Source organism: Triticum dicoccoides, chromosome 5B, assembly GCF_002162155.2.
Source record: "Triticum dicoccoides isolate Atlit2015 ecotype Zavitan chromosome 5B, WEW_v2.0, whole genome shotgun sequence".
Classification (NCBI taxonomy): domain Eukaryota; kingdom Viridiplantae; phylum Streptophyta; class Magnoliopsida; order Poales; family Poaceae; genus Triticum; species Triticum dicoccoides.
This window is the reverse complement of record NC_041389.1, coordinates 93137596-93209684: the sequence shown is the minus strand read 5'-3', so window position 1 is coordinate 93209684 and position 72089 is coordinate 93137596. Positions and strand designations below refer to the sequence as shown.

At 42.9% G+C, this 72089-nt stretch overlaps 3 protein-coding genes and 1 pseudogene across 3 annotated transcripts; 1 reads left to right on the top strand and 3 right to left on the bottom strand.

The window, feature by feature from the left end:
* Positions 1-36131: 36131 nt before the first annotated feature.
* LOC119309157 lies at positions 36132-38661 on the bottom strand (annotated as a pseudogene).
* A 138-nt stretch (positions 38662-38799) lies between these two features.
* LOC119309156 (myosin-2-like) lies at positions 38800-41880 on the bottom strand. The gene is made up of 4 exons (XM_037585209.1): positions 41220-41880; positions 40673-41110; positions 40173-40513; positions 38800-38809 (listed from the first exon to the last, which is right to left on the bottom strand). The coding sequence occupies exons 1-4, from the start codon at positions 41451-41453 to the stop codon at positions 38800-38802; spliced, it is 1023 nt and encodes a 340-aa protein (XP_037441106.1). The 5' UTR covers positions 41454-41880.
* A 114-nt stretch (positions 41881-41994) lies between these two features.
* LOC119307558 (protein PEP-RELATED DEVELOPMENT ARRESTED 1 homolog, chloroplastic-like) lies at positions 41995-47346 on the bottom strand. Its single transcript, XM_037583631.1, has 9 exons — positions 47028-47346; positions 46034-46189; positions 45373-45441; positions 45095-45265; positions 43360-43503; positions 43044-43205; positions 42873-42938; positions 42698-42757; positions 41995-42602 (listed from the first exon to the last, which is right to left on the bottom strand). Exons 1-9 carry the CDS (start codon positions 47292-47294, stop codon positions 42558-42560), a joined length of 1140 nt encoding a protein of 379 aa, XP_037439528.1. The 5' UTR covers positions 47295-47346; the 3' UTR covers positions 41995-42557.
* A 5063-nt stretch (positions 47347-52409) lies between these two features.
* LOC119307556 lies at positions 52410-70662 on the top strand. The gene is made up of 36 exons (XM_037583630.1): positions 52410-52799; positions 52960-53047; positions 53634-55855; positions 56193-56307; positions 56610-57380; positions 57476-57776; positions 57874-58349; positions 58938-59064; positions 59144-59268; positions 59381-60051; positions 60169-60286; positions 60373-60489; positions 60687-60781; positions 61218-61369; positions 61912-61967; positions 62057-62270; positions 62785-63201; positions 63293-63570; positions 63686-63771; positions 63853-63939; positions 64910-65171; positions 65259-65681; positions 65783-65879; positions 66792-67102; positions 67209-67319; positions 67434-67601; positions 67748-67876; positions 67977-68066; positions 68162-68268; positions 68390-68538; positions 69005-69078; positions 69149-69244; positions 69375-69497; positions 69599-69682; positions 69761-69901; positions 70017-70662. Exons 1-36 carry the CDS (start codon positions 52522-52524, stop codon positions 70350-70352), a joined length of 9495 nt encoding a protein of 3164 aa, XP_037439527.1. The 5' UTR covers positions 52410-52521; the 3' UTR covers positions 70353-70662.
* Positions 70663-72089: the final 1427 nt, after the last annotated feature.

The following is a 72089-nucleotide window of genomic DNA, read 5'->3' as shown; positions in this document are numbered from 1 at the left end:
GCCAGACGTTCTTAACATCATCAGCAGCATCTGCAGTAGGCTTGGCACCCAGCGGTGCTTCCAGGACGTAATTCTTCTGTGCAGCAATGAGGATAATCCTGAAGTTACGGACCCAGTCTGTGTAATTGCTACCATCATCTTTCAACTTAGCTTTCTCAAGGAACGCATTAAAATTCAACGGAACAACAGTACGGGCCATCTATCTACAACAACATAGACAAGCAAAATACTATCAGGTACTAAGTTCATGATAAATTAAAGTTCAATTAATCATATTACTTAAGAACTCCCACTTAGATAGACATCCCTCTAATCATCTAAGTGATCACGTGATCCAAATCAACTAAACCATGTCCAATCATCACGTGAAATGGAGTAGCTTTCAATGGTGAACATCACTATGTTGATCATATCTACTATATGATTCACGCTCGACCTTTTGGTCTCAGTGTTTCGAGGCCATATCTACATATGCTAGGCTCGTCAAGTTTAACCCAAGTATTTCTGCGTGTCCAAAACTGGCTAGCACCCGTTGTATGTGAACGTCGATCTTATCACACCCGATCATCACGTGGTGTCTCGGCACGACGAACTTTGGCAATGGTGCATACTCAGGGTGAACACTTGTACCTTGAAATTTAGTGAGAGATCATCTTATAATGCTACCGTCAATCAAAGCAGAATAAGATGCATAAAGGATAAACATCACATGCAATCAATATAAGTGATATGATATGGCCATCATCAACTTGTGCCTTTGATCTCCATCTCCAAAGCACTGTCATGATCACCATCGTCACCGGCTTGACACCTTGATCTCCATCGAAGCATCTTTGTCGTCTCGCCAACTATTGCAACTACGACTATCACTACCGCTTACTACTAAAGTGAAGCAATTACAAGGCGATTGCATTGCATACAATAAAGCGACAACCATATGGCTCTTGCCAGTTGCCGATAACTTCATTACAAAACATGATCATCTCATACAATAAAATATAGCATCATGTCTTGACCATATCACATCACAACATGCCCTGCAAAAACTGTTGGAAATATGCTCTAGAGGCAATAATAAATTAGTTATTATTATTATATTTCCTTGTTCATGATAATCGTTTATTATCCATGCTATAATTGTATTGATAGGAAACTCAGATACATGTGTGGGTACATAGACAACACCATGTCCCTAGTAAGCCTCTAGTAGACTAGCTCGTTGATCAATAGATGGTTACGGTTTCCTGACCATGGACATTGGATGTCGTTGATAACGGGATTACATCATTAGGAGAATGATGTGATGGACAAGACCCAATCCTAAGCCTAGCACAAAGATCGTGTAGTTCGTATGCTAAAGCTTTTCTAATGTCAAGTATCATTTTCTTAGACCATGAGATTGTGCAACTCCTGGATACCATAGGAATGCTTTGGGTGTACCAAATGTCACAACATAACTGGGTGGCTATAAAGGTGCACTACGGGTATCTCCAAAAGTGTCTGTTGGGTTGGCACGAATCGAGACTGGGATTTGTCACTCCGTGTGACGGAGAGGTATCTATGGGCCCACTCGGTAGGACATCATCATAATGTGCACAATGTGACCAAGGGGTTGATCACGGGATGATGTGTTACGGAACGAGTAAAGAGACTTGCCGGTAACGAGATTGAACAAGGTATCGGGATACCGACGATCGAATCTCGGGCAAGTACCATACCGGTAGACAAAGGGAATTGAATACGGGATTGATTGAATCCTCGACATCGTGGTTCATCCAATGAGACCATCGTGGAACATGTGGGAGCCAACATGGGTATCCAGATCCTGCTGTTGGTTATTGGCCGGAGAGTTGTCTCGGTCATGTCTGCATGGTTCCCGAACCCGTAGGGTCTACACACTTAAGGTTCAGTGACGCTAGAGTTGTTATGGGAATCAGTGTGCAGTTAACGAATGTTGTTCGGAGTCCCGGATGAGATCCCGGACGTCACGAGGAGTTCCGGAGGTAAAGATTTATATATGGGAAGTCCTATTTGGCCACCAGAAAATGTTCGGGATTTTTTGGTATTGTACCGGGAAGGTTCTAGAAGGTTCCGGAGTGGGGCCCACCTACATGGGGGGACCCACATGAACGTGGGTAGTGGGGCCAAGGCCCCACACCCCTAGTCAAGGCACACCAAGATCCCCCCTTAGAAGGAATAAGATCATATCCCGAAGGGATAAGATCAAGATCCCTAAAAAGGGGGGATAACAATGGGGGGGAAGGAAATGATGTGTTTCTTTCCTCCCACCTTTGCCAACGCCCCAATGGACTTGGAGGGCAAGAAACCAGCCCCCTCCACCCCTATATATAGTGGGGAGGCGCATGGGAGCTTCACCCTTGCCCCTGGCACAGCCCTCCCCCTCTCCAACTCCACCTCCTCCTCAGTAGTGCTTGGCGAAGCCCTGCCGGAGAACTGCAAGCTCCACCACCACGCCGTCGTGCTGCCGGAGCTCTCCCTCAACTTCTCCTCTCCCCTTGCTGGATCAAGAAGGAGGAGACATCCCGGGGATGTACGTGTGTTGAACACGGAGGCGCCGTCTGTTTGGCGTTAGATCGGATCTTCCGCGATTTGAATCACCGCGAGTACGACTCCCTCATCCGTGTTCTTGTAACGCTTCCGCATCACGATCTTCAAGGGTATGAAGATGCACTCCCCTTCCCTCGCTTCTAGGTTACTCCATAGATTGATCTTGGTGTTGCGTAGAAAATTTTGAATTTCTGCTACGTTCCCCAACAGTGCATCATGAGCTAGGTCTATTGCGTAGATTCTATGCACGAGTAGAACACAAGTAGTTGTGGGCGTTGGTTTGTTCAATTTGCTTACCGTTACTAGTCCTATCTTGATTCGGCGGCATCGTGGGATGAAGTGGCCCGGACCGACCTTACACGTACGTTTACATGAGACAGGTTCCACCGACTGACATGCACTTATTGCATAAAGGTGGCTAGCGGGTGCCAGCCTCTCCCACTTTAGTCGGATCGGATTCGATGAAAAGGGTCCTTATCAAGGGTAAATAGCAATTGGCATATCACCATTGTGCTTTTTGCGTAGGTAAGAAACGTTCTTGCTAGAAACCCATAGCAGCCACGTAAAACATGCAAACAACAATTAGAGGACGTCTAACTTGTTTTTGCAGGGTATGCTATGTGATGTGATATGGCCAAAAGTATGTGATGAATGATATATGTGATGTATGAGATTGATCATGTTCCTGTAATAGGAATCACGACTTGCATGTCGATGAGTATGACAACCGGCAGGAGCCATAGGAGTTGTCTTAATTTATTGTATGACTTGCGTGTCATTGAACAACGCCATGTAATTACTTTACTTTATTGCTAAACCGTTAGCCATAGTAGTAGAAGTAATAGTTGGCGAGACAACTTCATGGAGACACGATGATGGAGATCATGGTGTCATGCCGGTGACGATGATGATCATGGAGCCCCGAAGATGGAGATCAAAAGGAGCAAAATGATATTGGCCATATCATGTCACTTTTTGATTGCATGTGATGTTTATCATGTTTATGCATCTTATTTGCTTAGAACGACGGTAGTAAATAAGATGATCCCTCATTAAAATTTCAAGAAAGTGTTCCCCCTCACTGTGCACCGTTGCGAAAGTTCGTTGTTTCGAAGCACCACGTGATGATCGGGTGTGATAGATTCTAACATTCACATACAACGGGTGTAAGCCAGATTTACACACGTGAAACACTTAGGTTGACTTGACGAGCCTAGCATGTACAGACATGGCCTCGGAACACAAGAGACCGAAAGGTCGAGCATGAGTCGTCTGGTAGATATGATCAACATGAAGATGTTCGCCGATGATGACTAGTCCGTCTCACGTGATGATCGGACACGGCCTAGTTGACTCGGATCATGTAATCACTTAGATGACTAGAGGGATGTCTATCTGAGTGGGAGTTCATTAGATGAACTTAATTATCCTGAACATAGTCAAAAGGTTTTTGCAAATCATGTCGGAGCTCGCGCTTTAGTTCTACTGTTTTAGATATGTTCCTAGAGAAAAATTAGTTGAAAGTTGATAGTAGCAATTATGCGGACTAGGTCCGTAAACTGAGGATTGTCCTCGTTGCTTTGTAGAAGGCTTATGTCCTTAGTGCACCGCTCAGTGTGCCGAACCTCGAACGTTGTCTGTGGATGTTGCGAACATCTAACATACACGTTTTGATAACTACGTGATAGTTCAGTTAAACGGTTTAGAGTTGAGGCACCAAAGACGATTTTGAAACGTCGCAGAACATATGAGACGTTTCGAGGGCTGAAATTGGGATTTCAGGCTCGTGCCCACGTCAAGAGGTATAAGAACTCCGATGATTTTCTTAGCCTGCAAACTAAGGGAGAAAAGCTTAATCGTTGAGCTTGTGCTCAGATTATCTGAGTACAACAATCACTTGAATCAAGTGGGAGTTGATCTTCCAGATGAGATAGTGATGTTTCTCCAAAGTCATTTCCACCAAGCTGCTAGAGCTTCGTGATGAACTATAACATATCAGGGATAGATATGATGATCCTTGAGATATTCGCGATGTTTGACACCGCGAAAGTAGAAATCAAGAAGGAGCATCAATTGTTGATGGTTGGTGAAACCACTAGTTTCAAGAAGGGCAAGGGCAAGAAGGGATACTTCATGAAACGGCAAATCACCTGCTGCTCTAGTGAAGAAACCCAAGGTTGAACCCAAACCCGAGACTAAGTGCTTCTGTAATAAGGGGAACAGCCACTGGAGCAGAATTACCCTAGATACTTGGTAGATGAGAAGGCTGGCAAGGTCGATAGAAGTATATTGGATATACATTATGTTAATGTGTACTTTACTAGTACTCCTAGTAGCACCAGGGTATTAGATACCGGTTTTGGTTGCTAAGTGTTAGTAACTCGAAATAAAAGGCTGCGGAGTAAACAGAGACTAGCTAAAGGTGAGCTGGCGATATGAGTTGGAAGTTTTTTCCAAGCTTGATGTGATCAAGCATCGCACGCTCCCTCTACCATCGAGATTGGTGTTAAACCTAAATAATTGTTATGTGGTGTTTGCGTTGAGCATAGACATGATTGGATTATGTCTATCGCAATACGGTTATTCATTTAAGAAGAATAATGGTTACTCTGTTTATTTGAATAATACCTTCAATGGTCTTGCACCTAAAATGAATGGTTTATTGAGTCTCGATCGTAGTGATACACATGTTCATGCCAAAAGATATAAGATAGTAATGATAGTACCACCTACTTGTGGCACTGCCATGTAAGTCATATTGGTATAAAACGAATGAAGAATCTCCATGTTGATGGATCTTTGGACTCACTCATTTTGAAAAGTTTGAGACATGCAAACCATGTCTATTGGTGTATATGCATGAAGAAACTCCATGCAAATGGACCGTTTGGACTCACTTGATTTTGAATCACTTGAGACATGCAAATCATACCACATGGGCAAGATGATTGAAACCTCGTTTTCAGTAAAATGGAACAAGAAAGCAACTTGTTGGAAGTAATACATTTTGATGTGTGCAGTCCAATGAGTGCTTAGGCACGTAGTGGATATCGTTATGTTCTTACTTCACCGATGATTTGAGTAGATACTGAGTATATTTACTTGATGAAACACCAATCTGAATTATTGAATGGTTCAAGTAATTTCAGAGTGAAGTTGAAGATCATCGTGACAAGAGGATAAAATGTCTATGATATGATCATAGAGATGAGTATCTGAGTTATGAGCTTTGGCACGCAATTAAGACATTGTGGAAATTGTTTCACAATTAATACCGCCTGGAACACCATAGTGTGATGGTGTGTCCGAACATCATAGTTGCACCCTATTGGATATTGTGCGTACCATGATGTCTCTTATCGAATTACCACTATCGTTCATGGGTTAGGCATTAGAGACAACCACACTCACTTTAATAGGGCACCACGTAATTCCGTTGAGACGACACCGTTTGAACTATGGTTTGGAGAAACCTAAGTTGTCGTTTCTTAAAAGTTTGGGGCTGCGACGCTTATGTGAAAAGTTTTCAGGTTGATAAGCTCGAACCCAAAGCAGATAAAATGCATCTTCATAGGACACCCAAAACAGTTGGGTATACCTCCTAATTCAGATCCAAAAGCAATAGGGATTGTTTCTTGAATCGGGTCCTTTCTCGAGGAAACGTTTGTCTCGAAAGAATTGAGTGGAAGGATGGTGGAGACTTGATGAGGTTATTGAACCGTCACTTCAACTAGTGTGTAGCAGGGCACAGGAAGTTGTTCCTGTGGTGCCTACACCAATTGAAGTAGAAGCTTATGATAGTGATCATGAAGTTTCGGATCAAGTCACTACCGTACCTCGTAGGGTGACAAGGATGCATACTACTTCAGAGTGGTAAAGTAATCCTGTCTTGAAGGTCATGTTGCTAGACAACAATGAATCTACAAGCTATGGAGAAGTGATGGTGGGCCCATATTCCGACAAATGGTTAGAAGCCATGAAATCCAAGATAGGATCCATGTATCAAAACAAAGCATGGACTTTGGTGGACTTGCCTGATGATCGGCAAACCATTAAGATAAATGGATCTTTAAGAAGAAGACGGACGTGGACGGTAATGTCACCGTCGATGAAGCTCGACTTGTGGCGAAGAGTTTTTCACAAGTTCAAGGAGTTGACTACAATGAGATTTTCTCATCCGTAGCGATGCTTAAGTCTGTTGGAATCATGTTAGCATTAGCTGCATTTATGAAATCTGGCAGAAGGATGTCAAAACAAGTTTCCTTACCAGTTTTCGTAAGGAAAGGTTGTATGTGATAAAATCAGAAAGGTTTTGTCGATCCTAAAGATGCTAAAAGGTATGCAAAACTCCAGCAATCCTTCTAAGGACTGGAGTAAGCATCTCGGAGTTGGAATGTACGCTTTGATGAGATGATCAAATATTTTGGGTTTATACAAAGTTTATGAGAAACTTGTATTTCCAAAGAAGTGAGTGGGAGCACTATAGAATTTCTGATGAGTATATGTTGCTAACATATTGTTGATCATAAATGTTGTAGAGTTTCTGGAAAGCATATAGGGTTGTTTGAAAAGTGTTTTCCAATAGAAAACCTGGATTAAGCTGCTTGAACATTGAGCATCAAGATCTATGAGGATAGATCGAAAACACTTAATGGTACTTTCAAATGAGCACATACCTTGACATGATCTTGAAGGTGTTCAAGATGGATCAGTCAAAGAAGGAGTTCTTGCCTGAGTTGTAAGGTATGAAGTTAAAACTTAAGGCTCGACCACGGCAGAATAGAGAGAAAGGACGAAGGTCGTCCCCTATGCTTAGACGTAGGCTCCATAGTATGCTATTCTGTGTACCGCTCCTGATGTGTGCCTTGCCACATGTCTGGCAAGAGGGTACAAAGGTGATCAAGGAGTGGATCACCAGATAGCGGTCAAAATTGTCCTTGGAGTAATAAGGACATGTTTCTCGATTATGGAGGTGATAAAGAGTTCGGCGTAAAGGGTTACGTCGATGCAAGCTTTAACACCTATCTGAATGACTCTGAGTAGCAAACCGGATACATATAGTGGAGCGACCATTTGGAATAGCTCCAAGTGAAGCGTGGAAGCAGCATTTATAATATGACCTAGGGATTTGCAAAGTACATACGGATCTAAATGTTGCAGACCCGTTGACTAAAACCTCTCTCACAAGCAAAACATGATCAAACCCCAGAACTCATTGAGTCTTAATCACATGATGATGTGAACTAGTTTAGTGACACTAGTAAACTCTTTGGATGTTGGTCACATGGCGATGTGACCTGTGAGTGTTAATCACATGGCGATGTGAACTAGATTATTAACTCTAGTGCAAGTGGGAGACTGTTGGAAATATGCTCTAGCAGCAATAATAAATTAGTTATTATTATTATATTTCCTTGTTCATGATAATCATTTATTATCCATGCTATAATTGTATTGATAGGAAACTCAGATACATGTGTGGGTACATAGACAACACCATGTCCCTAGTAAGCCTCTAGTAGACTAGCTCATTGATCAATAGATGGTTACGGTTTCCTGACCATGGACATTGGATGTCGTTGATAACGGGATCACGTCATTAGGAGAATGATGTGATGGACAAGACCCAATCCTAAGCCTAGCACAAAGATCGTGTAGTTCGTATGCTAAAGCTTTTCTAATGGCAAGTATCATTTTGTTAGATCATGAGATTGTGCAACTCCTGGATACCATAGGAATGCTTTGGGTGTACCAAACGTCACAACGTAACTGGGTGGCTATAAAGGTGCACTACGGGTATCTCCGAAAGTGTCTGTTGGGTTGGCACGAATCGAGACTGGGATTTGTCACTCCGTGTGACGGAGAGGTATCTATGGGCCCACTCGGTAGGACATCATCATAATGTGCACAATGTGACCAAGGGGTTGATCACGGGATGATGTGTTACGGAACGAGTAAAGAGACTTGCCGGTAACGAGATTGAACAAGGTATCGGGATACCGACGATCGAATCTCGGGCAAGTACCATACCGGTAGACAAAGGGAATTGAATACGGGATTGATTGAATCCTCGACATCGTGGTTCATCCGATGAGATCATCACGGAACATGTGGGAGCCAACATGGGTATCCAGATCCCGTTGTTGTTTATTGGCCGGAGAGTTGTCTCGGTCATGTCTGCATGGTTCCCGAACCCGTAGGGTCTACACACTTAAGGTTCGGTGACGCTAGAGTTCTTATGGGAATTAGTGTGCAGTTAACGAATGTTGTTCGGAGTCCCCGATGAGATCCCGGACGTCACGAGGAGTTCCAGAATGGTCTGGAGGTAAAGATTTATATATGGGAAGTCCTATTTTGGCCACCGGAAAATGTTTGGGATTTTTCGGTATTGTACCGGGAAGGTTCTAGAAGGTTGCAGAGTGGGGCTCACCTACATGGGGGGCCCACATGAACGTGGGTAGTGGGGGAAAGACCCCACACTCCTGGTCAAGGCACACCAAGATCCCCCCTTATAAGGAATAAGATCATATCCCGAAGGGATAAGATCAAGATCCCTAAAAAGGGGGGGATAACAATCGGTGGGGAAGGAAATGATGTGATTTCTTTCCTCCCACCTTTGCCAACGCCCCAATGGACTTGGAGGGAAAGAAACCAGCCCCCTCCACCCCTATATATAGTGGGGAGGCGCATGGGAGCTTCACCCTTGCCCCTGGCGCAGCCCTCCCCCTCTCCAACTCCACCTCCTCCTCAGTAGTGTTTGGCGAAGCCCTGCCGCAGAACTGCAAGCTCCACCACCACGCCGTCGTGCTGCCGGAGCTCTCCCTCAACTTCTCCTCTCCCCTTGATGGATCAAGAAGGAGGAGACGTCCCCGGGATGTACGTGTGTTGAACGCGGAGGCGCCATCTGTTCGGCGTTAGATCGGATCTTCCGCGATTTGAATCGCCGCGAGTACGACTCCCTCATCTGCGTTCTTGTAACGCTTCCGCATCGCGATCTTCAAGGGTATGAAGATGCACTCCCCTTCCCTCGTTGCTAGGTTACTCTATAGATTGATCTTGGTGTTGCATAGAAAATTTTGAATTTCTGCTATGTTCCCCAACAAAAACAAATTAGACGTCCTCTACTCTGTTGTTGCAAGTTTTACGTGGCTGCTACGGGCTGAGCAAGAACCGCTCTTACCTACGCATCAAAACCACAATGATATTTCGTCAAGTTAGTGATGTTTTAACCTTCAACAAGGACCAGGCGTAGCCACACTCGATTCAACTAAAGTTGGAGAAACTGACACCCGCCAGCCACCTGTGTGTGAAGCACTTCGGTAGAACCAGTCTCGCGTAAGCGTATGCGTAATTTCGATCTGGGCCGCTTCATCCAACAATACCATCGAATCAAAGTATGACATGCTGGTAAGCAGTATGACTAGTATCGCCCACAACTCACTTGTGTTCTACTCGTGCATATAACATCTACGCATAAACCTGGCTCGGATGCCACTGTTGGGGAACATAGTAATTTTCAAAAAAAATCCTATGCACACGCAAGATCATGGTGATGCATAGCAACAAGAGGGGAGAGTGTCGTCCACGTACCCTCGTATACCATAAGCGGAAGCGTTAGTACAACGCGGTTGATGTAGTCATACGTCTTCACGATCGACCGATCCTAGTACCGAACGTACGGCACCTCCGTGATCTGCACACGTTCAGCTCAGTGACGTCCCATGAAGTCACGATCTAGTAGAGCTTCAAGGGAGAGTTCCATCAGCACGACGGCGTGATGACGGTGTTGATGAAGCTACCGACGCAGGGCTTCGCCTAAGCACCGCTATGATATGACCGAGGTGGATTATGGTGGAGGGGGGCACCGCACACGGCTAAAGATCAATGATCAACTTGTGTGTCTTGGGGTGCCCCCTGCCCTCGTATATAAAGGAGCTAGGGGGAAGGCGGTCGGCCAAGGAGGAGGGCGCACCAAGGGGGGAGTCCTACTCCCACCGGGAGTAGGACTCCTCTTTCCTAGTAGGAGTAGGAGAAGGGGGAAGGGGAGGAGAGAGGAGGAAGGAAAGGGGGGCGCCGCCCCCCCCCCTCCCTCCTTGTCCAATGCGGACTAGAGGGGGAGGGGGCGCGCGGCCTGCCCTGGCCGTCCCTCCTCTTCTCCACTAAGGCCCAATAGGCCCATTACACTCTCCCTAGGGGGTTCCGGTAAACCCTTGTTACTCCGGTATTTGTCCGAACTTGCCCGGAACCCTTCCGAAGTTCAAACATAGTCACCCAATGTATCGATCTATATGTCTCAACCATTTCGTCACTCCTCGTCATGTTCGTGATCATATCCGGGACTCCGAACTACCTTCGGTACATCAAAACACATAAACTCATAATACCGATCGTCACCGAACGTTAAGCGTGCGGACCCTACGGGTTCGAGAACTATGTAGACATGACTGAGACACATCTTCGGTCAATAACCAATGGCAGAACTTGGATGCTCATATTGGCTCCTACATATTCTACGAAGATCTTTATCGGTCAAACCGCATAACAACATACATTGTTCCCTTTGTCATCGGTATGTTACTTGCCCGAGATTCGACCGTCGGTATCTCAATACCTAGTTCAATCTCATTACTGGCAAGTCTCTTTACTCGTTCCGTAATGCATCATCTCGCAACTAACTCATTAGTCACATTGCTTGCAAGGCTTATAGTGTTGTGCATTACCGAGAGGGCCCAGAGATACCTCTCCGAAACACGGAGTGACAAATCCTAATCTAGATCTATGCCAACTCAACAAGCACCATTGGAGACACCTATAGAGCACCTTTATAACCCAGTTACGTCGTGACGTTTGGTAGCACACAAAGTGTTCCTCCGGTAATCGGGAGTTGCATAATCTCATAGTCATAGGAACGTGTATAATTCATGAAGAAAGCAATAGCAGTAAACTAAATCGATCAAGTGCTAAGCTAACGGAGTGGGTCAAGTCAATCACATCAATCTCCTAATGATGTGATCTCGTTTATCAAATGACAACTCATGTCTATGGCCAGGAAACTTAACCATCTCTGATCCATGAGCTAGTTAAGTAGAGGCATACTAGTGACACTCTGTTTCTCTATATATTCATATTATGTTTCCGTTTAATACAATTCTAGCATGAATAATAAAGATTTATCATGAATTAAGGAAATAAATAATAACTTTATTATTGCCTCTAGGGCATATTTCCTTCATCACCATCGTCCTCCGCCTTGGTTCACTCGCCGCGGCGCCGCCCTCCGGTGTTGTCAACATGGTCAAGAACCGAGTGGAATAAGGAGATGACTGTACATGCTGAGGATGACAGTATGGACCCAGCAGTGCGCGCAGTAATTTTGTTTTTTCGGGATGGAGAAGGGTATCAAATGGGTTGTGCGGGAGCTGTGGCCCGTCTAGCCCAGGCTTTTATTTCATATGTTTAGCACATGACCAGCTCAGTTTGTTTTTTTCCTTTCTGAAAATGGCTAGCCAGCTTTTTTTGCAGGATAACCAACGTATGCTGATAACCCACAAGTATAGGGGATCGCAACCGTTTTTGAGGGTAGAGTATTCAACCCAAATTTATTGATTCGACACAAGGGGAGCCAAATAATATTCTCAAGTATTAGCAGTTGAGTTGTCAATTAAACCACACCTGGATAACTTAGTATCTGCAGCAAAGTATTTAGTAGCAAAGTAGTATGGAAGTAACGGCAACAGTGGCAGAAGTAACAGTTGCAGTTTTGTAGTAATTGTAACAGTAGCAACAGTAAAGTAAATAAGCAAAGCACAATATGTGAAAAGCTCATAGGCATTGGATCAGTGATGGATAATTATGTCGGATGTGATTCTTCATGTAATAGTTATAACATAGGGTGACACCGAACTAGCTCCAGTTCATCAATGTAATGTAGGCATGTATTCCAAATATAGTCATACGTGCTTATGGAAAAGAACTTGCATGACATCTTTTGTCCTACCCTCCCGTGGCAGCGGGGTCCTAATGGAAACTAAGGGATATTAAGGCCTCCTTTTAATAGAGAACCGGACCAAAGCATTAGCACTTAGTGAATACATGAACTCCTCAAACTACGGTCATCACCGAGAAGTATCCCGATTATTGTCACTTCGGGGTTGTCGGATCATAACACATAATAGGTGACTATAGACTTGCAAGATAGGATCAAGAACTCACATATATTCATAAAAACACAATAGGTTCAAATCTGAAATCATGGCACTCGGGCCCTAGTGACAAGCATTAAGCATAGCAAAGTCATAGCAACATCAATCTCAGAACATAGTGGATACTAGGGATCAAACCCTAACAAAACTAACTTGATTACATGGTAAATCTCATCCAACCCATCACCGTCCAGCAAGCCTACGATGGAATTACTCACGCACGGCGGTGAGCATCATGAAATTGGTGATGGAGGATGGTTGATGATGACGACGGTGATGAATCCCCCTCTCCGGAGCCCCGAACGGACTCCAGATTAGCCCTCCTGAGAGAGATTAGGGCTTGGCGGCGGCTTCATATCGTAAAACGCGATGAAACTTTCTCTCTGATTTTTTTCTCCATGAAAGGGAATATATGGAGTTGGAGTTGAGGTCGGTGGACATCCAGGGGGGGCATGAGGCAGGGGCACGCCCCCCACCCTCGTGGACAGGGTGTGGGCCGCCTGGCCTTGATTATTTTGCCATTATTTTTCATATTTTCCAAAAATAATCTCCATGGATTTTCAGGTCATTCCGAGAACCTTTGTTTCTGCACAAAAATAACACCATGGCAGTTCTGCTGAAAACAGCGTCAGTCTCGGTTAGTTTCATTCAAATCATGCAAGTTAGAGTCCAAAAAAAGGGCAAAAGTGTTTGGAAAAGTATATACGACGAAGGCGTATCATAAAAATACTTTCAAGACGAGGAGATCTTTCAAGACGAGGAGGAATGCATTTTGCCCAGAAAATGGGTTATAAGTAATAAGAAATGGGCTATAAGTAATAATAAATGGGCTGTAAAATGAAAAAATACAGCAAACATGCAATTAGTTCCAAAATACTTTTTTCTTTTGGATTTTAAAATTTTAAATTTCATTGTTTTTGTGCGGGTAAAATTTCATTTCATTTCAATTAAGGTATATTTTATTTTAAAATTAATTTGAATCTGGCTAGAAATTTCGGGTTGTGCGCTATTTGGGACGGATTTAGAGGCTGACTTGTGGGTCTACAAGGTTGACGTGTACGAAAGGCTTTGTCAACTTAGTCCACAAACGATTCTAGCAGCACTGACCGTTGGATGTTAATCCAACGGCCGTGCTGCTTCTTCAATATCTGATCTTCTTGCTCCAGCCGCCCAAACCAGCACCGGTGGGACTGCCTGCTCCCGCCTCCCGGGGCCGGCTATGCTACCGCACAGGCCGCACCGCCCCACCCTACTCGATTGCTGGCCAGGCCATTCCTCTACTCACCCACACCTCCTGTTATTTTTCGGCGATGGCAGCCGGACCAGTAAACGCGCGTACTCCCCACCGTGTGGGCAACCATTGCCGAGTCTTCCCCGGCTCCGTGTCATTCCCTTCCTAGGCCTCGCCGTCCTCCACCGCCATGGTGCTCTTGGCGCGGCCTGGTCAACGTGGTCAATGAACGACATCCATCGGACGTGGACTATACATGGAGAGGCTGACAACTGGGTCTACGGCCGCACACAAGGAAATGCCTCCTCATTACGCACAAAATAATGATTCCTCCACCTGACATCTGGGACCCACATGAAGATGACTTGCCTGTGGATGATGATTTACTTGTTGACAACTCTAGTGATGAATACTATGACGAAACGTTAATTAATCATGCTAATCAAGATAAAAGGAATGACAATGATAAGGAGAAGATTGAGCTTCTAACTAAAGAACTAAACACTCTTAAGTTGGCTCATGAAACTATCTTCGAAGATCATCGAGAACTTTTAAGGGCTCATGAGAAGTTACGCTTTGAAAAGCTCAATCTTGAGCAAGAGCATGAGTTCTTAAAAGCAATCAATGATGATCTCCGTAAGAAAAGGTCTTCTTACATTGCCAAGCGTTTACTCTTATCTACTTACATGCCTCAAGTCAAGTCTAGTAACAAGTACAAGAAAGATACTTCCTCTAGTAGTAACAATAATAATGTCAAATCCAATATTGTTGCTTCTAGTAGTTCTCTTGATTCCACTAATGATTCTCTTAGCCAAGTTACACTTGAGCAAGAAAATAGCTTATTGAAGGGAATTATAGAGAAAGGTGTTTACAAGAGCCTTGTCGGGAGTAAGCAATTTGAGGAAATTGTACGCAAGCAAGGAAGACACCGGAAGAATCAAGGTATTGGTTTTGAACGAAAGTTCAATGCCAATGGAGTTGAGTGGGAATAAGATCAATACCCCAAGACGAAGTTTGTTCCTCAACAAGAGAAGTATGATCCTACTTCCTTCAAGGGAACACAAGCTCAAGATGATCTTCCACCACAAGACCACGAGAACAAAGGCAAGGACAAGCTTCAAGAAGAGATTGATGCATTTGAAGAAGCACCTAAGGTCTCGGTCAAGTGGATTCCCAAGACTACGTCAAGTTCTACTTCATCAAGTACAACTACAACTCCAAGGATTCCCATCAAGATGATGTGGATCCCGAGAAGAAGAACTAGAGAGTTCTTGAGGGTGACTCCGCCAACATTCTTCACTCATATCTTTATGGCAAGGACAAGTGCAATCAACTTCCACATCTTGCACTAGTTCAAGGAGTCACAAACCCTCATGTTGGTAAGGCAAGGGACAAGGTAACCTAATGTTTTCATGGACATCATCTTGTGTGTGTGCATCACTCTATGTCTATGGATATTCTTGTTTGTTCCTTATGGGACTAACCCATGTAGGTAAGTTGAAAGTGCAACTCACTCCAAAGGATTGCTCCAAATGATCTACATCAACATTGAGCATCCACATCTTCAACACCTACATGAAGTCATCATCGACAAAACCCAAGGTTAGTTCATCCCTCTAAGGGGGATCTCACATCTAAGGGGAGCTTAACTCTAAGAATTGAGTCAAAGCAACTCTACTGGTGTGAACACATCAATGCATTATGTAAAAGTGGTAACCCCACTTGAGCTTAAACGATGAGTATGACCTATGATCAAATGTCCTCATTTGACTCCTAAGTCAATATACTCATATATAGATGACCTAGTCATCGCCAATTGTTTGATAGATGCTAGAATTGGTTGTGCACGCTTTGCCACATATTTCATTTGCCATTTTATTGTGTGAGCATGTTGGTGCATATTTTACTCATTCAAGGACATCCACTTGTTGTTTTGATTGTTTGGTTCTTTCTTCTTTTGGCCAAGTGGATGGACAAGAATGCCTAAGAACCTTCTCTAGCTATCTATGCTTTTCTCGTCTCCACTCTATTCATGCTACGTCACAAAATTTGATCAAGTCAGATTCGAACCACTCTGTGTGAGGAGCACTCGGAGTCCCCGATTCGTCATAGACTTAAACTTCCAAAACCTCTTTGTGACTCTCGGTCTGACCGATTCCTCCATTTTGGTCCTACCAAGATCATTAAGTTGATCTGAGTTTTCAATCCCGGTGCAACCGATTTGAATTTTTCGGTCACACCGAGTTGCTGTAACTGAACACAGTTATGCATCTCGGTGCCACCGAGTTGTTCCACTCGGTCACACCGACAGGGTCGGGCTATATATAGTCATGGGAAAATTTTTGGAAATTTCTCTGAACCCCTTCGCCCGCGCAATATCTCGCTCTGCCATCGAAGGTCTCCGGATCGTCTCCTCGTTTCTAGCCGCCTCCTATCGCTGGTCTCCGCCGCCGTCAACGGAATTCAACCCCACCGTTGCCGCCGTAGCGAGTTCATCGCTGCACTAGGGTATGGACTCGATCTTTGTGCTATCCACATCTGATTCCTAGCACATAGTACTCTTATTGATTCTTGCCACGATTGAAACAATCCTATCCAACCAATGTAGTCCATAGAGTAGATTAGATTCAAATTTTTAGGGTTAGGTTTCCGCCGAAATCATCTCGGACCCACCGAGTTGAAAAACTCAGTCTCACCGATTTGGCTTATGCCATTGCACTAGTGAATCTCGGTCTAACCGAGAATTACTAATCGGTGCGACCGATTTTAGGATTCTGTGAAACCATAGCAGTCTCGGTGCCACCGAACTGTGACTCGGTCCAACCGAGTTCATCAGTTTAGGTTCCAAAAACTGCTTCGGTATAACCGAGTTTGAAAATCGGTTGATCCGAAATGCTTTCTGTGGAAAACTAAAACTGAATTTTTGAATCACTCTTTTGCAAAAATCTCTGCATTTTGTGATGCTCATCCACTCTATCTCATCCATAACTCTTCACAGGGTTAGCAGTCAGTTTTTGCAGCATGTTAGACCAGATGACAGCTAGAACAGGTCAGCAGAGCAGATTCACATGAGTGAGGGCACTAGTCCCTCCAGCACTTCAGATGAAGGGAGCAGAAGCACTCCTAGCAACCTGCCTAAGGCTACTACCAGGCAAAGGAGAAAGAGAACCTCACACTCAGAAGATGAGGACTACAAAGCTGAAGAAGATGAGGCTACTTCCAAGAAAGTGGTGCTCAAGAAGGAATATGGCTCAGCAAAGGATACAAAGCCAGGCATGAAGATCAAAAGGCCTGCAGGAAGACAACCAATGTCCAAGGCCAGAGCATCAACTCAACTGCCTGAAAAGCCTGATCCCAAAGAGCCATCTGCTGAAGGAAAGAAGAGGAAGGAAAGGGTCAAGAAGACCATGGCCAGAGTTGTTGGTCAACCTTCCATGATGGAAGAGGAAGAGCTTGCTGCACCAGCACCAAAGGCACCAAAGCTTACGGGTGATGCTATTAGATCAGGGGCTGCAACAACTAAGCCCAAGGAAGCACCCAAAGCTGCCCCCAAGGCCAAGTCTGCACCAAAGAGGAATACCAGGAGTATTCTAGCTGCTGAGAAGAACAAGGCCGCAGTGCTTGAGGTTGCTGAGGAGGAAGATGAAGAAGGACAGGTCCTAAGGAAGCTCAAGCCTAAAATACCAGACCACAATGATGCCCATCCTGTGGCTGAGGACATGAACATCAGAAAAGACTCAGGATTGAGGCTATGGAGGATGGCAGATCCATATGCCACAAGGAGAAGAACTGTTGTTGATTATAGGTTCCATACAAAGGAACAGCAGGACTTCTATGAGACAATCTTATTGGACAAGAAGCCCATTGTGTGTGATATGAGGTGGCTCGACTGGACCTACATGAAGGAGAATGAAGAGCACTATCCTGGAGTGCAAGACAGCTTTGTTGCTTGTGGAGTTGCAGACTTTATTGGGCAAAAGCTCACAAACTGGAATGATGAACTTATCATGCAATTCTACTCCACAGCACATTTTTACCCGGATGGAAGAATTGTTTGGATGTCTAAAGGTACAAGGTACCAATCCACTGTTGAAGAATGGGCAAAACTGATAAATGCCCCAAAGGAAAATGATGATGATCTGGATGTATATGCCAAGAAGAAAATGGGACACAATACCATGGCACACATGTACAAGGATATCCCAGACAAAGCCCTAGAGACTTTCTCTTTTGGATTAGTCCATTTTCTGTTGTCAGGGCTGCCTACTATCAATTGGATTCTGAGGCACACTCTGTTGCCCAAGTCTGGTGACCACAACATGATCAGAGGGCATGCAATCAATATGTTGCATTTATTTGATGTGCCACAGAAATTCAAAGTCATGAGCCTTATAGTTGAAACCATTAAGAGGACTGCAACAGATCAGAAGAGGAGTTGTGGATATGCCCCTCAGATTCAGGAATTGATCAACTCAAAGATGCGAACTGGTAAATATCTATTGGATAGGGAACATTTTCCACTCTATCCAGACTTTCAAGACAATGAGGTTGTCATGAATGAGAATGATCCATCATCAATTCAATCTCAAGAGAATAAGGAGAAGGCAAGGAAGGAGAAGGCTGCCAAGATGCCAACTCAAGAGGAGGCATCTGAGTATTTCTTGAAGAACAAGCAGGAGCAGCTTGGTTACTTGATAGCATCATCTCTGAGGATTGAGAAGGGATTGGCCACCCTCACTCAGAATCGGGAGAGCCTGGAGAGAATCATGGAACTCAAATTTCATGATCTTGATGTCAAGGTAACTGAGATTCAGACAGTTGTGGAGAAACTGCATGATGACATGTAGGAGAGGAAGGGCAAGACTACCACTAATGTCTTTGCCAGAGTTCCTAGAGCTCAGAGGTCAGCTGATGTGCCAGTGCAAGATACTAGAGCTACATCTTCAGCACCAGCAACTGCCCCTTCAGCTCCAGTGCAACCAGCTTCAGCATCAACTCCAGCACCCTCTACATCAACTGAAGCCTTTGTCCAAGGAGCCATCTCTACACCACCAACTGAAGATCAAGCCTAAGAGTCGATCTAGCACTATGCATTTTCTATGAAATTTTTGGTAACTTGTTGTCAAAGGGGGAGAAAAATGTATAGATCATAGGATTCGAGAGAGAGAGAGTTGCTTTTGTTCTCTCTTGCTTTGTTGGTTTAAACTTTTTTGTTTTTGATTGTTTGAGATACTATGCTTGTGAGACATTGATGATCATGTGTTTGATCATAAGCTACACTTATGCATGTTTGATGATATTATCCTATCTATCTTATGTGATCATTCACTTTGCTTGGTGATGAGTGCATGTATTCAATACTTATCATTTTGAGCGCTCCACCAAGATGTATGTGACATGGAAGAGTAAACCATGAGCCTAATTCCTTGTGCATTTGCAGTCCAAAGCAAATTTTAAACTATGCACAAATTTAGGAGGAGCTCTTGCTTATCACATACTTCTCAAAGCGACGATGTTATTCAATCTTATTATCATTTGTCGAAGCTTTGATCTATATGTTGTCATCAGTTACCAAAAAGGGGGAGATTGAAAGTGCAACTATCCCTATGTGGTTTTGGTAATTCATAACAACATATAGATCATTGAGGTAATGCTATTCCAAAACTATTATTTTAGGAAAGCTCAACGAATGGCATGGCATGGATGATGAAAGTGGATCCCTCAAAATACTAAGGACAAAGGATTGGTTCAAGCTCAAAAGCTCAAGACTCTTCATTTTATATTTTAGTGATCGAAGATCACATTGAGTCTATAGGAAAAGCCAATACTATCAAGGAGGGATGAGGTGTTGCTTAATGAGCCTCTTGCTTCATGTGCTTTGTGATATGCTCCAAAACCCTCAGCTACTTTCCCACATCCACAAATGACCTAAACCCAAAGCCAAAATCGGTCACACCGATTCTTCCTATCTGGCGCCAACGATTCCAAAAGTCATAGCCACTGCCACAAACCCTAAGCAAATCGGTCTTACCGATAGGGATCTCGGTCTCACCGAGATGGGATTGTAATCTCTCTGTTTCCCTTCGTACCGTTTCGGTCTAACTGAGGTGAGCGATCGGTCCCACCGAGATTGCAATATAAACTCTCTGTTTCCCTTTTGTAACATTTCGGTCTCACCAAAAAGAGCAAATCGGTCGCACCGAGTTTACCTAACCAACTCTCTGGTTAGCTTATTACCAAAATTGGTTTCACTGAGTTTGTGTAATCGGTCTTACCGAGATTACGTTATGCCCTAACCCTAACCGAATCGGTCTCACCGAGATGCATGTCAGTCCCACCGAAAATCACTAACGGTCACTAGGTTTACTAAATCGGTCCGACCGAGTCTGTTGAATCGATCCCACCGAGTTTAGTAAATTGTGTGTAACGGTTAGATTTTGTGTGGAGGCTATATATACCCCTACACCTCCTCTTCATTCGTGGAGAGAGCCATCAGACTAAACCTACACTTCCAACTTACCATTTCTGAGAGAGAACCACCTACTCATGCGTTGAGGCCAAGATATTCCATTCCTACCATATGAATCTTGATCTCTAGCCTTCCCCAAGTTGCTTTCCACTCAAACCCTCTTTCCACCAGATCCAAATCCTATGAGAGAGAGTTGAGTGTTCGGGAGACTATCATTTGAAGCACAAGAGCAAGGAGTTCATCATCAACGCACCATTTGTTACTTCTTGGAGAGTGGTGTCTCCTAGATTGGCTAGGTGTCACTTGGGAGCCTCCGATAAGATTGTGGAGTTGAACCAAGGAGTTTGTAAGGGCAAGGAGATCGCCTACTTTGTGAAGATCTACCGCTAGTGAGGCAAGTCCTTCGTGGGCGACGACCATGGTGGGATAGACAAGGTTGCTTCTTCGTGGACCCTTCCTGGGTGGAGCCCTCCGTGGACTCGCGCAGCCGTTACCCTTCGTGGGTTGAAGTCTCCATCAACGTGGATGTACGATAGCACCACCTATCGGAACCATGTCAAAAACATCCATGTCTCCAATTGCGTTTGAATCCTCCAAACCCTTCCCTTTACTTTCTTGCAAGTTGCATGCTTTAATTTCCGCTGCCTATGTACTCTTTGCATGCTTGCTTGATTTGTGTGATGATTGCTTGACTTGTCCTAAGATAGCTAAAATCTGCCAAACTCTAAAATTGGGAAAAGGTTAAGTTTTTAATTGGTCAAGTAGTCTAATCACCCCCCCCCCTCTAGACATACTTCAAGGTCCTACAAGTGGTATCAGAGCTTTGGTCTCCATTTTCTTTGATTTCCATAGCTTTTGGTGGTCATAGCCTTGGTTTCACAACCTAGGAGAGTATGGCGTCTAGCGAGGGAAATTATCACCGTAGAGGTCCTTACTTTGATGGTACTAATTTTGCTAGTTGGAAGCATAAGATGAAAATGCATATTCTCGGACATAACCCCGCCATTTGGGCAATTATTTGTATTGGCTTGCAAGGTGAATTCTTTGATGGGAGAGAACCGAACCGTGAAGCGAATGCGGAAGAATTGAAGATGCTGCAATACAACGCTCAAGCTTGTGATATCATCTTCAACGGATTGTGCCCCGAAGAATTCAACAATATCAGTCGTCTTGAGAATGCAAAGGAAATTTGGGATACTTTGATTGACATGCACGAAGGTACCGAATGCGTCAAGGAATCCAAGTTGGATGTGCTCCAAAGTCAGCTTGACAAGTTCAAAATGAAGGATGGTGAAGGTGTCGCTGAGATGTACTCTAGGCTTGCACTTATCACAAATGAGATTGCCGGCTTAGGGAGTGAAGAGATGACCGACAAATTCATCATCAAAAAGATCCTAAGATCATTGGATGGAAAGTATAATACCGTGTGCACTTTGATTCAAATGATGCTAAACTACAAAGATCTCAAGCCAACGGAAGTCATTGGAAGGATTGTTGCTCATGAGATGTCACTCAAGGATAAGGAGGAACTTCACAACAAGTCAAGTGGTGCTTACAAAGCCTCAAGTGAAGCCCCAACATCATCAAGTGAGAAACAAACCTTCAATGAAGAATTGAGCTTAATGGTGAAGAACTTCAACAAATTCTACAAGAGTAGAAGCAAAGAAAGAAGCTCCAAGTCAAGGTCTTATCATGACAAAAGATCTTCTAGTCGAGAGCACAATTGCTACAATTGTGGGAGGCCTGGACACTACTCCAATGAGTGTACGGCACCCTACAAAAGAAGAGAAGATTCTCCAAAAAGAAGAAGCAAAAGAGAAGAATGACCACCAAGGGAGAGGAGGAGTAGAGATGATCGTTATGAACGAAGACCCTCACGGAGAAGCAAGGATTCGGAAAGGAAGGACAAGTCATCAAGGAGCTACACAAAACGAAGACATCAAGTTCATGTTGGTGAATGGGTATCCGGCTCCGACTCCAACAATCACTCCGAGAGAAGCTATCACTCCGACTCCGAACATACTCAATATGAAGGTGTTGCCGGTCTAGCACTTATGTCAACCAACTCCTACGACATATTTGATTCACCAAATGAAGGAATTGGAAGATGCTTCATGGCCAAAGGTTCAAAGGTAACACATCCTAAGTATGTTGATTTCAATAGTGATGAAGATGACTTGCTTGTGGATGATGATTTACTTGTTGACAACTCTAGTGATGAATACTATGATGAAACGTCAATTAATCATGCTAATCAAGATAAAATGAATGACAATGATAAGGAGAAGATTGAGCTTCTAACTAAAGAACTAAACACTCTTAAGTTGGCTCATGAAACTATCTTCGAAGATCATCGAGAACTTTTAAGGGCTCATGAGAAGTTACGCTTTGAAAAGCTCAATCTTGAGCAAGAGCATGAGTTCTTAAAAGCAATCAATGATGATCTCCGCAAGAAAAGTTCTTCTTACATTGCCAAGCGTTTACTCTTATCTACTTACATGCCTCAAGTCAAGTCTAGTAACAAGTACAAGAAAGATACTTCCTCTAGTAGTAACAATAATAATGTTAAATCCAATATTGTTGCTTCTAGTAGTTCTCTTGATTCCACTAATGATTCTCTTAGCCAAGTTACACTTGAGCAAGAAAATAGCTTATTGAAGGGAATTATAGAGAAAGGTGTTTACAAGAGCCTTGCCGGGAGTAAGCAATTTGAGGAAATTGTACGCAAGCAAGGAAGACACCGGAAGAATCAAGGTATTGGTTTTGAATGAAAGTTCAATGACAATGGAGTTGAGTGGGAAGAAGATCAATACCCCAAGACGAAGTTTGTTCCTCAACAAGAGAAGTATGATCCTTCTTCCTTCAAGGGAACACAAGCTCAAGATGATCTTCCACCACAAGACCACAAGAACAAAGGCAAGGACAAGCTTCAAGAAGAGATTGATGCATTTGAAGAAGCACCTAAGGTCTCGGTCAAGTGGATTCCCAAGACTACGTCAAGTTCTACTTCATCAAGTACAACTACAACTCCAAGGATTCCCATCAAGATGATGTGGATCCCGAAGAAGAAGAACTAGAGAGTTCTTGAGGGTGACTCCGCCAACATTCTTCACTCATATCTTTATGGCAAGGACAAGTGCAATCAACTTCCACATCTTGCACTAGTTCAAGGAGTCACAAATCCTCATGTTGGTAAGGCAAGGGACAAGGTAACCTAATGTTTTCATGGACATCATCTTGTGTGTGTGCATCACTCTATGTCTATGGATATTCTTGTTTGTTCCTTGTGGGACTAACCCATGTAGGTAAGTTGAAAGTGCAACTCACTCCAAAGGATTGCTCCAAATGATCTACATCAACATTGAGCATCCACATCTTCAACACCTACATGAAGTCATCATCGACAAAACCCAAGGTTAGTTCATCCCTCTAAGGAGGATCTCACATATAGGGGGAGCTTAACTCTAAGAATTGAGTCAAAGCAACTCTAATAGTGTGAACACATCAATGCATTATGTAAAAGTGGTAACCCCACTTGAGCTTAAACGATGAGTATGACCTATGATCAAATGTCCTCATTTGACTCCTAAGTCAATATACTCATATATAGATGACCTAGTCATCGCCAATTGTTTGATAGATGCTAGAATTGGTTGTGCACGCTTTGCCACATATTTTATTTGCCATTTTATTGTGTGAGCATGTTGGTCCATATTTTACTCATTCAAGGACATCCACTTGTTGTTTTGATTGTTTGGTTCTTTCTTCTTTTGGCCAAGTGGATGGACAAGAATGCCTAAGAACCTTCTCTAGCTATCTATGCTTTTCTCGTCTCAAACTCTATTCATGCTACATCACAAAATTTGATCAAGTCAGATTCGAACCACTCTGTGTGAGGAGCACTCGGAGTCCCCGATTCGTCATAGACTTAAACTTCCAAAACCTCTTTGTGACTCTCGGTCCGAACGATTCCTCCATTTTGGTCCTACTGAGATCATTAAGTTGATCTAAGTTTTCAATCTCGGTGCAACCGATTTGAATTTTTCGGTCACACTGAGTTGCTGTAACTGAACACAGTTTTGCATCTCGGTGCCACCAAGTTGTTCCACTCGGTCACACCGACACGATCGGGCTATATATAGTCACGGGCAAAATTTTGGAAATTTCTCCGAACCCCTTTGCCTGCGCAATAACTCGCTCTCCCATCGAAGGTCTCCGGATCGTCTCCTCGTCGCCAGCCGCCTCCTGTCGCTGGTCTCCGCCGCCGTCAATGGAATTCAACCCCACCGTTGCCGCCGTAGCGAGTTCATCGCCGCACTAGGGTATGGACTCGATCTATGTGCTATCCACATCTGATTCCTAGCACATTGTACTCTTATTGATTCTTGCCATGATTGAAACAATCCTATCCAGCCAATGTAGTCCGTAGAGTAGATTAGATTCAAATTTTTAGGGTTAGGTTTCCGCCGAAATCATCTCGGACCCACCGAGTTGAAAAACTCAGTCTCACCGATTTGGCTTATGACATTGCACTAGTGAATCTCGGTCTGACCGAGAATTACTAATTGGTGCGACCGATTTTAGGATTCTGTGAAACCCTAGCAGTCTCGGTGCCACCGAACTGTGACTCGGTCCAACCGAGTTCATCAGTTTAGGTTCCAAAAACTGCTTCGGTATCACCGAGTTTGAAAATCGGTTGATCCGAAATGCTTTCTATGGAAAATGAAAACTGAATTTTTTGAATCATTCTTTTGCAAAAATCTCTGCATTTTGTGATGCTCATCCACTCTATCTCATCCATTACTCTTCACAGGGTCAGGAGTCAGTTTTTGCAGCATGTCAGACCAGAGTGACAGCAAGAACAAGTCAGCAGAGCAGATTCACATGAGTGAGGGCACTAGTCCCTCCAGCACTTCAGATGAAGGGAGCAGAAGCACTCCTAGCAACCTGCCTAAGGCTACTACCAGGCAAAGGAGAAAGAGAACCTCAGACTCAGAAGATGAGAACTACAAAGCTGAAGAAGATGAGGCTACTTCCAAGAAAGTGGTGCTCAAGAAGGAATATGGCTCAGCAAAGGATACAAAGCCAGGCATGAAGATCAAAAGGCCTGCAGGAAGACAACCAATGTCCAAGGCCAGAGCATCAACTCAACTGCCTGAAAAGCCTGATCCCAAAGAGCCAGCTGCTGAAGGAAAGAAGAGGAAGGAAAGGGTCAAGAAGACCATGGCCAGAGTTGTTGGTCAACCTTCCATGATGGAAGAGGAAGAGCTTGCTGCACCAGCACCAAAGGCACCAAAGCTTATGGGTGATGCTATTAGATTAGGGGCTGCAACAACTAAGCCCAAGGAAGCACCCAAAGCTTCCCCCAAGGCTAAGTCTGCACCAAAGAGGAATACCAGGAGTATTCCAGATGCTGAGAAGAACAAGGCCCCAGTGCCTGAGGTTGCTGAGGAGGAAGATGAAGAAGGACAGGTCCTATGGAAGCTCAAGCCTAAGATACCATACCACAATGATGCCCATCCTGTGGCTGAGGACATGAACATCAGAAAAGACTCAGGATTGAGGCTATGGAGGATGGCAGATCCATATGCCACAAGGAGAAGAACTACTGTTGATTACAGGTTCCATACAAAGGAACAGCAGGACTTCTGTGAGACAATATTATTGGACAAGAAGCCCATTGTGTGTGATATGAGGTGGGTCGACTGGACCTACATGAAGGAGAATGAAGAGCACTATCCTGGAGTGCAAGACAGCTTTGTTGCTTGTGGAGTTGCAGACTTTGTTGGGCAAAAGCTCACAAACTGGAATGATGAACTTATCATGCAATTCTACTCCACAGCACATTTTTACCCAGATGGAAGAATTGTTTGGATGTCTGAAGGTACGAGGTACCAATCCACTGTTGAAGAATGGGCAAAGCTGATAAATGCCCCAAAGGAAAATGATGATGATCTGGATGTATATGCCAAGAAGAAAATGGGACACAATACCATGGCACACATGTACAAGGAGATCCCAGACAAAGCCCTAGAGACTTTCTCTTTTGGATCAGTCCATTTTCTGTTGTCAGGGCTGCCTACTATCAATTGGATTCTGAGGCACACTCTGTTGCCCAAGTCTGGTGACCACAACATGATCAGAGGGCATGCAATCAATATGTTGCATTTATTTGATGTGCCACAGAAATTCAAAGTCATGAGCCTTATAGTTGAAACCATTAAGAGGACTGCAGCAGATCAGAAGAGGAGTTGTGGATATGCCCCTCAGATTCAGGAATTGATCAACTCAAAGATGGGAACTGGCAAATATCTATTGTATAGGGAACATTTTCCACTCTATCCAGACTTTGAAGACAATGAGGTTGTCATGAATGAGGATGATCCATCATCAGTTCAAGCTCAAGAGAAGAAGGAGAAGGCAAGGAAGGAGAAGGCTGCCAAGATGCCAACTCAAGAGGAGGCATCTGAGTATTTCTTGAAGAACAAGCAAGAGCAGCTTGGTTAGTTGATAGCATCATCTCTGAGGATTGAGAAGGGATTGGCCACCCTCACTCAGAATCAGGAGAGCCTGGAGAGAATCATGGAACTCAAATTTCATGATCTTGATGTCAAGGTAACTGAGATTCAGACAGTTGTGGAGAAACTGCAGGATGACATGCAGGAGAGGAAGGGCAATACTACCACTAATGTCTTTGCCAGAGTGCCTAGAGCTCAGAGGTCAGCTGATGTGCCAGTGCCAGATACTAGAGCTACATCTTCAGCACCAGCAACTGCCCCTTCAGCTCAAGTGCAACCAGCTTCAGCATCAACTCCAGCACCCTCTAAATCAACTGAAGCCTTCGTCTAAGGAGCCATCTCTACACCACCAACTAAAGATCAAGCCTGAGAGTCGATCTAGCACTATGCATTTTCTATGAACTTTTTGGTAACTTGTTGCCAAAGGGGGAGAAAAATGTATAGATCATAGGCTTCGAGACAGAGAGTGTTGCTTTTGTTCTCTCTTGCTTTGTTGGTTTAAACTTGTTTGTTTTTGATTGTTTGAGATACTATGCTTGTGAGACATTGATGATCATGTGTTTGATCATAAGCTACACTTATGCATGTTTGATGATATTATCCTATCTATCTTATGTGATCATTCACTTTGCTTGGTGATGAGTGCATGTATTCAATACTTATCATTTTGAGCGCTCCACCAAGATGTATGTGACATGGAAGAGTAAACCATGAGCCTAATTCCTTGTGCATTTGCATTCCAAAGCAAATTTTAAACTATGCACAAATTTAGGGGGAGCTCTTGCTTATCACATACTTCTCAAAGCGACGATGTTATTCAATCTTATTATCATTTGTCGAAGCTTTGATCTATTTGTTGTCATCAATTACCAAAAAGGGGGAGACTGAAAGTGCAACTATCCCTATGTGGTTTTGGTAATTCATAACAACATATAGCTCATTGAGCTAATGCTATTCCAAGACTATTATTTCAGGAAAGCTCAATGAATGGCATGGCATGGATGATGAAAGTGGATCCCTCAAAATACTAAGGACAAAGGATTGGCTCAAGCTCAAAAGCTCAAGACTCTTCATTTTATATTTTAGTGATCCAAGATCACATTGAGTCTATAGGAAAAGCCAATACTATCAAGGAGGGATGAGGTGTTGCTTAATGAGCCTCTTGCTTCATGTGCTTGTGATATGCTCCAAAACCCTCAGCTACTTTCCCACATCCACAAATGACCTAAACCCAAAGCCAAAATCGGTCACACCGACCCTTCCTATCCGGCGCCACCGATTCCAAAAGTCATAGCCACTGCCACAAACCCTAAGCAAATCGGTCTTACCGATAGGGATCTCGGTCTCACTGAGATGGGATTGTAATCTCTCTGTTTCCCTTCGTAACGTTTCGGTCTAACTGAGGTGAGCGGTCGGTCCCACCAAGATTGCAATGTAAACTCTCTGTTTCCCTTTTGTAACATTTCGGTCTCACCAAAAAGAGCAAATCGGTCCCACCGAGTTTACCTGACCAACTCTCTGGTTAGCTTATTACCAAAATCGGTTTCACCGAGTTTGTGTAATCGGTCTTACCGAGATTACGTTATGCCCTAACCCTAATCGAATCGGTCTCACCGAGATGCATGTCAGTCCCACCGAAAATCACTAACGGTCACTAGGTTTACTAAATCGGTCCGGCCGAGTCTGTTGAATCGGTCCCACCGAGTTTGGTAAATTGTGTGTAACGGTTAGATTTTGTGTGGAGGCTATATATACCCCTCCACCTCCTCTTCATTCGTGGAGAGAGCCATCAGACTAAACCTACACTTCCAACTTACCATTTCTGAGAGAGAACCACCTACTCATGTGTTGTGGCCAAGATATTCCATTCCTACCATATGAATCTTGATCTCTAGCCTTCCCCAAGTTGCTTTCCACTCAAACCCTCTTTCCACCAGATCCAAATCCTATGAGAGAGAGTTGAGTGTTGGGGAGACTATCATTTGAAGCAAAAGAGCAAGGAGTTCATCATAAACGCACCATTTGTTACTTCTTGGAGAGTGGTGTCTCCTAGATTGGCTAGGTGTCACTTGGGAGCCTCCGACAAGATTTTGGAGTTGAACCAACGAGTTTGTAAGGGCAAGGAGATCGCCTACTTCGTGAAGATCTACCGCTAGTGAGGCAAGTCCTTCGTGGGCGACGGCCATGGTGGGATAGACAAGGTTGCTTCTTCATGGACCCTTCGTGGGTGGAGCCGTCCGTGGACTCGCGCAGCCGTTACCCTTCATGGGTTGAAGTCTCCATCAACGTGGATGTACGATAGCACCACCTATCGGAACCATGCCAAAAACATCTGTGTCTCCAATTGCGTTTGAATCCTCCAAACCCTTCCCTTTACTTTCTTGCAAGTTGCATGCTTTAATTTCCGCTGCCTATATACTCTTTGCATGCTTGCTTGATTTGTGTGATGATTGCTTGACTTGTCCTAAGATAACTAAAATCTGCCAAACTCTAAAATTGGAAAAAGGTTAAGTTTTTAATTGGTCAAGTAGTCTAATCAACCCCCTCTAGACATATTTCAAGGTCCTACAAGTGCCTCCTTATTACGCAGAAAATAATGATTCCTCCACCTGACGGCAGGGACCCACCGGACGGGCAACCGTATTTCTCAAAAAACGTTTTCCCCCTGACTGCTGGAACCCACCAGCTACATCTTCGCACACAAGGAAGTGCGTCCGGGCAAAAAAAACGATTTGTCCCCCTGACTGCTAGGACCCGCCAGCTACATCTTCGCACGCAAAGAAGTGCCTGACAGTCGGGACCCACCTGGTCGAAGCGTACGTAGCATTGTCATTCTGGTCGCGAACGTGTACATACATACTGGTCGATGTAGAGGCGCGCACGTAACATATACACGTACGTACAATGGCCAGGATGCAAGAAAGTAAATACAGCCACGTATGTACATACGAGCGGGGTCTCGAACGCCTACTCGCGCATACGTACGGTCAGGGCTCGTGTACATGGCTGGGTTGGAACGGAGAAACTGCGTCGTCGTCGTGTTCATGGGGATCCAACCGACTGGGTCGAAACGGAATGCATCATCGTGTTCATTGTGAGGGCTCGAATGGAATAGCTAATGGAAACAAGGCCTGACGTACCGCAGAACAGAGGAAACGGCCTTGTGTTCGACCGGCCACGTTCGAAACGGAATCTTGTTCATCGAGAGGGATCTGGTGTACCGCAAAATGGAAGAAATGAACTTATGTTGGATCTCCTACAATCGAAACGGGGTCCTGTTGATTGGGAGGGGTGTGGCATACCGCAAAACGGAGGAAACGGACTTGTGTTGGAGCGCTACGGTCGAAACGGGGGTCCTGTTCATTGGGAGGGGTGTGGCGTACCGCAAAACGGGACTCCACGGGATACTGTTCATCTCCACTGTCGACCTCCTCCAGCCTCCATGGGCTACTGTTCATCCACCGTCGACCTCCTCCAGCCTCCACCTACGACTGTTCATCCACGGGCTCCTGTTCATCCAGCCTCCACCGCGCGCTACTCCACCAGCTACTGTTCAACCAGCCCTCTCCACGCGGTCCTGTTCAACCACCCCTCCACAGGCTACTATTCATCCAGCCCTCCACCGGCTACTGTTCAACCAGCCCTCCACGGGGTCGTCCTGTTCATCCAGCCCTCCACGGGGTCTTGTTCATCCAGCCCCAACCAGCTTGATCGGGGTCCTATTCATCCAGAGGCAACACCACGGGGGTCCTGTTCATCCACCCCCACCGGGAACTATTCATCCAAACACCCACCCAACAACGCTCACTGTTCATCAAGGGAAGGAGGCAGCAGGGTTCGATCGGCTTCAATTAGCAGCAGTAGCGAAGGAATCACTCGATCGCTCGGGTTCAGTAACGCATAGCCTGCAGTGCAATCGCTCGGGTTCAGTTAGGCGACGCCTCGCTCGAGTTCAGTTAGAGCCCAACACCTTGCACCCACCCGCGTACGTGTATAAGAGAAACGCGCATCGCTCGGCCCCCGACCACCCACCATAACCGGGAACTCCCCGAAATTTTCCTCGCCCTCACTTCTACCATGGTTTTTTCCGTCATGGCCGGCCCAAAGAATGTCATGCTGTTGCGTCTCCGGCCCGCCCAGGACGAAAAGCCCATTTTCTGTCATGATTTTTTGTCATAGAAGTAGGAGCCCACCACATCTATGATGATACCGGGTTTTGTCATAATTATCGTCATAGAAGTGTCATAAGTATGACAAAAAAATTCGTTCGGCCCAAAATGTCACGGATGTGTCTTTTATTTGTAGTGAGACGATGCACAAGTCACCGAATACCTGCACAACCAATCAAGAACTTGCAACCAACATGATAAAGGGGTTGTCAATCCCTTCACGGTCACTCACAAAAGTGAAATCTGATAGAGATAATAAAGTAAATATTTTTGGTATTTTTGATGTATAGATTGGAAAGTAAAGATTGCAAAATAGTAAACGAGATTCAACAATATGGAAAAGAGACTTAACATAATGGAAAAGAGACCCGGGGGCCATAGGTTTCACTAGTGGCTTCTCTCGAGATAGCATGTATTAGGGTGGGTGAACAAATTACTGCCGAGCAATTGATAGAAAAGCGCATAATTATGATGACATCTAAGGCAATGATCATGAACATAGGCATCACGTCCGTGTCAAGTAGACCGGATCCTGCCTGCATCTACTACTATTACTCCACACATCGACCGCTATCCAGCATGCATCTAGAGTATTAAGTTCATAAGAACGGAGTAACGCATTAAGCAAGATGACATGATGTAGAGGGATAAACTCAAGCAATATGATATAAACCCCATCTTTTTATCCTCGATGGCAACAACACAATACGTGCCTTGCTGCCCCTACTGTCACTGGAAAAGGACACCGCAAGATTGAGCCCAAAGCTAAGCACTTCTCCCATGGCAAGAAAGATCAATTTAGTAGGCCAAACTAAACCGATAATTCGAAGAGACTTGCAAAGATATCAAATCATACATATAAGAATTCAGAGAAGAATCAAATAATATTCATAGATAATCGTGTTCATAAATCCACAATTCATCGAATCTCGGCAAACACACCGCAAAAGAATATTACATCGAATAGATCTCCAAGAACATCAAGGAGAACTTTGTATTGAGAATCAAAGAGAGAGAAGAAGCCATCTAGCTAATAACTATGGACCCAAAGGTCTGTGGTAAAGTACTCACGCTTCATCGGAGAGGTGATGGTGTTGATGTAGAAGCCCTCCGTGATCGAATCCTCCTCCGGCAGATCACCGGAAAAGGCCCCAAGATGGGATCTCGCGGGTAGAGAAGGTTGCGGCGGTGGAAAAGTGGTTTCGTGGCTCTCCTTGATGTTTTAGGGTATAAGAGTATATATAGGCGAAAGAACTAGGTCGGTGGAGCTACGAGGGCCCATGAGGGTGGGGGCACACCTACCCCCTGGGCGCGCCCTCCTGCCTCGTGGACGCCTTGTTGTGTCTCTGACTTCAACTCCAAGTCTTCTGGTTTGCTTTCGGTCCAAGAAAGATCGTCGCGAAGGTTTCATTCTGTTTGGACTCTGTTTGGTATTCCTTTTCTGCAAAACTCTAAAATAGGCAAAAAAAAACAGAAACTGGCACTGGGCCTTCGGTTAATAGGTTAGTCCCAAAAATAATATAAAAGAGCTTATTAAAGCCCATTAAACGTCCAAAACAGATAATATAATAGAATGGAACAATCAAAAATTATAGATACGTTGGAGAAGTATCAGTCCCTACCGGACACGAGAGGTGATCTTCTGTCTTGTATCTTGACGGCCCATCAGTCCGGCCCATATCCAATAGACCGGACGCCCCCAAGGACCCCCTAGTCTAGGACTCCCACACCCATCAGTGGCAGTGTTAATTTACTGAAACTTTATAGACAATGACTGTAATTTGTAATACTATCTTGCAAGACAACCATCTTAACAAAATATTTAAACACCAAAATGCATCACCAAGAATCTCAAAAGTGTGTCATTACTTCACAACACCTTGTTCTTTGTTAACTGCACGAAGCTTCCTTTGAACATCATCATACTTTTCTCTCTTTACTTAAAAAATGCAGATTCATCTGTTGACATCACTGTCTTCCATTTTGATTACATCTAAATAACTATCCTAGTCTAGAAATAGCTTGTACATTTGCAGTCAACATTCCTCATTGATTTCACATGCATGCTCAAGCTTTTGATGTGTTACATTCATATCACTTTTGATGTTGGAAATCTGAGAAGTGATGATAGAAACTAAATCCTTGATAGGTGAATCTAGATAATATTTTTGGTTATCCCATAGAAACCTACACAACATCCAAATTGAAGGCATTAAACACACAATAACATCCACAACGAAGGTACATATGAAACACACACAAACATCCAATTATTGTGTAAAGGGAAAGGGCATACAAGACGGGGCATATTTGCTATATAGTATTCCACAGAGAGACCACTGACTGTGACTGTAGATCTCTTTTCCTTTACGGCGAAGATGACCTCAATCTCCATGATACATTGGTGGATAGTACAAACGACTTGTACCTCAGCATTCAACTGAAACCAACCGACCAGAATAAGAACATAACAAATCGCGATTAAACAGGAAAAATGATAGCAAAATGTATTACGTTAGTGAGTGTGTCTGCGATGCAGTCTAAATGTCGAGCGTAATTCCTCAAAAATTGGGTACATTAAGCTAAACATAGATAGATGTGTGCCTTGTTACTAGCATCAGTGGCGGAGCGGGCATTTCAAATTTGGGTATACATAGATATACACATATTTTATACTAAAGTTTTATACTTACCATACTAACGTGTTAAGTAATATAATTTTTATTACTTATTTATCATACTTAACCACATAGAAAGTTAACTACCAGTTCAATTATTTATTTTATATATTTGTAAGGTATATCATCAGAAAATACTTATGTGTTCTGCTAAATTCAATTTGTACTTTATAACAAAAATTATAGTTTAATTACTTTTTGATACTTGTGTAAATTATATAGTTTATACATATCTATATTAGATACCTAAAACATATGGATCAAAAAATATCATAATATTGGTTTACTATATGATTAGGTAAACATATCTCTAGAAAATTGTAGAGTACAAATTAGTGAGGGGTTGCTTCAAACATATATGTTTTTGGAGCACCCATGTACAAATTTAACCATATCTTTATGAAACCATATGGTTTAATAGATGTATATATATACTTTTCTAAGTAGAAATAATGAGTCTATATCTGTACACACATGTATTCATCTAGCTCCATCCCTGAACAGCATCCTCGTCGTCCGTGATGCATTGTGTAGGTAGAGACAATATGAGATACCTTGTCATAATTATGTAATCACGAGAGCCCCATGCCCAAATTTATTCCCACCCCCAAATCAACTAATTAACCAAACAAATTTTAAGTAACAAACGTACCATAAATCTCAAAAAACAAAAGAAAAATAACTAACAAATTCCATGATCATACTGTAGACTCACGCCTCCTCTGCACCCAGGTGTGGGTACAAATTCCATGGTGCGTGTTCGCGCGTGGAGCACCTGGAATGGGTTTTGGCGTGATTTGGGGAAATAAATAAATAAGTGGGCTGATACCTCTTAACAACTAAATTAGTCTCAAGGCTTGTTATTGTTGGGAAACATAGTAGAAAACAAAAAAATCGTCCTATGGTCAAATCAGGAACACTATGAAGATGCATTAATGGTTTTAGATCGGATCGTTGCCAACACCGATTTGCAACGGGAGAAGAAATGGTGTAGATCGTACTTGAAATCTCTCGAACCATTCACGAACGATCCCTCGAACAGAAGACCGAAAGCATGGCCTCTCTACATTTTGCAAGCGTTCAGGCTTCATAATCCGACAGAGCTTCGTCGTCCAGAGCTAGTCGTCACCGGAGAATTAGAGGGAGAAGAAGAAAACCACACAGGGCTTGTCTATTAAGAGGATTAGAGAGATCTTGGTCTATCTATAATTACATCAAGTCCAATTTAAAATTAGAATTAGAGAACTAGAGGAGGCTCCAAAACTTGTGTATCCCCAAGGGGCCAAATCCTCAAATATATATAGGTTGGAGGGAGGAGAGGGGGCGCCATACGGGGGGAGGACTCCTCCCCACTACAATTCGGACTCCCCCTAACTTGTCATACAAGCTAGGGGGCGCCTCCTTTTATTATTGGGCCCTAGGGCCCAATAACTTTCCACCACTTGGCATTTTTGTATTTTCCTTGGCCCATTGATACTTAATTAATTATAAAAGCCTCCTACTCTTTCGGTGATTGCGAAATGCTTTCTTTCTCTCAAAACTATTTCTAATATTAATGGAAATATTTCATAAATATTTTCTCATAACTCTAACATAAATAACACTCAACAGATTGTGATTCCCTTAACCTTGTGACCTTCTAGGTTTGGTAAAACATAGACATGAACAAAACTCCTTTTGTTCAATGATCAATAGAGGAGCCATACATGCATATTGATACGTATGAATACACATATGACATTCGAGTGAACCTTTTGTTATCATGTGCTATTCCCTTTGCTTCGCGATACTTCTACAAAATCTGAGGTGAGACATATCATTATCCTCTTGAGTCATTCTCATGCTCACTATATTTGTCTCCTTGTTTCCAGTTTTGTTCTTCTTTCTCGTTGATATGTTCCAGCATCACTGTGACCTAGTCACCCGTGTTTGGCCAGACGATGATGGATGTTGTCACACCGAGATGTCCCTAAGAATATTTCTTCATCGTCGGAGAAGAAAATCCCACTCTTGAGCTATTTAGTCTCTTGTCAAACTTTTTGATGTACATGTAACTTGTCGTTAGGATCACCATGTTACAAGTGACGTTTGAGCAACCCCAAAGTACATCATACGGTAAGAAGTGACTACGATACTCTTATGGTCTAAGAAACTAAAGCATATGTTAACTCTCTGTGTTATAACAATTGACTTGTGACGATAGTATCTCAAAGTATAACAAACAAGTTGGGTCAATTCAATACGGTTGTTCTTCCAATGTCATATTCTCAAACTTGTTTTGGGAGTATCATTACACTTAACGATATCCCAAGATTCGGAAAACATGATCATAAACAACACCTGAGCTAGTCTTAAAGTCCTTGAATTTCGGTGCCTTGATTGTCCTCCACCAGCCACACCACCGGCTTCGGCCGACATGGGGAGCCTGCTGGTCGTGGATCTTCTCCAAGTGGACGCGCTTCTTGAGCTCCGCCTTGGTCTTGCGCAGCCGCGCCTCTTACTCCTTCTACCAGGCGACAAACTACCGCCTCGGCATCTTGAGCTCGTCGACGGACATGGTGCACGGCTTCACCTCGGCCACCGCCCTTGCGGCGTTATCGAATGCCTGGGTCTCCCGCACGAACTCGGCCACGAGGTAGTGGCCCGCCAGGCTCTTCTTCGAGCTCGAGCTAAGGACGACGGGGACGACGGCGGGCTCGCCGCCGTGCTGCTGGGGCTATGGCTTCATGGACACTTCCTCCACCCTCGTGGGCGTCGGAGCTTGCTCGGCCTGCACAATGTCATCGGATAAGGTTGGCTCCCGGCGGTGGCTCGTGGAACCAGCTGCTGATCTGGCCGCAGCAGCGCTGTGAGACATCTGTCACGCGGCGATCTGTCTCTGCGGCTCCTCCTCCATGGACTTTATCTTGGCCTCCCACTCAGAGTCGGGCCTTGTAGAGCTCCACCTGCTACCTCAGCCCGGCGATCTCCTCCTCCTTGAGCCTCACGTCGTCGTCTTTCTGCTTTGCCTCTTCCTCCATCCGCAGAGCCCTTCTCTCCAGCTCTAGCTCCACCGAACTCCTCTCCACCTCCTTCACTTCTTCTTATATTATGAGACAGAGGGATTATTATAGGACAACGCTAACGCCTACACGTGTGGTGGGGGCCAAACCCGCCCACATGCCCTATAACACACATACTGTGCCACGTCACTGCATGCATGCATGTGGGAATCTTTTTAGATTTTCAGTTTTTAAAATGTTTTATCTCTTAAATGAAAAATCCGAATGAACATCCGTTTTCACCATTAAATCCCTCACGACGAGATCTTCGAAACTAGATCTCATATCAATATATTTCGATGAATTTTTGGGGGTTAAAAGTTGCGATGTCTTTTGCATATGAATTGCCACGATGTTTGCATTGAAGTTGCCATGATATGTTTCAGCTATTTTCTTCTACATTTAAAACTAAATTTTGACATATTATAAAATGGGGAATTAAGAAACTAGACTTGCCATGAACTATAAACTAAAATTGCCATGATACATGGACTTAAAATTGCCATGGTTCAAACAAAAAATAATTTCCATGGTCAAAGTACTGGAATTTCCATCATCAAAAAACTAAAATTGCCATGCTCTATAAACTAAAATTGCCACATGGCAACTTTAGTTTAATCATTATGGCAACTACAGTGTAAACATCATGGCAACTTTTGGGCAAAAAAAATATCGTCGAAACATATCAACATGGGGTCTAGTTTTGAAGATCTCGTCGAGACGGATTTAATGGTGAAAGCGAATTTTAAATTTGATTTTTTAATTAGGGGATAAAACATTTTTAAGACGAAAACCAAAAATATTCCTGCTGATGTCATTTGTTCATACGTGGCAAAATGAATGGTGATGAAGGTGTGTGGGTGATGTGCAAGATGCCAGACGTGTAGGCGTTAGTTTTTTTGTTATTATATTAACTGGCTATTAGATTGACTACAAATGAGATGGCAATTAGGTAGAAGTAGTAGGCTCTGTTATTAGGTAGGCTCTAAGGGGTATGACTAGATATATGTGCCCCTTCCCTTCCTCCAATTAAAAAAGTTATGATGTGACTTAACTTATATATGTGCCTCCTCTAAGAGAAAAATTAACCTATACTCTAGGAGAAGAACTTACTTCCACATTGTTCATTATTTTAATCTTGGCTTGTCCGAGTCAAGGAACAGATTGAGCGGAATTAAGTTTCAATCAAGGGTGATTGTTGATCACTCCATTAACTTCTCCCAAGATCATCACATTGGTGTGTGTTGTCAGGACTGGTTATTTTAGAGAAAATGATCTCACAGCTATTATAAAAGCTATTCTTAAAGTTCATTAGAAGTGCAAAACATTCTAAACATAATAAAAATTTCATCGAGGTTCCTGGAACACCGAACGACCACTGTTGTCGCTGACACACCCCTGTCGCCATTCCCATATCGGAGCTGGCTTGACCTTGTCGATGATAGCTAAGAAGACTTCGTGCATGTACCCGTAAGGACCAGCATCCTGGAGCCGCAGTTGACATCGTAGAACCTTTGAATCAATCATAAGAAGCTGACACCAAATATCATCGTCATGTATACACAATGATAAACCCTAACCTCGCCGCCCCAAGGAGCTGGTGGGACATTAAGTCAGAGCTTCATCTAATCTGTCTCGACTAATGAACTTGAGGAGGATCAGAGCCCGAAAGACTGACTTGAAGAAAAAGCGTCACCACCCATTCGAGCATCGCCCCTACGAGGGCTAAAACTGTAACCTACCTACTATCAAGAGCCGAGGCACCAGGATTCTCTTCCCCGTCATCGGCCGTTGGAGCAGCAGGTAGAAGGGAGATGAACTCATAGGCTCGTCGGAGATCGAGGGGAAAAGACTTTAACCTAATCGCCTTGCAACTTGTTTTTAAGTAGGCAATGCTACTTATCCTTCCAACTTGTGAAAGAGCTATCTGTACCTGCAAATGTCAAGGAATAGTTCATGTCTAGTACATCAACTTCCATGTTATTGTTGGTGGTAGTTTGAGTACCTATCACCTTGAGAATTTGGTCCAATTCGCTAATGGAGCTACACAAAAAACTTTAAGGGGCAAACAGTAAAATGTATAGATCTAAGGGGGCAGACACTATTTTTTTCATCTAACCCCTCCACCCCCCACCTCCCCCACCCTTCTTAGGTAGACAATGGTAGTAACCATTCCAACTTGTGAAGAAACGGGAGCCTTCCATATCAGCAAATGTTGAAAAACCTTTCATGTCTGATCAAATTGTGTGTTACTGCGAGCACCTATCTACTAGAGAAATTTTCAAAGGACTTTGATAATAAACAAACATCAGATTTTTAAGCAAGGTAAAATGAACATTTTTATGGCAAATTATGTTGTCGCGAGGATGGCAAATCTGTCATGTTTAATATTTTTTGTCAAGAATTGTCGTGCTTGCTAAAGAAAATTGACATCCTAGCGATAATATAAATTTTCATAAAAAACATTCGTTTTGCCATGCTTAAAAATCTAACCTCACTTTTTTAACATCCCATTTTCCAAATGATCCTTGAACATTAGAGATTCCGAAATTTTGTATCAAGCCATCTAGGTCAGCACTTCACACCACTAACATACCACACATTAAGACCCTGTTCTGTAACCCACCAACTCCCGGATCCGCGGAGCGAGGAAACTGCAGCTCCGGAAGCGGAGTTGTGGAGCGGAGCGACACCAAACAGGGCTTATGTCAGGAAAACTCTTATGTTTGAAAATTGCCATGTTTGCCAACCTCGCTTGAACCAAAGTTGCCATGAAAAAACGATCGGGTTGCCATGCCTAAAATCCGAACGTTTCGGGGTTTATCATTTCCGAATTTTTTTTGCCATCCCCGTGATAACATAAATTGCCATAAAAACGTTTGCTTTGTCATGCTTAAAAATCTAACTTTATTTTTTTAACATTTCCCTTTTCCAAATGATCCTTTGGACATTGGAGATTCAGAAATTTCGCAGCAGGTCATCTAGGTCAGCACTTCACACCACCAACATATACTACACATTCAGTCAGGAAAACTCTTCCGTTTCATCTTCGTCTTGCCATGTACGTTGGTCACTGCAATTTTGGCATTTTGCTTTCATTCATGTACAGCACGAGCGGCGGTCCAGTATTTTTGGGTGACTATCGGCGGCGGCGAAAGCAGCAGCAAGAGAAGGAACACGAGGGAAGGCTAGGGAACTTGCACGAAGGAAGGCTAGGGAACTTGCACGAGGGAAGGCTAGGGAACTTGCACGAGGGAAGGCTAGGCAACTTCATGGCGCAAGCGCAAGCGCAGCACCTCTTGGGGGCCCTGAACTTCGGCGCCTTGATCGTCCTCCACCAGCCGCACCACCGGCGCCGGCCGCAGTGGGCAGCCTGCTGGTCGTGGCTCTTCTCCGAGTGGATGCGCTTCTTAAGCTCCGCGTTTGTCTTGTGCAGCCGCGCTTCGTACTCCTTCTTCCAGGCGGCGAACTGCCGCCTCAGCATCTTGAGCTCGTCGACGGACATGGTGCCCGGCTTCACCTCGGCCACCGCCCTCGCGGCGTGCTCGAACGCCTGGGTCTCCCGCGCGAACTCGGTCGCGAGGTGGTGCTCCGCGTGGCTCGGCTTCGAGCTAAGGACGGCGGGGGCGACGGCGAGCTCGCCCGCGTGGCTCGGCTTCGAGCTAAGGACGGCGGCGACGCCCGCGTGGCTCGGCTTCGAGCTAAGGACGGCGGCGACGCCCGCGTGGCTCGGCTTCGAGCTAAGGACGGCGGCGACGCCCGCGTGGCTCGGCTTCGAGCTAAGGACGGCGGCGACGGCGGGCTGCTGCTGCTGCTGGGGCTTCACGGACGCTCCTCGAAACAGGCTCTCGCCCCGCTTCACGGACGCTTCCTCCGCCCTCGTGGGCACCGGAGCTTGTTCCGCCTGCGCGACGCCGTCGGATAAGGTTGGCTCCCGGCGGTGGCTCGTGGAACCGAGTGCTGCTCTGGCCGCCGCCGCAGCAGCAGCAGCCTGAGACATCTGCAGCGCGGCGGTCTGTCTCTGAAGCTCCTCCTCCACGGCCTTCATCTTGGCTTCCCACTCGGCGAGCCGGGCCTCGTAGAGCTCCACCTGCTGCCTCAGCACGGCGATCTCCTCCTCCTTGAGCCTCACGTCGTCGTCTTTCTGCTTCGCCTCCTCCTCCGCCCGCACAGCCCTTCTCTCCAGCTCCAGCTCCACCGCACGCCTCTCCGCCTCCCTCGCTTCTTCATCTTCCTGGCGTACGTCCACAGGCCAAACCATTTATTTAATTAGTCGATGGCATGCATGCATGGCATTGCTCCTCGCGCGGCACAATACTAAAACAGACGTGGTGTATACGTACCGGCGGTGGGGGGAGCAGGGCCAGCGGTGGGCGTTGTTGACTCCACGGCGCGCTGGAGGCGGGCCTGTGGATGGAAGGAGGCCGGCCCCTGACGGTGGGGCGCGTGGGCAGCGCCGGCGGCTCCTCCTCCTTGGGCTTGTCGTCGGGCTTGCCGATCCCTCTCTGCCTGAGCGCGTCCAGCATCTGCTCCATCGAGCTCAGCGCCGATGACAGAGAGGAGGAGGACGACGCCATCGGTCGCCCCCCACACGTACGGATCAATCCCAAGTCAATGCACGCCAAATTATAGCTGCTGGACCACTCCGCTCTATTGCACCGTCGTCCAAAACGAGCGTCTCTGAATTCGTACGAGACGATCGAATCCCCTTGGCTTGTTCAGAAACGGGACGAAGCAGAACCGTCGATCGGCGGGAGCGGGTGCGGAGCGGAAGAACTCCGGCGTGATAACCTCGTCGGATCAGGGAGGGGGAAACGGATTCGGGGAGGAACCGCGGCCGGAGAGAAGAGCCCGGCCGCGGGGCACTAGCCAATCGCGGGCTCGCGCTGCATGGCTGGGGCGTTGGGTGCTTCTTTTCTCAAACATTTCTGGTTGCACGCGCGTACGTACGGTTTGGTGTCTGGGCTGTGCAGGTCGCCAAGGTCGCCTTCAGTTGCAGGCATGGATGGTTCTCCGTGCTACCAGGGGATGGCCTTGCCAAATTTAGAAGAAAGCGGTGAAGACTGATTGTCAAATCAAAGAAGCCGCCCCGAGTTGGACCTAGGGGGCAACAAATAATGTCTTCACTCAAACATAAGTGCCGTCTTTCTATAAAAAAGGACACTCAGAAAGTGTCTGGGCATGCAAGTTACCGACTACGAGGGAATTGTCGCCACACCTAACATTCATTCTAACAACATAGTACATGAAAACATCTATGCAAATCAAAGTTACACAGGCTATACAAAGGAACATGATCAAACTAAACTATCTAAGAACCTTCCAGAATCCTAGCTTCCAAAACCCTTTCTGGTATACTAGTAATGTCTTCAAAAAGCACTACTCGAAGAAAGCTATAACTATCATCAATCTAACCGTTTGATTGTGCTCCTTTCAAGTTTCCAACTTACTTCTGGACTGCAACGTCTGCGCGTGATGATACAACAGTACCCTTCCCGGAAGACTGGAAGTAATCGTTGGGCCTTCAGGTGCTCCCGTCACCAAATCTTCCGCTCCATTTTGCAGCCAAGTAACTCAGAACACACCTCATCAACAAGTTATATATGGAGAAAATATCCCGATAGCTTCATTTGTGCAAAACGCTTCATTTTTGTATTGTATATGACTGATCACATGCAACATTAGAAGGCCATTTCCTGAAGAATTTTCAGTGTTGTTTGATGTACCTATATAACAGTCAAATATGGAAAAGGAAAATTATTTTCCAGACAAGGGTGACATTCAGGGCAACTTATAGTTAACTGGAATGAAGGTAGCTCACCCATTCTAGATGTTGTGCTGTAATGCCAGATGTGTTCTTTGCATATATGCCGCCTAAGACCTTATTACCACAAGTTGAAGAAATTGAATTACGGCAATGTAAACTCGTAAAGACTTAATGGAAACTAATGTGCTCATTTCAAAGAAAATATATGTTTCATAAATTAGCATAATACCTTAGAAACTGTCTCCAGGAACATTCCAGGCCGGACAGGCTGTGGCTTGCGGCCCGTTGCATTTTCCTAATGTTTTTGTAAACATGTGGAGTCAACAACAGTCTGGTTCAATGTATATTATATGTGAATTTTGTGATGATAGCAACTACCCAAGTTGTATCCAAGCCTTACCCTTCCAGATGTCCCAGTTGAAGGTTCCAGGTCAGAATTTGGTCCTGTATTTGTGCTTTCAGTGTTATCAGCACCTTCCTCTTTGCCATGCATAACATCACTGATCATCTTCTCCACTGCTTTCCCTGGTTTGAGAGCGACCAGTTTGCTCAAGAAGTTCACCTGTTCACCAGTATTGTTCATGAGGATTACAAACCAGACAGAGCAGCTCTTACATCAGACCAAAGTAATTAAGGATATTCCAAGTCTACCACTACACATGGTATTAAAGATTGCAACTGTGTTATTTCAGGAGTCCAACATATCTAAAACACACCTCTGCTTGAGGAAGGGTATTGAGACCACGATCATTTCTTTCATCTAAAAGGCCACCTCCCATCATATTTCGAGCTTCCTCTCTTACTATAACTAGTCTGGCCAGAAGTTTTCGATCAGGAATTGTGGGTCTGGTTTCCATTGACTGCAGCAATAGAGAAAATTTAGCTCAAAAGATTGGGAAACTATTAGTTGGCATGGATATCCAAATAAGCTAACTACTTCAAGAAGCACTCTTCCAAATGTTCTAATCATAAACAAGAAGCTAATGTTTTTAGTGAATTATGTTTGTTAATGAGTCTAGTGAACTATGTCTGTTAATGTTTCAGAATTTCAAATATTAATTGCAGATTCAGTTTACCATCAATCCATCATCACAGATTGAAGTATCAATTCAGATGGCATGTATTTAAAAAAAAAAATAGGAACTGTATTTCATGTTTAGATATGCAAAAATGATCTCATTTAGAACTGGAATTCTAAATGGCATTTGGACAAAGGCTTTTCTTGTTCACCATCATTGTAAAATAAAATACCAGTCATTTATATTTCTCAAAAATGGATCAGGGATTTGTGGAAGATTGAAGCAATTAATGAAGTACCAGAAAATGTGTAGTTCACAATGCTAGTGTTGATAATTGCAGATGATGCACCATGAAGACTACACACTAGTTCACAGACTTAGTTTAGTCATTTGTGACGATGCATCTCAGTTTCAACCAATTTCAGAGCATCAAGAATGCAGGAACGATGATGTGCTTTATCTGTTTGAGGGGAGTGAATGATACTAAAAATTATGGAAACTGGACTCAGATTTTTATAAAGTAGTAGAAGACCACGATGCAAACACATCTTAGAACTCTGGCACTTTGGGAGCTGGTTGTACAAGGTGCATATGTTATACAGGGGTGTCATGTATGAATGACAGTGGTTCATAACTCATCTCCAAAATGTCAGTTTTGCGGACATAACAGTGCTCAGTGGTAAGTGGAGGCAGGAGGAGTGGCCAGTGGCTCAATGTCATATGCTGATATGAACTTGAACTATCCGACACGTTGGCTACAATGACCAGCTCAAACAGGTCAAAAGTTGGACACGAGAAATCGATTACATTCCAAGATGGCAAATAAGAAAGTTCAAAACCATCTAAAGTTCATCATCGATGCAGAGGATGGGGGTGTTAACCGTCTTTACAGGAAAAAAAGTGTGTCATGCCCTAACACAAATGTCATTCACATACTAGTTTTTTAGTTGAATAAATCCAAGTGCAGAACTGTTATATAGTTCGCTCCATTAGAAATCTGCAAATAACAAAGAGAAGTTGCAATAAAGCTGTACATCCAGCATAGCTTTTGGCAGCCATGGGCTCATAGCTATTAACCAGGGAAGCAGTTATATGCGTTCAGAAAGAAAACTGCACACGTTTAAGAACGGTTATGAGGCAACTGATAGGTATCATCTGCACCAATTTCAAATCCAGTTACGTAAGGCTGTAAATATTCTGTCTTGAAGAGTACATATTGTTTTTAGTTACATTGTATGTTCATTTGCGACATGTAACTAACTATCATAGTAATGATGCAAATAACCATGTAGCAACAGGAGCCGATGTTCTGCAAGTCAACACTACTTGTGCTCCATACAATTATATATGAATTAAAAATGACCGAGAATCTAAGTACAGAAGTGTCAACATCGAATATTCATCACGAATGAACACATGCTCTTCAACCTACCTCCAGCAGATCATCCGCCTGATTTGCAATGTCATTGAGATTCGCTCCTGGAATTTGACACTTCAGGCCTTTATCATTTTCAAAAACGCCACCACCGGCAGCTACACGACGTAGTAGCTCATGTCTGCTCTCTTTCTTTTCAGTCTGGCAAAGAAGTCCAACTACTTGAACCTGGTTCATAAAACGCGCAGACTCGTCAAACAGTGTAAATATGCATCCAGAAATAAATAAAAATGAAGGACTAATGTGAGTATTGCTGCAGTAGAAGTAACACTCACATGCGGAGGGCATTTTTTCGTCAGATGGTCTAGCACCGTCTGCTTGACTACTTCAAGAAGAGAGTTACGCTGCCATTGTAAAACTGGTATTTAAGGGAAGTAGAAAAAGCTTATACATGTAAGGATAGTAATAATTAGTCCAGCTGATAACAGTGCCTCAGAATATCTTTCACGGACCCCGTCTACATCAAATTGCAGCAAAGCATTTTTAGGGATGTCTTCAAGAACTTAACACATACCCAGACAAGGCCCACGATCAATTGGAAATGAGTAACATTATAAAATTAGGGTGTTAGACCAGTAAGCATGTCTCGCAACAGTTCTTGTGGACTTCAGAGTTACCCTATTCTCACAAAGCATTCTCAGTGATATCTCCCAGAATAACTAGATTACATGTTAAACCATGCTAATGAGCAATTTAACATGAGTACATACTACATACATACAGACTAATGCTTTATCATCTGTTGCACAATCATAATTGGAGAGATAAACCGATAGTTCATCATTTTGGTACCACAATATGGCAAAGCCACGAGAGCACACAGCATAGTTCTCATTTGTGATGCTAAATGATCTCTGACGGAATGTTCATTCAGAAAAGACAGATGCAGGTCAATGATGTAGAATGCTGAGTTGGGTGAGGGAAGTACCAAGCTACCTCATCATCACCATCCTTCTGCGCGAGCTGTATCATGTAATCGAGTGCCATTAGAAAGCCAGACTCCATCTCATCAACCCTATTACCAATGACACCCTGAGCCACCAACTCCACGACCACCGGTGCAAATGCACCATCCATCTCCATGTCTTCCATCTACAACACCACCAATACACATAAACAACAACAAAAACACAGTGTTGCAACTGTAGACCCTCACAGGCAGCAAATTCAATGATTGGCGCACATCGTGAAACATACTGAGATAAACCCGAGTGACCATTCAAGATTCATCCATTCATCATGGTTCAACAACTTAAATTTTAATACAACATATAATTGACTTGGATTAACCAAATGTAAAATAACACAATGGATGAAAAAAAATAACAATGCAATGAGCTGATCGAACGGTTAAAATGTGCCAATTCATCTAAAGAAATCCAAAAAATGGTATTGTTCGTAAATACATGACTTACTAAAAAAACATGCAGTCAAACTTTGAATACTAATATAAAAAATCTATTCAGACCGTTGTTCGTGATTTTTCAGTTCGTAAATGCTGGTAAGGTGAATATAAGTGGATTTGTCATGGATAGTTGTTTAATATTATAGAATTTCATACTCTTTTAAATAACATATGCACACAAAAGGTAATTGTTAAAGACACGTGGAGAGCGTGTCATCTCAATATCTAAAAATTTGTCTATTTCAAAATGGAGCGACTACAGTTTACCACCCAACAAGAGCAGAGCACATTCCAACAGTAGATAATAGGTCAGAATAAATGAACACAAATAATCATCCAGATAGCTCGAGAATCATAGTAACTGCCGTTTACATATTCCTTCGTGATAGGTACTACCCACAAACCACGAGAGAAGTTGCCATTTCATGAAACTGTTCTAAAAGACGAAGGATGAAACTGAACTAAACAAAAGCTTCGTCCATCCGTCGCTAGGAAGATAAGCAGAGAGGTGACAAAATTTCGTACCAGCGTGAGCATCTCCTGGAGCACGGAGGCGACCTGCTCGCCGCCGCGGAGGAGGGCGTCGCACTCGGCGGGGTCCCACTTAGCGGGGTCGTCCACGAGTGGGGACGGCGAGGCGATGGGGAGGGGCACCTTGGGCTTCGCGCCCAGGCAGACGACGAGGGTAGCACGGGAGGGGACCCGCGGCCTGAGGAGGGAGGCGGCGGGCCTGCGGGGCAAGCAGGGGAGCACGGCGGTGGGAGGGGTGCAGGACAGGGAGAGAGCCGCCATGGCTTTGCTCTGCTCGTGCTGCGGGGAGTGAGGACAGGATAGGTGGGAGGCGAATCCTGTACGACCCGCTTGTGAGAGAGCATGTCGGAGGGTGGCCCACCTATCAGCCTCCCCATGCGGCCGGGTCGCACGTACGACCCGGTCGTACAGGATTATTTTGCGGATAGGTGGCACACACGGAGAAAGATGCGATGGGTTTCCTCCTTTCCGATTTTTTGAAATATTATCACCGTAGCTCTTTGTTTTCTATTCTTTGATTAGTTTCTTCAGTTGAAGATCGTCATGGCTAGCTTTATTAAACTTATTAACTCATAACCATATCCTCTGTAACAAACTTAACGATAAACTCCTAGGGTGAATCAAACCAAAACGAAGGCTAGTTTTCATGACCCAGCTACCTAGCCCAAACACGCCCTAGATTCCATTATAAAACTCGACACAAGACTTCCCGAACTCACCTAAATCTCATCCACGGTTTTCTTTTTTCTTTGACTAGTTAATTGTCTACGGATTGCAATAGAGACATAAATATTTCACTGGTTTAACAATAATAACATGTAGTATGTTTTTTTATTATGCACATCAAAAAGCATCATCGACTTATTTTTACCTCAGAAACACTATTTTTCTTCCTTCATCTATTATTTTTGTCTTACATGCACCCCATCGTCATTGATAGTACATCCAAACTCACAATCCTACAACTCTCCCTCAAAACCAATGTATGTTAAGCAACAAATTAAGATGTTGTATTAAAAAATGGTATCAGAAAAAAGTGTTAAAAAGACTTTTGGTGCATAGTTAGTATAAAGACTACTGAAGAAATGGTTACACACAATCATATTAATCACGCGCCACATTCAATCCATGCTACATGTATTTTTCGATATACCGATGGTGTGCAATATTTCGCACGTCACCAGTACAATGTTGTCGGTGGCGTGTGAGCATGCGACTACGCCAACGATGTGTAGGCCCAATAGTATGACCCCCTGCAAATGTTATTGGTGGCGTGCCCCAAACAGGAGGCGTGCCAAAGACATAACAAGCCACTAATTCTGTTGTTAGCTGTGGCGTGGGTTTTCTCACGCTACTAGTTTATTTTCGGGCCTAGTTTTTAAGTCATGTTTTCGGGCTTGAATTACTTGTGGTGTGGGTTGCGCATTGCACGCCACAACTGGGTTGTTTTTACCTAGGTAGAAACCTAGCCGTCGCACACTTCCATCTATCTCCACTCATCCCCTCCCTCTTGCGACCAGTCGACGCACCAGATCTTGCCAAGGAAGGCCGCCCCCTCATCGCCACCGCCGGAGGTCGCCGCTCGTCACCATGAGAGGTTTGATCCCAACATCTCCTTCCCCAAAAATGAACGCTTCGTTCGCTCTCTTGAAACCGCTCCAGAGAGGCGATCGGAGGCGACTTTCTGTCGTTCCTCTTGACAACAGTGCCGCCGTGGGTCCTTGCCCTGTCCGTCTGCCGCTTCAGCGGCGGTAGCGGGCGGGGACCCTGGCAGTTTCTCTTTAGTAGGGGATAGGATAGGCATAGTTTTGTGAGAGGTGCTACAACAATGGTGGAGACGATGTTGCGTCAGAATAATTTGCTCATGCTCTTCCTCCATCTTGTTGACATTCTAATGGGCGGCACCGAGGAGCAAGTGGCTCGGTCTTCTTGCTGGTCTTCATATCTCAGTGAGGTTGCAGTTGTGTTTGGTGTCTTGCAGTGGGTGGCATGGATGACGACAAGCAGGAACGTTCCTCTTCTTCGACCACATCAGATGAAGTTGATGGCACTGGGATCTAGCAGACATGGGGAAGAATCCCGGCCGACGTGCCACAAAGCCTCGGTCTTGTTGCTTGCAGTGCTCCGGTTCATCGACTCAAAAGGCATCCTTGTATGTGAAGGTACTCCTCCAGATGTGGGTATGACGGCAACTCTCCTATTTCTCCCATGTTGCCTCGGCGATTACGGAAGATGATGGTGGATGAAGTTTCAACATGGCACAAGATTCCCCCGAAGTGAAATTCTGGTTTTACTTCTTGTGGAGTCTTTGATGCAATATTGCAAGACATGTATGTATGCCTCTTGTGGTGACATAGTGTGTACTCTTTGTAATCCGTTTTCTAATGAAATATATGTGGTTACTTAAAAAAACATCTCCTTCCCCTCGCGTGTCACGCCATTGCATCCGGCCTCCCATTCACGCCCATTTATTGCGTTCTTGGAATGGATGTATTGATATATAATTCTATGAATGCTAAGTTTTAGGATGAGCAATCCATGGATTGATATGCTTAGTGTGGATTGGTAATTTTGTAAATTTAGTTCTAGGATGTATGATATATAGTGGTATGCATGTTAGGTACTTGGTTCCCTTCCCCACCCCAATTGCTAGAAATTTAGTTAAAAATGCCAAGTGCTTTGGTGCCTCTCAATTGCTCTAGGATGATATATAGTGGCAGTATACACGTCTAAAATGTCAAGTGCTTGGTGCCCGCCAATTGCTAGTAAATATAGTTCTAGGATGCTATACAATGGTAGTATGCATGTCTAGTATATTGCTATTTTAGAATATATTTTTTAGATAAAAGGCATACGCCCGACTTTATAAATAAAGCCACCAGGCAGAGTAGCACAACCAACATCCAAGCAAACAAAGTAGCAGGCCAGCAGATAGTATAATCATTCTAGAATGTCAAGTGCTTGCCGCCTGAATGCCAATTTGTGAATGCAAATGTGTACTCTATTTGTCTTATTAATATTTGGACATTGTACTTTCTTCTCTAGCAGGATATGGATGCAAGTATGCATATCTAAGTGCGCAAGCAACCATTCAAGTGGCCCATTGTTCGGTGTCTATCTTGTAGAGTGTTTCTTCCGTTTAGCGGTCACGGACTGTTCATTTTTGATACAATGTTAAGCATTTTTAGTGCTTTTACCATCAATGTAATATGTGTTTCTTTTGTTTTTGTTGTACATGTTGTCCCATGTAATGTAAAGGTTGCAACTCAATGAAAAACTTACATGAGAGAGAGTGCTTTTTGAGGATCTTGTGGGCATTTGAGTTCGAGAAAGGACAATCAGTGACCCGCGTGGAAGGCGGACTATGTGACCATTTCATCATTCATAATAGTCTCACTGGGTAAGAAATGAACTATTTTTTCTTATGAGGACGAATGCCCAGGATGTCTATTCTCTGTGTTATGATGGCGATGATAACCCATTTGATGACACTGTCTTTGCCCAAAGAATGAAGCTTGGCAAATATGATACTGGCAAACCTCGTGGACATCCTACCGCCAAGTGAGGACTACTTCAAGGTGTCATTTGTGACCCGTTTCATAAGGACCAATCTTACCAAACATGTGATGACATGTTATTTAAAGTCATTTATCTACTTTCCTTTTATGTCCATCACGTGAGGTGGTCTGACATCGTTGCTCTATTGGTTTTTCAGAAATTTCCTAAGAAGGTTGCTTTGAGCAGTGGCATAGTGGATGATGAGCAGGCCTTACTACTACACATTGGAACAAGTGACATCGTACACACCGCGGACACAGACGACCACACTGTCTTCCGCAAGGAGGGGTGAAAGGGGTTCTTCACTCGGAAGAATCTCCAGGTTCGATGGATCGTGCTACCCGCTATCAGGAACACCATGCACCCCATCTTGAGGATGATGATTGTTGGTCAGTTTTATCTGGTATATGTGTCGCTGCTATGTAGGATGTGCTGCCATGGTGCCATATTTTTCCACTGAGAACACATTGGTAGTGTGCCTAATAGCGTAACATCCCTAGTTCAGAAACTATATTGGTGGCGCTTTGACATTTGACACGCCACCGGTATATTTGTTACTAGTGGCGTGATGCCCCACACGCCATCAGTATAGTTTATCAGTGGTGCCATATTGGTGTTGTGGAGGCACCACACTATCGAGGTGGCTTTTGGCACGTCCCCACTAGCGTTTTCCTGCAGTAGTGAAATGGGGAAAAGATAGATCTTTGAAAATGTGATGTATGTAGTTTCCTTGTAGATACTATGAAATGTCTAAATTTGTCAACGAAATGTGAGATCTATTATTGCATTAGATGCAGCAAAATAAAGCTAAACGTATGACTAAATAGAAGCAATGAGGTTAATTACGCGGTAGGATTGGTCGAGGGGTGCGTGAGAGCCTTTGTGTTTGCGTATTGATGAGTGCCATGGCAGGGTAGCGTTTCTCATCCTTCATATCTGTGATACAATGTCCTTTTTTGTGATATTCATCTGCGATATGTGTGTAGTCCATTGGGGTTACAAGTTGAAGAATAGCCTTGTAGGCCCATGCACTTTTGCGGGGTTGTTGCTGTTGACTTCAAGGCGAAATATATTTGTGTATCAAAGTGAATTAATCTATTATCTCTTTCTCGTTCTTAAGCCCGGTAGGTACCCATGATCCCGAAGATCGACCAAGGAGGAGGTTAAGCGCATGGATGAGTGCAAAGCTATGTCGAAAACTGGTGACATTGCATAAGTTGGTTGGATAGCCTAAAAATTGACATTGCATAAGATGGAATTGCTTGGACGGCTGGTTTTCGAGTCAAGTCTATACGTGTGCAAAATAGAAAGCAACATTCGGACCGAGCTTTCGGGCTTTGAGCTTGTTTCCCGTCTGAGCTCGAGGAAAGGATCATTTTCACGCTTCATGTTGGGCTCAGGTTTGAAGTTTGGGATTCACGCTTTTCAACCCCACCAGACATATGATAAGGTCTCCACTGAACCAAAACAAAAATAAATTCAAGTGTGTAACGTCAAATTTATAACAACGGATAAATCTGGCATCAAATTTTTGGACTAAAAATCTGACGCCCTCATTTACATCGGATCGTGGGTGAACGCATGGCATTATTCAACACAATATGTTTTTTTACTCTACATGACTAAGAACATGGTAAATCCTATACATAAACATGACAATTTTATCTGTTTTTGCATGGAAAATCTGGTCGTCAGACATCATATTTTTAACATTTTCCATAAAATGAACTTGTCTATAGAAAACTAGGCGAGGCAGTAAATGATCCAAATATCGCCTTCCTGCCGACAAACCTCCCCGGCCCCCCAAACCCCCAACCGCTCCAATCCGGACTCACCCCCGCCTCTCGAACTCGAAACCCCGATCACCTCCGAAGCATCCTCCGCTCTGCGCTTCCTCATCCATGGAGTCCCGGGCCTAAACCATCCCCGGATGGGTCTCGCCGACGCGGCGCGCTCGCGGCTGCTGGCCGCGCTCGGGCCGTGGCTGGCGGCTGACCCGGGGGAGCTGCGGGTGGAGCTAGGCCCGCTCCGCTCCCGCGCCGTCGCGCGTGGGCTCGAGCTCGGCGCCGCGGCGCTCTCCGCGCCGGACTCCTTCCCCGCCAGGGTCGACCGCGCGGCCGTCGCCGAGGTCGAGCTCGCCGTCTCGCCCTGGGGCGCCCCCGCGCTGGCCGCAGTCCTGCGCGGCGTCGACGTCTCGCTCACCCTCAGGTATCCTCTTGCCCCGCAGCTCCTGCGTGCAGTCGTGGCAATGAATTAGTAGTGGCTGTAGTATCGGGGAGACAGTGGGTTTGTATGATGTCATTGTGTTCACTACATATGGCATTGTGTTCGTCCGACGGTCTGACGTTATATTTTTGTAATCCTGAAGGGAGCCTGCGCCGCGGAAGCAGCGGCCAGACATCAAGGAATGGGTATCCAAGGAGAAGAAGAGAGTGATTGCATCAATGGACCCTCAGGTACAAATTCATGCTTGCATTATGCCCAGCCACACTTATTTTCAAGTCCTAATCTCTGTAGAGTGCGAAACAACTGTCGATCACAAAGCACCTGCGTTTCGATTAGCATGCCAACCCTCACATTTGCTTGTGAGTCTTTGATCCTCTTCTTCTAGGGGATGTATGCCAGCGCTTCTGTATTTCCTGTCAATTCTCTGCAGTGGAGGTGATAATTTGACATGCCTTAGTGATAAGGACATGTACCACACCTGCATTATCCTGGAACAAAAATGTAACTGCTGAAGCAAGAAGTTAACACGTGTACTTTCTGCTCGATGTATCTGTGCAATGTTAATACATACTGTATATGTTAAGTATATTATGGTTAGGTTACGCAACTCTGGGATTTCAAAAATGCTTTCTGTTTTTCTCTAAAAAAAATGCTTTCTGTACTTTTAGGTTACACTAATAAGTCATTTAGATAGACTGCTTCTGTATGCAAAGTTCCTTCTGTGTTAATCATCACTAGCACTCATATTTTTAGTTATATTACTACGATGCTTGCTTACAAATTTGATCAAAAGCTGTGCCTTGTACTATTTGTTAGGGTGAAATATTGCATGAGATGATTGAAGGTTTAGTTAGCTCCCTGGAAGATAAGTTTACCTCGGGATTTGCCAGTGTACTTCTAAACTGTAGTCAGGTGCGGGTTGATGATATCACAATACAAGTTCGGTATCTTGATGACTCCCATATTTTGGTATTGAGGGCAACTGACTTACAGTTAGGTCCTGAGCTTGTTTCTCGCTGTTCTCTGTTCAGAGGATTAGTTGGCTCTTCTATATCATCAATAAAGAAGAATCACCTTCTTGTTAAATGTAATGATTTTGAGTTTGTGATGAAGGAGAATGATTGTACAGATTGCACTGCATCTTTTACAGGCTTATCTGCTTGTGCTAGACTGGATAATCTCCAACTTGCTGCTTTTAGCATCCATGTTCCCAGTGCATGCTGCAAAATTTCACCAAAAGCTATTCCTTCGTTGATGGTGATTTTGGATATTACTAGTCAAAAGGAACACTACAGGACTAGGAGTGGTAGGGAGCTCTGGCAAATTGCTATGCAAAAGCTTGAAAGCCCAATAGTAGGCCGCAGATTTTCTTTAAGCAAGGCCTTAAGCTGTGCTACTTTCTGGCAGCACTATGTTCATGCTTATGTGTTGCTGTTATCATTAGTTGGATATCCCTCTGACATGGTTATAAAGAAGAATTGTGGTAGGGTGTCAAGGAACAGGAAAATGTTGGGAGCTATCAGAGATCATTGGGTAAATGTTCTTGAGCTGGAGGAGAAAGTTCCTGTAGAAGCTATTGCTAGAGCACGACGTGCTGCCCGTTCAAAACTTGCCATATCACAGCAACAGAACAAGCAAGAATCATCAAAAACGCTTCTGGTTTCTTCCATAATGAAAATTCTCTCTCCTTTTTTATATTTGTGGAGGTTTGTTGTATTCGTATTCTGGTCAGTGTGGAGAGCTAGGGATTCTGGAAACAAAACATGTAGATCCCGTGCACACATTTTTCCTGGTTTTTCTCATGATTCAGACATGGAGTTTCAGCTCGGAATTCACCTTGGGGAACTCTCTGTAATCCTGTTACCTTTTGCTGATCACTCCATCGGCATGAAAAAGTTAAACAATGGAAGCAAGAGTTATCACACCGATTTACCTTCGATATATTTGGTAATAAAATCATCATGCTTACTTTACTCAGCTGGTTGCATCACACAATCGCTGTTTTTCGTAGCTGGAGAACTGAAGGTTTTTCTCTCCGGTGTCCCAAAGTTATCACGAGCGGATAATAGCAACACACTCGGGAGGAATTCATCTTTTAAAACTGCAGAGTTTTCCGAAGACACTGATTCAAAGATGATCTTCTGGAGCGATTCTGCCAGTATGCACCCATTTTCCGAAAAACAATCTGATGAATTTCCCCAGAGTGATGGTTCGTCCACTGCTGTTCTACAAAGTGGTATGGAGAAACTATGGAGGGAATGGATGTTAATCAGCAATTTATACAATGAATCTGGTGTGATACATCATGAAAAGCCTTCTGTTATTTTTGAAGTCAAATCATATGTTGTTGATCCTTACCAAAATATAAGTGGGTTTCAGCAATGCAGATTTACAGTCGGTAAACTAAACCTTGATTTGGATTATCAGTGTGCTTCATCGACCTATATGCTGCACAGACAGTTCATGCATTACAAACATCTGAAAGAGCTAAACAGAATGCCAGACCTTCTGATTCCTGGTGCCTTTATAACACCTGCAAGTGGAGTTCTTGATAAACTGAGATCATTCACTCAGATAATGAATATTGTGATGTCAGATGCTATTCCAGAAAATACCCTCCAGATTGAAGCACTGATTGCTGGTCCCAGTATCCGGTTATCCTTTGATAAGAACAATTTGTTGCAAAATTGCAAAAATAAGTATGTGCCCCTATTTTCTCGGATGAATAGCAGGACGTCCTGCATAGTTCTCAGTCTGGCATATGTTGAATGTGCCATGTGGCCAGCATCCCTATCTACTCCAGCGAGATCTAATTCACATGACAAAGAATCACATAGTACATTCTGCATGAAGGAGGTGCAAGAACCTGCTTATCCTGCAACGAAAAGTAGTGCAAGACATGTTTATCCAGAGAATATTATGTTAGATGCTTGCTTCAAATTGGCTAATCTAACTCTTCTGATAGATAATTTAGAGACCAATCATCAGTGTCATGTATTTGGACCAATGTCGGCCAATTTCCAACTGTCATCAGGCAGGTATAGTTTAATCTTCATTTTCATGGACTTATGAATCTGAAAGTACATTATCTGAACTGTTACTTTTGGGGTCTGGTATGAGGCATTGGGTTTAAAGCATTGGGTTTAAATAGTTTTCTTAAGAGTTGTGTGAAATAGCGTCTATTCCAAGAAATTGCAATTAATATACTGTTAATTTATTTTGTATATTTTAAAATTGTTGCTCAACACTTGAAGCTCAGCATTTTTACAATTAACTCTTAAATTGAAAATTAGCTGCCATGGCCTGAATTATGAGTCGAGTGTGTTTCGTCAAAGATTTTTCTGTTGACAATCCTTTTATATGTACACCTTCCAGGAAGTATGTGCATTCCTTCTTCGCAGACAGAAACGTTCTGTCAATGAACTTAGGAGGAGGAACTGTTGGTTGCATAGCTTTGTTCTACATGGATGAATTGTTTACTGTTTGCCAGGTTTGTGCGTGCACAAGTTATAAGTTTTTCAACATTATTGAATGTAAGGACATTTTGTAGAATTTTTTCAGTAAACATAGTGACCTATGATATTTTGTTACTTGTGGCAATTGTTAGATGTGTAGTCATAGTGTCATACAAGAGCTGAACTGTGCACGACTTGGATGCAGAATCATGTCAGATTCCAGATTATAAACAACAAATAAAAAACTAGTTTTATTCCCATTGCTGTTAATTTTTCTGTGCTTGGTATTCTATCCTATGCCCGTCTTGTGGTCAGTAACAGTATGCCATCGTTACAGCTTATTGAAAGTATGCATCTGGTGGCATTGAATTCTGACTTGGTTAATGTTAAGTATTCCCAAGATTTTATTGGAAGGCTAGCATCGTTCTGCAATAAAAATGTGGTGGGGAGCACAAGAGATCTTGGCATTGATCGTATTGCCCAGGAAGAATCAATTGACTCTCATACAGAACTCATGGTTGAAGTGGAACTTGAATTGGAATCAGCATACATCATCTTTAGTACTTCACGTGGTGGACTTTTTCCGAATCCTGCCGTCTTTGTCAACAACACCATAAACTACATCAGCAGCTCTCCTATATTTGAGGGGATAACAACACAGGAATTGCATGATATGTTAGCTTTGGGTGTTGGGTTCTGCATCAGAAGTTCTTCTTTGAAACTTCTGCTTGGTGGACAATGTACAGACATCCTTGTTAGTTTATCCGGAATTCAGTCTGTGGTATTCGAGAACCAAGTTGAACACACAACTATGCTTAGTAGTTTACCATATAACAAGAACCAGTTCATTATAACAGAATGCACCTTCCATCTGCGTGCTGGGCCCACTAAAGATAGCTTGACCATTGAGAAAATGGAAGACGAATCTAGAAGTGGTCGCGTTTCTGATTCTTTGGGAATTTGCTATTCTATTGAAATTGAATTTACAGAGATTTATATTGGAGACTACAGGGTTCACAACTATTTAACTGAAGTCAATCAACCCAGTAGACAGAAAATTTCTCTGTTGATGGACGATAATCTTCAGATTTTCAAATGCAAAATCCAGGTTAGAGAAAACAATATTCTCTCTCAATTGTTCCCAAGTAACACCTTTGCTGGTTGTTTTTATACTAAGACATTCTCAATAACTTTGATTTGCAGGGTGGCTTGATCTTTCTTGAAACAATTTTCTTAGCTAAGCTTGTTTTCTGTTGCAAAATTTATTTTTGGCTGCTTATGGATCTCCCAGTGCGGGCAACTTCAAATATAGCCAAAGATTCAGTAACTTCAGTCTCTACAAAAAGTGACCCTAATGTGATCAACAGTTATACACAGGGGGAAGTATCATCGGTGTCTTTAGGTGTTCATTCACAAAGTGAGGAATCCCATTTGAATGCTATCAAATGTCTAGATATTGATTTATCTCGGATTTCTATAACACTTGCTGTTGCGGATGAATCTGGTAACTGAGCTTATAAACTCATTCACTTTAATGCACTGCCAAGGAGAGAATTTAACCTGTTTTTTCAGATAATTTAATGTTCTTTCCATGCACTTAGGTACATACCAGGGATTAACCCTCGAAGTTGACGCAAGTTTTCAACTATTGAATTTTGGCATGAAGATTTTGTTTGAGGTGAAGTGTCTTTCAGTCTCCACTATTAGTAGTATGCCCAAGAGTGCCCATGAACAGTTGAGAGATGTGCCAGCACCCCGTTTTCGGTCCAGAAAGTCTACTGTTCTTACATCTCAGTCTGAAATTCAAGAATATCTTCCATTTATAGAAGCAGATAATGGTGTTACCCATGATCGTGATGCTCCTGCAAGTTCAACTTCTACATTAGAAAGTTCAACAGGCAATACACTTGAATTTTCTTCACATAAGAGTTATATCCTCAGCCATTTCTCTACTTCTCTTAAGATAGAGAAAAAACAATTGGATAGAGATTCTAATTTGATGTGTTTAAGTGGTGATTGGTGTGGAAACGGTTTTGTTTCTGGTTTGGAGGTGACAATGTCATTATCAAGCATTGAGGTGATTTCTCAATCTTACCTGCCATCTTTTGGACAGTCGTTGGTAGTTTTTTTTAGTACTAATACTAGCTAGATGTTCCTGCTCTTCTGTGCTTTCTCTACAATTTATAGGAATTGCTAGTGCTAAATTGTGAGATAGCCCTTCAGCATCCTGTTTTAGATCCTGTAGAAAATGAATTTGGAAGTTCTGGTCAAATTTGTTGTGTTCAACACTGGAGCTCCATGGTTATACCTGCATATGGCCACTGTTGCTATCCTATTGTTCCTTGAAGCATGTCATATTGTAGGCTAGCACCTTATTTACAGGTGTGTGCAGTTTGCTCTACTTAACAAGGGTTACTTTTTTAATAGTTATTCTCATCAAATTTACTTATTTTGCGAACATACACCATTTGCATCCACTTCTTTGACAAATACACACTTCTGGATATAATATGTTCTGCAAGGAACACGGAAATTCATCCATTGCAGTACGAAATCTATGATCATCCTATCATTCTATACTGAGATTTAAGGTTGTCTAGGGTTTAACTTTCATACAATATACAACACATTTTCTTCTGTGAATTAACTATCTGGATCTTTGCAGATGATCTCGTCATTACTTGCTCCTTTTCATGGAATGCTGAGTTCTACTGCAACTCAGAAGAAAATACAGATTGGTGACACCACTCAGCAAGAACAGCTGGATAATATAGATTGTACTATACCTGATGGTAGTTATGCTTAATGACATCAACTAGATTCTTGTCACTTAAATTCACCATGCTAACCCATGTACTACTGTCACAATAGGAGCAATTGTGGCTATACGAGATCTTGATCAACAGATGTATGTATCAGTCAAAAATATTGGAATGAAGTATCAAGTGGTCGGTGCATACCATTATTCCCTTGCTGGTGAACATGCATTATTTAAGGTATTAGCTTTGTACCTATAATACAGTGATGAATTTCTCACTAGTAATATTCAGCTGACCGGATGATGTAGGTAATGTGCACCGGTGTAAAATCATTTTGACCTATTTTCAGGTGAAACACCATAAGAGATGGAGGTCAGACACACCATATATTTCTCTTTTATCTTTATGTGCAAAAACTGATGAAGGCAAAGAGCTGGCCCTTAGTTTCTCCCAAGGATCAGATTTGGTTGAAATTTCTTCATTTGTTGACAAGCCTTGTTCACTGTGGAGCATGTTTCCTCTTGGGTTTGATAGTTTTGAGGATGACGAAGATGATGGTAATTCTTGCAAGGTTATTTCAAGTAGTTCTTACCATCTTGTGAACAAGAAAAACAATTATGGCATTGCATTTGTGGATGGTCTACTGGAGTTTGTGAAAAAGCCAGGAAATCCATTTAAGTTGAAGATTTTGAATGAATCTCTATTCTCTGATGTTGCAAGGCTCATTGTTCCCAATATGAACTTGGATGGTAACTCTTATTTGGATGTGGAAGATGAATTACCTTCTGCTGTAATGGATAGGTTGGAAACTGTTGCAAGTTCACAACATATAACCATCAGTATTGATAAGATTGTTTTTACCATTACGCATGAAGTGTTTGATACTGGTGATGTTTTTCCACTTGTCCAAAACTGCATAAATGATATCCGTGTTGTCACACAAATATACCCATCCAAGATCAGGATCCTAAGTTCATTCAAAGTTTCAGGGCAGTACTTCGATGCCCGCAAAAATATGTGGTATGTGTTGTGCTAAATTCTCAATAGTCATTGCTATGTTGACTAATGCTGTTTTTAGTTGTTTTTTCAATGTTGACTTGGAGATTGGAATCTGAGTTATTTATATCTTACATACAGGGAGGACCTTATCTCACCTATCACTTCCTATGTGTTCTTACGATTTAGATTTTTCAACCAAAATCCAGTTACTAGACGTAGCGGGGCCCCACTGCGTTTCTTCTTTCATTTAAAGCAGGTGCGATTCTTTATTAATATGCCTATTTTGCACTAGTCAAAATTATTTTTCTGTAACATGATTTTGCATCTCCTTCATTCTTGCAGGTGGATATTTTCATAAATGAGCTTTCAGTTGACATGCTGCTTTATTTGGTCGGGAAGTTAGGCTTGATGGGTCCATATGCTGTGAGAAACTCAGCTATTTTTCCTAACTGCTGCAAGGTTTGAACTTGAACTGTTCTGTATAAATATTGTTACTGTCTTGGAAATGATATGTTTGATTGATGATTTTTGGGGCTTACCATATGCTAGACTTTGTTTCAGAGGTTATGTGTTGCACCATGCATCAATGCTTCTGATTTTAGTTTCATAGTCGGTTCTAGTTTACTGTTGTATGAGCATACCCATTACTTCTGCAGATAGAGAATAACTCAAGGCTGGCACTTGTATGTCATTTTCAAAATAATGGGGATGCAATTGTTCCTGGACAACAGTCAACTTCAGCCTTCTTGAGGTCTGTTCATTTTGTTGGTTATCTAAACAATTTATTTTCTCAGCATCTTAGCAAGATATACGTTCTGTACATTGTCACCAACAAATGGTGTATGACTAAAATAGTCCTGCAGGTGTTTAATCATAAAATGTGGTGTAGGTTTAGGAAGCCAGATGGAGTAACATTTATAGAGCATGCTTGCAATTTTAGTCTTTCGATTTTTTTTGACGGTTAGTCTTTCGATTTTTAGAACCTCGTTTGTGCTAATTCTCAGAATAGACATTCAGCTCTTGACCGAAGTGTTTGGCGCCTTTAAATTTTCCTTCACTGTTTCCGCACTGATGAGTTTGGCTTTCACGCCCTTTTAAAGTATTGTAACAGTTTTGATTCTTTTTCTATTATTGTAATGCTCTTTTGTTCTTTTCTCACGTTCTTCTTATGTTGCCTCCTACTACAGGAATTTTATATTTGATGATAATCGCCCACATGATCAGAGCTTAGTTTCTATTTCGTTATTCAAGGAAGGGGCATTTTCAACTGCTCCAATCAATATTCCTCTCCATGAGTCTGGCATCTTTGCATGGAGAACCCTAGCATCGTCTCTCAAAGGTACTTCTTTCCACAACTATATTCATCAAAGTAAAACACCACAGGGTTGGATTTTCGATTTCTGTTCTGTAAGTCGTCTAGTTTAAGGCTTATGTTGCTTGATTCAAAGACTCTTATCTTTGAACTCTTCTTGTAGAGGATTATGATTATTTATTTCAGATAGGCAGTGTTAAAATTAACTATGTCTTCTTTACACACAACGCTATATTCCTGATTTAATCTTGTGGTATACCTCAGCTTAAAGAGTTAATACATGTATTTCCAAAGAAAGTTGCTCATGGACTTGTACACAAGGACACTCTTGTACCCTGATATACTCGTTCCGTTTGACAAAATATGATATACATGATACCAATCCATTTTGAAGGCAATGGGTTCTCCATTTAAGAACTGGGAGTGTATATGTTCTATTGTCTTGTCTTGTTAGACTCGGAAGTCTGACTGGCATGCCATGTTCTAGGCTTCTAACAGTTGCTTTCAGTTTTATTTGTGGAGTGATGACTGTATTTTACTGCGATGTTTTTTTCCTCTGAGCACTGTAGATTCAAGACGCTTCTCTGGACCATTTGTTGTGGTCAAGGTGTCCCAGAATTCTGTGGTAGGAAAGCAAATGCTTCTGTATTTTATGTTAGCCACTGAATATTTCATGATCGTGTTTTCTCATTGTTAATTGTTGACTAATTGCAGGAAGGTTTATCGCTTTCAGTCCAACCTTTGTTGAGGATATATAATAAGAGTGACTTTCCCCTCGAACTTCGGTTTCAGAGGCCACAAAATGAGAATGAAGATGCAGCACTTGTCACAGTTCGAAGCGGTGACATGGTTGATGAATCTACTGGAGTACTTGACGCTATGAATTTATCTGGAGGATCCAAAAAAGTGCTGATGTCTCTAGCCCTTGGCAAGTAACTGTACCTTTCCTTGGCATAACATTATCATCTGCTATGTGTGATCTAATATCTCATGACTTACTGCATTGGTGTGTAAGAAAATATGTAGGAATGAGGTGATAAAATGTTCTTAATATTTATATAATTTGGTAAATTTCCTTTGTCCATACTATAACTATCGGGTCTGTTTCAGACATTAACTTCCTCTTTTTGCGAGTCTCCGTCTGTTTTCTTAATATGACTTGTGCAATGGTTTCTGTTGTGCATTCTAACAATAATACTGCCCTGGACAGTGGTTGTAACTTTCATTTATGACTTACATAGTAGTGTGATATGGATAATGCATGCCATTCGTAGTGAACTTCATACTTATCCCCACGAAATATGCCATCTTGTGTTACACGTAGTTAAATTCCATACGGTTGCAACCTTTTATCGAACAACCAAATATGTTTCTTCTTTATTTCTGTAGCTCCAAGGGGCACTTCTCTAACAATTGTTCAATCCATTGTTCTCGAATTTCAGGAAATTTTATGCTTTCAATTAGACCTGAGATGTCCGAACACTCGAATCTGAATCATGCAACTTTATTCCAATGGTCAGAAGACATAACCGGTGAAAAAGCAGTTCGCATATCTGGTGTTATAGAAAAACTTAATTACAACATAAGAAAAGCCTTCAGTATTGATTCCATGAAGTCTTCTTTCAGCTCTTTGAGTTGCCCTGTTTCCATTGATGGTCAACATGTGACGGATCTTTATTTTTTGATTCATACTCTGGGTAGAGATGTGCCTTTGCAGCCTACAAATGGTACTCGTGTGTCTGGCAGGAGTGCATCAGTGGCATTACAGCTGCAAAGAGAAATTTTTATATACCCGACTGTTCAAGTGTACAATTTCTTGCAGACAGACATACATGTGCTTCTGACTGACTCCAAACCGGGTAAAGTCTTCTTCTATTAGCATTTAACTGTTGAACAAAGCAAACAAAGAACTGCTATGTTAACTTAGTGTTTTGTACTATGATATTGTAGAGAATACCAGAGACGATAATTTTGGCCTCATTGGAAAGGAGGCAACAATTACAAGTGGTTCAAGCGCTTATTTCTATGTGAATCCTGCCATGTTTAATTTTTCAGTCACACTAATTTCATATGGTTCAAAGTCCAAGGCAGCTAATAGTGGTGATTGGGCCAAGAGAATGCAAAAGCAGACAGCTCGAGCTCAATTCCTTGATCTAGAATTAGAGTTTTTTCCTGGGAAGTTTCATTCTTCTTTAAGATTGTTGCGTCAGGAGAAAGGCTTGCTGGAGGTAGAGGCAACGTTATGTTTTTCACTCTCCGGTGATATGTGCTGATATTGCATGCTTTACAAAATTTGAAAATATCAAAATGATCTACCTGATGACTGATCTTTTGATCGTTCAGGTTGCTCTTTTCACAAGATATACACTACAAAATACAAGTGACTACCCCTTGCTGTGCACACCTTCTGGTCAAAAACCACTACCCGCGTATGTGATGCTGAATGTAATGCTAAATAATTGGTAAGCATTCTTGCAGAGTTTCTCATATATGGTGCTGATTTATTGCAGGTTTGAAATTGGAAAAGACAATATTAATCTTCCTCCACAGAATGGTTGTATTTTGCCCTCAATGTCAATGAGCTCCTGGTTTACAAAGTAAGCAAACAATCACCCTGAGTTTTGTTCATTTGTTTGTTAATCCTTGATGTAATCCAGTAGCTCAGGCACAAAAGGCAATCCATTAGAGCTGGTATAACATTCATTTAGTTCCGGGTTTATATCATAGTGTTTCTCCAAATTGTCAATAATTTCCATACTTGATTGCTACCTGTTGTGCTGTCATAATGCTTGTTGAAGTGTATATGTGGATTGCCTAGCCCTTTCTATCAGTTCGGACTTTTGGTTGCGTTGGCTAGTGCATGAAGCTTAACATGATATCAGGGTCTAAGGTCTTGAGTTCAAGTCCTAGTTTTCACAGTTTATCCAAAAAATGCTGTTGCCCCCTCTGTGTCCACGTATAGCCCTCTTGAGCCATACCTCTGAGTCTATTCACGTGTTGACTTCCCGCCTCACACGTGAGGGGATGTTGAAGTGTATATGTGGATTACCTAGCCCTTTCCCATAAGTTTGGACTTTTGGTTGTATTGGCTAGTGCATGAAGCTTAACACTCTATTTTAATCCATGGCCAGAAGGCATGAACTGGCCGGACCTGAGTTGACTGTCAAAGTTTTAACTTTCCTCCATCTTTAGTTCTAACAACCTGTGCATTCTATGTAAAACAGTAGAGAATAATTACTGTAGTTCCTGCAACTGACTGAGAAAATCGGAACGAGCTGGTTCCAGCCATAGGACTTCATAACAGCTTTAGTGGACCTATGCAGATGTGTCAATTCAAATGAATATTTTCTTCATTTTGTTTTTGTTATGATTTATAAAGATTGCCACATTGCTCTATGTCTTGATGATATTTGGTTATGTAAATGCAAGTATGGGAGAGCCAGGATTGTGTTCATTTCGTTTATCTGTAGTGCCTACATAGAGCAGTTTGTGATTATCTATGCCTTCTCTGGCACCAAGTCTGCAAACATATTTAACTACGTAAATTGACAATCTGACACATGACAGGTCAAATAAACTGCAAATAAGCCTGCATGACGAGAAAGGATCAGAATCATTTATTGATTTAGAAGCATTATCTGGTTTCACTGAATTCTTTCTTGAGATCCATGATGATATATTTCCCCATCGGATGGCAGCTTTCGGCATGTCTTTACAACCTGTTATTTATGGCTTGCATGTGTCATCACAAGTTGTATTAATCGTACCAAGATATGTGATCTCAAATGAGTCTGCTACTGCAGTTGCTGTTCGCCAATGTCTTGTTCAGGTGTTTCATTTTTGCTCTGACAAATATTTACTGGTTTGTGATTGCAGTCTCATTTGATACTCATGATTTTGGTTATCATTTGACTAGGATGACATAGATGGATTGACAATTGAAGCTAAACAGAGGGCTACCTTACAGACATGGAAACCTGGAAAAAAGCGAGAAGGAAACTACTTTGATTTGTTTCTTAAGAAGCACAAAAATGTATCCGAGGATTCACTCATTTTTATCCAGTTTTGTCCAAAAGAAACAGGATATGGTTGGTCTGGACCAATTTGTGTTTCATCAATCGGCCGTTTTTTCATGAAGTTTAGAAGATCAGAAGATATGGTAATACATGGGATTAACAAAGACACTTTACAAGACGGGAAGCTGAAACAGTTTGCTTCTGTTGATGTTGTTCAAGAGAATACATCTTTTGTTCTACACTTCACCAAGCCACCAAAGGTTGCACTACCATATCGGGTAGAGAATTGCTTGAATAAAGCATCTGTCATGTATTTCCAGAAGGTATGAGTATATTTCTAAATTCTATGATATAATCTTATCAGCAGAACTACAATGAACTGTGATATTATTGATAACATCTTCAATTTGGCTGGACTTTCTAGGATTCAGAAGAATCAGATATGTTAGGCCCTCAAGAATCAGAACAGTATGCATGGGATGACTCGAGTTTACCCCGGAAGTTGGTTGTGCGCATTGTTGGCAAGTTCTTATATCCTAATTCCCAAGAGTTACCTCTATTGATAAATGTGTTATGTTGCCGGTTATAGTAATTATGAAACGATTACCGCTCCCAAAGGGCTGCACTACTCCACCACTGAAATATTGCATGCCTCCGCAAAGCACGAATTCGAAATATCAACATTCTATAGAGCACCGAGCTAGCAGTTACTCCACCAGTTAGTGTTTGAATGGTAAACAGATGTTTGTGAACCTTACTTTATGGAAAGTGAATTTTATATCTATACGAGTGGGAAACTTTAGCAATCTATCGCATTACATTGTGTGCGAATATATCACAATTTAAATATTGATGCCTGCCAAGTAATCTATGCTTTGGTTTACTTAAGCTAGTACTGGAGACAAATGAACCCCATATCTAAGAATGGTGTGCAACACAATTATTCATTGTTAAGAAAACATTGTTGGTGATATGTGTCTGGTTATTCTCATGAATTCTTGTCTTAAGAGGCCTTTCACTATTTGGTGAGATATTTCTCTTAACTCTAGTACATACTAGTGCTTAGGTTTTTGCACGTGCTTGGCTCAACTCATCTAGTCTAGAGTTTATCCATGCCCATTTTTCGTTTTCTCAAGGGGAAAATTGTATACAAGGCCCTGGCAGTATATTTACGAGAAAGGGACTATACAGAGAATAATCGCAGAAGAGCACAAGTGATCGAACAACAGACTAGGGAGCCTTAGTTTACCCATGCGGGCATCAACTTTTTTTCAGTAATAGAACTTCTCTCTTCTTGAGTTCTTCATTGTATACCGGAGCATGGGTGAAAACCCGATACACTGTTGGAGGCTCTATCAACTTTCATGCACTGTTTTTTAGTGCTCACAATGTTCTTTAATTGTATTTCTAACCTGCTGATTGATTTTCCACAGATACACCAGCACTCCGTGAAATTAAAATTGATAAGATCAGTCCATGGAAGCCATTCTTGAAGATGCGAAGCAGGCTCAATCTGGATTTCTCGTTTAGTAATGGACTCAGTTCAGAAAAACAAGGATTTGATGATTCATTTGGACTGAGGGTGCTTAAGATTGGCTATGAAGTATATGCCGATGGATTAACCAGAGTTCTACGGATATGTGAACAGGCAGAGAATCCCAAAGCTGAGAAAATTCAACGGCCTATAGCACATGCACAGTTCAGAATATCTTATATGTGTATTCATCTTCTTGATAAGGGGCAGGTTTGTTCTCTTCTAAGTTCACTCAGCCTGAGCATGATGATATCATTTCTAACGTTTGTAGTTCTATTTTGATTTATTTTATCTTGTAATTTTCTCCTTGTTGAAGAGCGACGAAATGCTTCAGTCACCCTCTACAATCTTAATGGCAACATTTCAGCGTGTATCTGCTGATTCAGTTATCACAGATAGACACAAGAATATGGATGTTGCAGTTTATGTAAGTATAGATCCTTGTAACTTTAATTCTGGATGCTGATCGCCACATTTGACTTGATTGTCTATGGGTGGAAACAAAACTTGCTCTATTTTCTGAAACATGAAATCCTTGCAGTCAGTAAATGTGGATGAAAAGTGGGATGGAGCTTCCTTTGGATCAGTTTTCAGGATGAACAAGCTTCAGGGTGATGCTCTCAATGAAAATATTCTTCGTATAGTTTGTGTACTCAATTCATCGAATTCCAGTGTCAAACAAGTCCACTACTGTTCCATAATTCTGCAGGTATGAAATCGGTGTGCTTACATCTTGTTAATACCTGGAAGATTCTGGTCTTAGAGTACTTCTTTTGTTTCTATAGTCATTTCCTTTGTTGTTCACTACAAAATGCCATAATCATAAGCCCTCTAACGAAAAAAAGGATGTCACAGCCGATTGATCTGAAGGTTGATGAGGAAACGTTAATGAAGCTTGTACCATTCTGGAGAACATCCCTTGCTCCTGCTGGTACACCGAGCACACAATTTTATTTTAGACAATTCGAAGTACATCCAATTAAGGTGCCCTGCTTTTCCTTTTGTTTATCTTCTTTGATTGTGACATTATAGTTTTAATATTGAGTTACTGGTTGGGTTTTGTTTATGAATCTGATGTCTAAAGATCATCGCAAGCTTTCGTCCTGGAAGATCACAGACATCTTACAGCTCTTCTCAAGAGGCTCTGAGAGCGCTATTGCACAGTGTTATAAAGGTACTTCTAAAGCAGCTCTCGAGTTACTATTCCTTGGTGCTCAATTCATATTTAGTTCTTTAAAATCGTCTTGTTCTACCTATCCCTTTTCGTAGGTTCCCGAGATAAGTAATTCAGCGGTGGAGCTCAATGGTGTTATCCTAAATCATGCTTTGGTTACATTTCGTGAGCTATTTTTAAAATGCGCCCAGCATTATTCATGGTACATCAACGATTATTTGTTCAAAAGCCATGGCTGTAGTGTTTTTTCCCATTTCTTATGATGTTATCTGTTCAGTTTTGGTTATCCAAACACAAGACTAATCTGGAGTAATTGATAATAGGTATGTCCTCAGGGCAATCTATGTAACAAAGGGAAGCTCGTTGCTTCCTCCATCTTTCGCCTCGATGTTTGACGACTCGGCTTCATCTGTTCTTGATGTTTTCTTTGACCCTTCTGACGGCTCACTCAACCTCCCTGGGCTTACCATAGGTAAAATGTGTTATGTGTTCTTTGGAGAAAGATTCGTGATCATTGGATTATTCTTTCAAACTAGATCAACGTTCTTTTTAAGAAGATACTTTTACTGGTCTGTAGGGTCCTGTCCTATTTTGAATGATGTCTGCTGCCAAAATTTAACTGTGATGTTTATTCGAGGTTCTTTCCGTTGTGACTTTGCATGTTCTCGTGAGGCATGAACTATGTTGGAACATTGACTATCTTAGGCAACCACCATCATAATATCTATCTTTTTCATCTAAAAGTTAGACTATTTTATACTCCCTCCGTCCCAAAATAAGTGTCTCAAGCTTAGTACAACTTTGTACTAAAGTTAGTACTAACTTGAGACACTTATTTTGGGACGGAGGGAGTACTTCGATATAGACATAAATTTATGGCTTTATTTTCTGATTCTTCTAGAATACTCTGTGACTTTCCTCATTTGTGGCTTGTGCAGGCATGTTTAAGTTTATAAGCAAAAATATGAAATCAGGTGGAACAAAGCGGTACCTTGGTGATCTTGGGAAAACTGTGAGCTTCTGAAACTTGCTGGATCCACAATGACCTGCAATGGATTAATCTAATGTTGGGTCTTCTGTAGGTTAAAACTGCAAGTTCAAATGCTCTCTTTGCTGCTATCACGGAAGTTTCAGATAGCGTTGTGAAAGGAGCAGAAACAAATGGTTTAAATGGAATGGTACAGGCGTACATCCATTCTCTCTCCTGCCAAGTCCACCCTTTTCTGAAAGGAATCATGTGATTACACAGGACATTGGACTCCTGCCTTGCAGTCATAAAAAGTATAAAGCAATTTCCCTCTTTTGTAGGTTACCGGCTTCCACAGAGGTATGTTGAGGTTGGCAATGGAGCCATCTGTGTTAGGGCAGGCTATAATGGAGGGTGGTCCAGACAGAAAGATCAAACTTGATCATATCCCCGGACTTGATGAGGTTCTGCCTAATTAGTACTTTCAAGTTTATTATGGCTTATGTTCACAACTTACTGCAACATGACACTATTTTTTCTAAACATGCCCTCTATCGCTGGTCAGCTATACATTGAAGGGTACCTGCAAGCCATGCTGGATGTCATGTATAAACAAGAGTACCTCCGTGTGAGGGTGATTGATGACCTGGTAACTTCCTTGTGTCTGCTTGCCTTTGCTCTCTATACACTGCATGTTCTCATCATCGTCGGGACTTTGCCTTTCCAGGTTTTCCTAAAAAATCTACCACCGAACAGCGCTCTCATAAATGAAATTGTGGAAAACGTGAAGGGCTTTCTCGTGAGCAAGGCATTGTTGAAAGGAGACGCCTCTACGGTTCGGTCTTGGCGCCGTCTGCGAAATGAGCCTGTAAGTTTCTTCTTGACAATAAACCGCTAATGTCGAGGCAGAGAGGGCTCTCTTATTTATATCTCAGATGAGGAACATGACACGAAAACAAATCTGGACCTGTTACTGCCTGCAGGGGTGGAAGATTGCGCCGACGGTGCTCACCCTGTGCGAGCACCTGTTTGTGAGCTTCGCGGTGCGCCTGCTGCACCAGGAGGCCACCAAGGCCATAGCGGAGGTCACGACCAAAGTGAAGGGACAACTCACTGGAGGCAAAGACGAAGGCGAATCGTCGTCCGGCGGAGGAACCCTGGCTAAGCGGAGCAGGCTGTGGACGGTTGGCAGGTTCGCGGCTTCAGGCGTCGTCGCCTACGTGGACGGTCGGCTGTGCCGCCACATACCCAACCCAATCGCCAGGAGAATCGTGAGCGGGTTCCTCCTGAGCTTCATCGACAGAAGGGACGACGAATAGGCAGAGGCAGGCTGGTGATCACCGCCTGGAATGCGATGCGATCGCTGGCCGCCATGTGTAGCCAGCTTTGTACAGCAATTTTGGCCCCGGCATGTGCATACTTTGCGCACGGAACATTTTATCCGGGTTTTCTCGTCGAGTTTAAGTTTGGCCTGAAATTTGGAATTTTCCTTCTTTCTATAGTCGATCACAGGAAGAACTCATACACTTACTCACATCTACCACATGTATATCCTCTATAACACTAAGCTCCCTAATTTTAAAGAGCTCACCATCAATTGAGGTCTCCAATTGAAATTGGGTCACTCCATTTTGACCGAATCAACAATTTCTCAAAGATCTCTCATTCAATTATTTTATACTATACACTATGTTTCCTAATTTTTAAGACCTCACAATTAACAGAGATCTTTAATTTAAATTGAATCACTCAATTTTAATTGGGTCAACAATTGCTTAAGAAGCTCTCCCATTCAATTATTTTAATTCATTATTGTTCCCTAATTTTGAAGCTCTTCAGTTCAATTGAGGTATTCAATTATGGACCCAATCCTTTTTCAATCAATCAGCAGCAACCGGCCTATAAAACATATCAATTTTGTGCACCTGTAACACTAATACTCCCTCTGTTCCTAAATATAAGTCTTTTTAAAGATCCCACTATGAACTATATACGGAGCAAAATGAGTGAATCTACACTCTAAAATATGTCTATATACATCCGTATGTAGTTTGTAATGGAATCTCTAAAAAGACTTACATTTAGGAAAGGAGGGAGTATAATACATCATCTATCGACGCAGAAATTTTCTCACATAAATATGGGTTTCTTAGCAGACACAAAATCACATCGAGAAAGGCCCACCAAATCATCAAACTATATAAGAAATAAAATACACTCTATTATTTTTTGGAAAGTCAAATTCCTTTAACTTTGACCAAGTTCAGAGTAAAAAATGTCAACATACACAATATTAAACAAAAAAAATTGAAAACTCATTTCATGATGAATCTAATTATACCGATTTAATATATGGACTTTGATATATTTCTCTACAAATTTGATCAAACTTGAAAAGGTTTTACTTTTTAAAAATATAATACATCTTATATTTTGAAACAGGATGAGTCATGTTTTTAAGAAATCCAACAACACCAACGACGCATCAAAGCGCGTCCAACCCTTTCAGTAAAGTACTATGCCGGAATAGACGGGGATAAATGGTAAATCCTCCAATCTATATACTCTTGAAAGCATGAGTTGAGTTTCTATCTTGGACTCGAGTAGAAAGAGAAGAAGCGTCGGAGCTGCTCTGTTCAACGACTCCTGGATAAAACGACCTTGCCCACAAAGACACTGCGAAGATGGCTCGACGAGCAGAACATCGACCTGCAGACCGATGGAGAGGATGAAATCAAGTGGCGCCTCGGCGCTGACGGAGACTACTCCACCTCACCGGCATACCAAATGCAGTTTCAAGGCACGACCATGACAAGCAACAACGCGATCATCTGGCAAGCCTGGGCGCTGGGTCAGCTGAATTTTTTTACCTGGCTCCTCTTCCAAAAGAGACTTTGGTGCAATGATCATCTGCAGCGTAGGGGACGGCTAAACCGATACTTCTGCCAGTTTTGCTTAAGGAACTTAGAATCCTTGATGCATTTGTTTTGGAAGTGTGGCTCGTCCCAGACAGTGTGGAACAAGAACAGCCGTCTGGCATGGCTGCGGATCTCTCT

Excerpts from the sequence above, each read along its gene's own strand:
- LOC119309156 (XM_037585209.1), bottom strand. The coding sequence starts at position 41,453 with ATGGCGTCGTCCTCCTCCTCTCTGTCATCGGCGCTGAGCTCGATGGAG. Across the intron at positions 41,111-41,219 it reads CCCTGCTCCCCCCACCGCCG|GAAGATGAAGAAGCGAGGGA; the intron begins GTACGTATACAC and ends GACGTACGCCAG. Across the intron at positions 40,514-40,672 it reads AGCAGCAGCAGCAGCCCGCC|CTCGCCGTCGCCCCCGCCGT; the intron begins GTCGCCGCCGTC and ends CACGCGGGCGAG.
- LOC119307558 (XM_037583631.1), bottom strand. The coding sequence starts at position 47,294 with ATGGCGGCTCTCTCCCTGTCCTGCACCCCTCCCACCGCCGTGCTCCCC. Across the intron at positions 46,190-47,027 it reads TCCAGGAGATGCTCACGCTG|ATGGAAGACATGGAGATGGA; the intron begins GTACGAAATTTT and ends GTGGTGTTGTAG. Across the intron at positions 43,206-43,359 it reads ATACCCTTCCTCAAGCAGAG|GTGAACTTCTTGAGCAAACT; the intron begins GTGTGTTTTAGA and ends ACTGGTGAACAG.
- LOC119307556 (XM_037583630.1), top strand. The coding sequence starts at position 52,522 with ATGGGTCTCGCCGACGCGGCGCGCTCGCGGCTGCTGGCCGCGCTCGGG. Across the intron at positions 63,940-64,909 it reads ATGAGCTCCTGGTTTACAAA|GTCAAATAAACTGCAAATAA; the intron begins GTAAGCAAACAA and ends GACACATGACAG. Across the intron at positions 65,682-65,782 it reads CTGTCATGTATTTCCAGAAG|GATTCAGAAGAATCAGATAT; the intron begins GTATGAGTATAT and ends TGGACTTTCTAG.